General features: G+C 42.3%; 3 protein-coding genes across 3 annotated transcripts; all 3 read left to right on the top strand.

Annotated features, from left to right (window-relative positions):
* The first annotated feature begins 6,672 nt into the window (after positions 1 to 6,672).
* Positions 6,673 to 37,343, top strand: LOC124278552. Its single transcript, XM_046714280.1, has 9 exons — positions 6,673 to 6,853; positions 24,281 to 24,481; positions 31,120 to 31,317; positions 32,235 to 32,507; positions 33,728 to 33,988; positions 34,676 to 34,786; positions 35,592 to 35,762; positions 36,536 to 36,774; positions 37,231 to 37,343. The coding sequence occupies exons 1-9, from the start codon at positions 6,784 to 6,786 to the stop codon at positions 37,255 to 37,257; spliced, it is 1,551 nt and encodes a 516-aa protein (XP_046570236.1). The 5' UTR covers positions 6,673 to 6,783; the 3' UTR covers positions 37,258 to 37,343.
* On the top strand, positions 37,247 to 44,612 carry LOC124278553. Its single transcript, XM_046714281.1, has 7 exons — positions 37,247 to 37,509; positions 37,845 to 37,949; positions 38,149 to 38,538; positions 39,647 to 39,901; positions 42,165 to 42,272; positions 42,579 to 42,767; positions 44,368 to 44,612. Exons 1-7 carry the CDS (start codon positions 37,296 to 37,298, stop codon positions 44,604 to 44,606), a joined length of 1,500 nt encoding a protein of 499 aa, XP_046570237.1. The 5' UTR covers positions 37,247 to 37,295; the 3' UTR covers positions 44,607 to 44,612.
* Positions 44,613 to 44,688: 76 nt separating this feature from the next.
* Positions 44,689 to 59,721, top strand: LOC124278603. The gene is made up of 16 exons (XM_046714348.1): positions 44,689 to 45,205; positions 46,542 to 46,658; positions 49,154 to 49,549; positions 49,803 to 50,063; positions 50,404 to 50,526; positions 51,004 to 51,091; positions 51,545 to 51,654; positions 52,114 to 52,208; positions 52,624 to 52,774; positions 53,315 to 53,437; positions 53,695 to 53,853; positions 54,670 to 54,873; positions 55,905 to 56,087; positions 56,404 to 56,592; positions 57,269 to 57,448; positions 58,135 to 59,721. Exons 1-16 carry the CDS (start codon positions 45,001 to 45,003, stop codon positions 58,392 to 58,394), a joined length of 2,844 nt encoding a protein of 947 aa, XP_046570304.1. The 5' UTR covers positions 44,689 to 45,000; the 3' UTR covers positions 58,395 to 59,721.
* Positions 59,722 to 67,028: the final 7,307 nt, after the last annotated feature.

Here is a 67,028-nt window from a genome sequence, read left to right as displayed (position 1 = left end):
TGCACGCATCGCTTACATCACCACCCATTAACTACTTCCTGTTTGTTTAATTTCCAGTCATTATCGAGATTGTGAAGACCCGTTAAGATCCGGGTTAGAATGAACCCTCAGTAACCCATGCTTGTCGTAAGAGGCGACTAACGGGATCGGGTGGTCAGGCTCGCTGTCATGTTGTCTGCAGTATTATCGGACATACATGCAACTGGCACTGGTTTGGTCAGTAGACTCCTTTACACCAGACAAATATCTGTTAATTTTGAACATAACTGTGGATCAGGATTGTCCTCAGGGTTCATACAAATTATAAAGGGCATTGCCACTGTGAATAGCCATTTTTGGAGCTATGGACCGTGACAAGTAACAGCTGTAAATTCAGCAATGTTGAAGTTGAGACTGCTGAAACAGTCATCTGAAATACGGATTATGTTGGGGAAAGTTTCGAAATAACTACCACATAAACTTCAAAATAAGATCTGACCTGTGAAGATCCGGGTTAGAATGAACCCTTAGTAACCCATGCTTGTCGTAAGAGGCGATTAACGGGATCGGGTGGTCAGGCTAGCTGGCTTGGTTGACACATGTCATCGGTTCCCAATTGCGCAAATCGATGCTCATGCTGTTGATCACTGGATTGTCTGGTGTAGACTCGATTATTTACAGACCGCCGCCATATAGCTGGAATATTGCGGGTGCGGCGTAAAACTAAACTCACTTACTCGCTCACTCGAGATTGTGAACACTTCCCAGCGGTTTACATCAGGTGATATAAAATAACAAATTTTGAAAGAATATTTAAATACCAACGCTGTCGTTAAGACATTGAAGGAACGATCCTTCTCAATAGTGTTTGGTTGATTAACTGCAGTCATTTAGTGTTTATCGCTAGTGTTTGTTTATCTCTTGTGTTTGTTTATCTATAGTGTTTGGTTGTTTAAATGCTTAATGGTTCTCTGAAAGATATTTGAAACATCAGAGGAACATCGAGTTATTTTGTCCTCTGTTAACATCAACACGTTTGAACTTATTAGAAAACTACAAGTTGATGGAAAACAACTTCCGGGTGGATGTAGATTCCAGCACTGTCATCAAGATGGAGTGACTTCAACGAAGTTTTAAGATATACAGTAAGGTAATAGTGACAACAATGGGTAACACGTAGCACACATGTAGATGGGTGAAAAAAGGTGTTCAATCATAATAACGAATAGCACCCCGGTAATGTTTGTTTGTTTGTTGTTTTACGCCGCACTCTGCAATTTTCCAGCTATATGACGGCGGTCTGTAAAATATCGTGTCTGGACCAGACAATCCAGTGACTGACATCATGAACATCGATTAGCGCAATAGGGATACAATGACGTACGTAATTCGACCCTGACCGCCCCGTAGTGTTAGTCGCCTCTATATACCATGAAGCACCCAGGTAGTGAAGACAAATGTACAGTAAAGGTAAGTTTGATAAGATTAAGTACTTGATCGAAGGTCCGTGACGATGGATTTCCATAGATTCTGATAGTTTTCATCCTTAGTGAAGCCCTGCAGTGACGCTGATGCGTCCCTAACAACTATGATAGATATGCCCCAAAACGCTGTAAACACCTTACACTGAGTTGAACACGGTTTGTGCTAGTATCTTCCATGTTGGTGCGGAGGAGGAGTGGAGTAGGACACGTGGCCCATTCGTCCGAGGCGTTCAAGGCGCCATCGGTTAAAGTACAGAGTTGCGTCCTCCTGTGCACTCAAGCCGGAAAAATGTGATTCCCTTCTGTTTTAGTTTAAAGTTATAACTACAGACTGCCGGAACCGGATTCAGAGACCACAGCACTCCCGGATGTTGGTTTGGGAGAGACACGGTCTGTTGCGTTAGATGCATGCTGATTTGCCTCCAAGGCATCAATCAACGCGTGTAAATATGTCACCACAAATACCAGCATCAGTATCTGACCACGAGAACTGTCCCAGGTCTACTCGGTACACTGACGCACAATCAGTCATGTCACAGAACAGAGACCAAAGAAAATATATCGAATGATCGAGAAAAGCAGCGTTCCGACATAAGACCATTCATCAATGTAAATCCGTACAGGTATATATACTAGTTGAACCTGTAAACAGTCGCAGCATGAATCGTCGATTTCAACAGGCTAATTTGTAAGTTTGGGTTTGATTGTCCAGTGATCGATCTGGTCAGTTATTGACTTGTGTCCGGCGTACACACTCTGAAGCTGATGGAACGTAAACATCAATCCGTAAATATGCCGTGTTGACATAGGTATTGTTAACAACGGGCTCGCTGCCGACTCATAAACAAAACCTCACAACGGATCAACTATATAGCCCAATAAAGACATGGCAACACACACTGCTTTCAATACGAGTAAAGGGTCCACTTAGTGTTGTTACTTTGTGTAGTGTATTTACTGTATGTCTCTGTTGACATTTTGGATCGTTGACGTACTTATACAACCACTTATATCAATGACTGTGAGGGAATGAGATCTCGACTACTGTGAGTGAGTGAGTTTCGTTTTACGCCGGACCCACCATATTCCAGCTATATGGCGGCGGTCTGTAAATAATCGAGTCTGGACCAGACAATCCAGTGATCAACAGCTTGAGCATCGATCTGCGCAACTGGGAACCGATGACTTGTGTCAACCAAGTCAGCGAGCCTGACCACCCGATCCCGTTAGTCGCCTCTTACGACAAGCATCGGTTACTGAAGATTCATTCTAACCCGGATCTTCACGGGAATCGACTACGGTACCGGAGGGAAGAGTCAGAATGAATGTCAGGATACACATGACGGTTTAATCTTTACAATGTTGTAGTTTGTGTATCGGGGTGTTATACATGATTTGAAATGGGTCTGGGGTGAAGGGAGGGATAGGATAGTCGGCTGGTTAAAGTCTTTCCACATCACACCGTCGATTTTGTTTCGTTCTCCATCTCTTTAATTCCTGGATTAGTTCCGACTGCAGCGAGCAGAGTACTAATCGCACTCACTGCAAACAGGTGTTGTAATATGTCCTCAAACACTTAACCGGGTAGGAAATATGGTGACGTGGCATACAACTATATATTGAAGGACAATTGAGACCGCTATCCCTCAAAATATACCGACAGCCAAAAGAAACTTTAAATCAGTCTACAAAGGATGACCATCTCAACACATGCATACATAATGACAAGGATACAGCAACCGATATTGACATGTCAATTGCCCGAAAATAGGCCTGGTAGCAAAAACAAGCTTCAATCGCAATGGACAATCGGCATACACATCTATATAAAATCGCTCAACTTCAATGAGACGTCACATTAATAGCGTCTATTGCTTCCCCTGCTACAAACATGCAATAACTCTGAGGCGCACAGAAATGGTCTGATGGTGTCACACATCTCGATTCTTCTTGGAGGGCCTGGTTCTTTTTCCTAGCGATTTTCTGGAGACTGTGGTCATTGCCACACATGACTACTCATGACATCCCAGAGTTGTTCAAAGTGAAGGATTGCTTGGGAGCGTGCTGACTGTTACAAGGACATTGTGTACAGTTCAGACGTTGTTGTGCTGATAAAGGACACCATTTTGCATCTGATGAAGAAATGGTTGGACAGTATGACAAAGAATGAGTTCCATATAATGCTGATCTGTCACACTGCCATTAACGAAGACCATCGGTGTTCTCTCCTGCCTACACATTCCTCCTACACCAGAACACTCTCTCCACTATACGACCTCCTGAACATTTCAGTGGTTCTTGTTGAATGTGAGTGTCTCACATGTCCTCAGTCCCCTCTGTACATCGATATATACTCTCCCAAAAGAAACGCATCATGAAAATAGCAATTTCATGTAGCAATGAATTAAAACGTGATTCATTTTACAAAAGGTTTTGCTCTGTTTATGAGTCCTATGGTGTTTATGTTTTGAAACATCACAACAAAACGCACCATCCGTAACATACCCGTATTTAACAGCATGATTTTCAATTTCGGCGTGTAGTGTCACAGAATACACAATTCACATGCAATGCACGTGAAAGTTGGGGATCAGATAGTCTCAATGATGGGTATAAAAGGTTGATCGCTGTCTGTCGATTATTCGCTGTATTTGGAATATTGTTGACGAACGCAAAATGCCACGTCTAAGTGAAGCCAACCGTCATATCGCCATTGGTTTGCTTGAAGCTGGCCAGTCTTAACGTGCAGTTGCCCGACGCATGAATGTTCACCAAAGCACCATTTCACGGCTCTGGGAGAGATATTGTCGGCAGAATTCGGTAGCAGATGCCCCTCGTAGTGGGCGACCTCGAGCGACCACTGCGGCGCAGGATCGCTACATCCGGGTACATCACCTGCGTCATCGAACAGCTACGGCGACCAGTACCGCTCGACAAATACCCGGATTGAGGAGGCTTTCTGCACAGACCGTCAGGATTAGGTTGAGAGAGGCTGTTTACGTGCCAGAAGACCTTATTTTGGCCCTGTGCTTCGACAACAACATCGTCGACATCGAGTTTAATGGTTCACCAACGTTCAGGCCTGGAACCTACCGAATTGGCGTAGAATCTGGTTCAGTGATGAATCACGATTTCAATTGGAACGACGCGATGGAAGAATGCGGGTGTATAGACGTCGACGTGAACGTGTCGCCGACGCTTGCGTTCCCCAGGTGGATAGATTCGGCTGGGGATGTGTTATGATGTGGGGGCGATCACCTGCCGTAGGAGAAGTGATTTGGTGATGATCCAGGACAAGCTGACAGCTCAACGGTACTGTGACGAAATCCTACGCCCACACCTCCTTCCAATCATTGATCGCCAGAGGGAGTTGTTTCAACAGGACAATGCCAGGCCCCACACAGCACGTCACACTAGAGACTTCCTCCAGAACCACAACATCAATGTGCTCCCCTGGCCCTCAAGATCACCGGACTTAAACCCGATCGAACATCTGTGGGATGCCCTGGACAGACGGGTGCGACGCCGTAACCCTCAGCCCCAGACACTTCAGCAACTCGCACAGGCACTACAGGCAGAGTGGGCTGCGATTGGGCAACACGAGATTCTGAGACTTATTCGTTCGATGCCGAGGCGATGCCGTGCAGTTCTGGATGCCCACGGTGGTCACACGAGGTATTGACTTCAGCGCCACCACACGTCTCCATGTGACACTCAAACTGACTTTCCTCGAGTTGGTGCCAAAGACGAATCAGTCTGCATTCCCAGTGTGCAATTTCGCTATATTTCATTGACTCATAAAGCCTACAAGATGTTTCAAAATAAACATAAAAATACAGTTGAAATTCCTATTTTTGGGAGAGTATATATGCCCTGGTTATACCTGTAGTTTCGGCTGCACTTTTGCATAGAGTATTGCTGTGTTTGAACGATGTGTTATGCACGGACATCATTTTTGTTCTTAAATTTTTGCACTTATATGTTTAATGTAATTCTTTTACCGTATTTCTATGACTGTTCAGCCAGAACAAATCCTTTAACGCAGGAATACAGGTGTGACAGCCCACGTCTGTACTGCATCCCCGCGAGTTCGTTAATCCCCTACAGCAGAACAACCACGGCGCCGTTCTATAAAGCGATCGTAGCGCTACGACAGTCGTAAGTCTATGTTCAAGTTACGATCATCTTCGTGCTGAGTTCTCTATGTGGAGCAGAGCCCAGGGCCTAGATTTTCGAAGCTCTCTTAGCGCTAAGATAGTCGTTTGTGCCATACATTAACATTAATCTTAGCGCTAAGAGAGCTTGGAAAATTTAGGCCCTGAGCTGAACAGATCTAACAGAACCTTCACCCTGGACTGTGCTGGTTTAACAGGAACGTTGTATAACCCGTTACGATGCTATTAACGTTTCAAGTTCTGTCTCGATGTGATTGCTGGTAAACAGGTATGCATCGTAACTTGAGAACCTCCACTGTCATCATCAGATAAAATGAAATCGTTATGTACCCAACAAAACATTCCATTCTTTTACACAGCTGATAGCTGTCTCAGCGTCAGATCCATATACTGAAAACAGATACTGACAAAGTCAACTGACTTCACCCGTTTTTCTGAACATGTAAACGAAATTGATAAATGAACTCGTTTCAGCCAGGGCTAAAAGCGCGTGCGGCCCAAGGTAGACAATATCTGAAGACAAGCATCAACCGACAGTGTTAATGTTGGCAACATATTTATATGTTTTTGACATGCGTTAAGACGTGGCATTGAATCGATTCCAAACGTGTTAATCACGTGAAGCCAATTTTTGGCGTTCCCCCTCTGTGATGCTGATTAAAGATGCTGAAAGTGTCGTAAAACTATTCTCAGTCACTCACTCACTCACTGGCCTTGAACTGTAAGCGTGTAATCAGCATTTTCCGCCGATTTCTACTTGAATTACGGTGTAAGTGCAGGGAAACTATAAATTGTTACTAATACGTCAACCAGTTTTCTACAACCGTTTGTGGTAAATCATTAATACAAACTATTGAACGCACTATTTACTGCTACTTCAGAATCTATCCCCCGTCTGTTCCTGACACACTATTGGCTGCTCGCCTTGTGTTGACGGAACGATCTGATTGGCTGGAAAGGATTGTATGTTGAACAATGACTGGATGGCGGAAGTGCGGTGATCAAGTTAAGTGGTACAGATGCAACCTCTCGTCTGGTCGATGTCGGATCTCGCGTGAAGTCAGGCGAGATACTCATTTCCTTACAACTGCCTCGCTGCGGTCTCTGTGAAGGATGTCATAAGTCTGTCACAACATCCACGCACCATGACAAACATCGTGTTTATATGTTTGTATCTCTCACTCCTCTGTCAAGTCGGACGTTCACAGAATGACAGTAAGTAAACACACTTACAGAAATATCTTTCAACATCTTATATTATTATTAGTTATTTTAAAGTTTATATATCATAACCGGGATATGTAAGAATATATATTACGGCATATACAACGTCTGTCTGTAAGATGCAGACGTTAATGCTACCAATCAGTCTTCAACAGGCAAATCTAAACATGGCATTAAAACACTTAATCATAAAACGCTATCAAATAATATAGTGTTTGGCAGAACAATCAATAAAACGACTCGATCATTTTATCGTATTACCACATGGAATTAATGTCATAATCTGGATTAGCGCAATATGATAGCACCATTGGAAATGCCGTCCGTGATGCTGGTAATAACGAGGTGGTTGTGTAAAGAAACAAGTCGCCCTTCACATCGAGCTGAGCCAGGTTTTTGCTGGAGAAAAGAAGTTGTTTTCTTCTATATAATATCACATGGATGTCATGCAAGGTTTTCATGACAAAATCCATTTAGGGTTTCTTTAATACACGACAATCGGGTTTATGAGGCAGTTTATATGCAAATTCCTTGTTTACACTGCTTCAGACATATGAGGAAAGTGCAAGACTGCGGATGAAATATCAAACATCCGCTCGTTTGGTAAAGGTAGTTGGACAGTTGGAGGACAATTATTTAAATGGATCTTTGTATGACGCTAGTGCTTCTGGTTGTTGTTGATGTTATATGGCTTATATAATAAGTGTTATTCAGATGTCCAAAATTGTATTAATGAATCCAAGGGCAATATTTAAAATGTTGGTCCGAACAGGCGATCATAGCCAAGCATGCTGGCATGCACATGTAAAGCACGTGCTTCACACACTGTCTCAAAACCAAGGAATTGCATGTTCATGTGCTGCGAAGGCGCCAAACACATTGGGTATAAATTCCAATATTACAGCATATACACTATAGTTCACAGCACCACAACTCGTGAGGTTTGACCTAACAAAACAACGGTTCTAACTTGAACATTAGTCGACATATGTTAGTACGTGACCAGCAGTAAAGCAAAGGATTGCCCAAGACCTGGAAGACCAATGATCGCGATGACCGAGTCCTAATTCGTCTGGCAAGACGCAGTGCCATGACCAATGCCTGAGTGCTTCTCTTCCAGCAGTACCATAGACCAGGCAGCAATGTTTGGCGAGGCGTAGGTTCCAAGAAAACTGCAAGTTGAGGGCATAGGGCTATTTGGTCTGATGAAATTCGCTTTCTCCCACACGTTACCACACGTCGCATATCATTTTGAGATGATCCAAGCAGCTGAATCTTTTGGTGGTGGGTCAGTGATGGTGTGGGGTTGTGTTTCGTATGACTGCAAGCTAGATCTCATTACTGTACCTGGGACACTCAATGGCCATCGTTATCAACATTAAATTCTGGATATTGCCGTCGTCCCACATTTTGAAAACCATCCAATTGCCAGTAATCCGATTAGCAATTTTAGAGATGACTTGTCTGCAATTTAATGTGAAGGTGCTCAGTCCCACTTTAGGCGCCGATGTGTAGCGGCCATCATCCAAGTCTTCATCCAAGTCCCGTACTGGGATTTCAACTTTTGATCCGTGGTGGGACTCCCTTTTTCCGCTTACTTGCACGTAGATTTTGCTTTGCATGTTTTCTTTATGACCTTTTGGCGAATATTTCTTCAAACCCTTCTAACACAAGGGAAAAGGTTCAAAGTAACACGTTTTGTCGCTGAAGCTGTTTACAATCATACAAAGATGACGTTTTGGAAAGAAATAGAATATTTGTATTGTTTTTGCCGCAGCTACATGAGTCCAATATTTCAAATCACCTATGTGATTTTTTTTGTAGAGTGTAGTCAAATCATTTGCTGTCACTGATAACAAGGAACACAATTTTTATTAGTTACAGCGGCAAAACCAGATATATGTTTTCTGTCAAAACTATGAGCATAAGTAGTTTTGATAATAAGACTTTTCAACGGTCTGGAGCACAGTAATTGTGTCAAACATTTACGAAGACAATTTTTTATGAGGATAAAACCCCAGTCCTTTATTAGTCCTCTATCATATGGGACGAATACCCAGCATAGCTTGTCAGCAGATTCAGAAAAAAACCATAATGGATATGCAGTATTGTTATATAATGTCTAAACTCCAGAGAAAAACCAGTCTCGATTATCCGCCGAGCTACATTTCGATGTTTGTGGCCTGAAACCAAACAACGCTCTTCCCAAACGACGACAAAGACGTATGGACTAGTAACATCTACTGTCGTCAATGCTTGGCTTGTGTGATAGTACACTAAGTAGATCCCACCAAGGTTGGAAGCCCAATCCTAGTACTCATAGTTTAATACACCAGTGTTTGAAATGTATTCATCTCGTCACCAGAGATAACAGTAAAAATGTAAAGCAGTGAAAGAGGATATCAATATTGTATGGATTAAGTAGAAGGCTGACGGACACTGATACCCTGACTACCCCTACAGTAACGGTAAATCCACGTTGGTCATATCAAGGTGGTGGAACGTCGCAAAAATCCAAAACGACTTTTTCTGACGTAACACGAAATGCACGTGCATACTGACGGTATAAAACAGCCAACGCGACACGTGAGCAACACAGTAGTAAAAAGAACACAAAAATATGCCACGTTTGAGGCAAATCGAAAGAGAGAGAGAGAGCTGTCGGAATGGCCCAACAAGGAGCTAACCACACCGTCATTGCCAGAACCTTCGGCTGCACCCGAGCAACTGTCATCAGACTGATGCAACGACTAAGACAAACAGGCAATACGTCAGACAGGCCTAGGAGTGGTCGACCACGTGTGACAACGCCCGGTGATGATCGCCACATCCGGACAATTCATCTGAGAAATCGTTTTGTAACGGCGACGTCAACGGCAGCGACGGCACTAGGACACCGTATCAGTCGACATACAGTGTACCGGCGACTAAGAGAACATGGTATTCGAGCACGTCGACCCTACCGCGGAGTGCATCTGACTCTTCAAAACCGACAGTCGTCGATTGACATGGGCCAGGCGAGTTCGACGTTGGCAGATGCGTGATTGGCGACGTGTGATGTTCACCGACGAGAGTAGGTTTTGCCTGTACAGTAATGACGGCCGGGCTCGTGTTTACAGACGAGTAGGTGAACGTTTAGCGCCGAATTGCGTTCAGCAAGTCCGACCGTTTGGAGCCGGTAGCGTGATGGTGTGGGGAGGGGGGAGCAGCGGCGATCTCAAAACGAGACTTGTGATTATTCATGGCAACCTGAATGCTCGAAGATACAGGGATGAAGTTTTGCGACCAGTTGTGTTGCCATTTATCCAGCAACAACCACGTGGTATTGTCTACCAACACGATAACGCAAGGCCTCATACAGCAAGACTGACAAACGACTTTCTGCATAACGCTAACATCGTTGTTTTGCGGTGGCCAGCATGTTCTCCCGACATGAATCCGATAGAACACTTATGGGACTACCTGGATCGACAAATCAGAAGACTACCAGCGCCACCTGTCACCGCTCAACAACTGGAACAATGTCTCCTACAGGAATGGCAACGGATCACGCCTAACGTCATTCGTCGTCTTACGTCATCAATGCGTCGACGTGTTTTGGCGTGTATTGAAGCCAATGGTGGTCACTCTTACTATTGAGTCAACATTTGATGACATTTTGCAGAATAAAAACGCCTTGTTAATTTGTTTAAAAGTTCAGGCTATGATACCACGTGTCTTTCAGTGTCAGTCAAACGTTACTTTCGACTTTGTATGAAATGAAATTATGGAAATTTGCTGTTATATTGCTTCATGTACAAACACACAAAGTATGTTTACCCGGCCTTTTCACGATGGCGATTTTACAAATAATGAAAGCACGAAGGGCGATTGATGGATTTTAACATGAAATACGGTGATAGTGGTGACCGTAAACTAGAGAAACAGTTCAGCTGTATTTTGAAATCGTGGACGTAAACTATTTTGATTAATGTAAAAGAAATGTCCGCTCGAACACACCGTGAGTGTTGACACCCATTGAGACGGATCATCGAGGAAGCGCCTTGAGCTCAGTCTGTCGTCTTGTCCACATGAGCACCTTTTATTGTTATAGCGGTAATATTTTCATATTAAATATACTACCCATCAAAAGTTTACGCTCACTAATGTAAATGTAGCCAATTACTTCAGGCAACTGTTCTAAACTAAATTTTGCAAAATATTCCATACTGTTTAAAGGTGTTGTTTACACATGAACGGATGTATTGTGAATTCGTAACGTTGAAAAGATTATTCTCATTAGTTCAATAAATGATAAAAATCAGTGAAAATTGTCGAATTCTTAACAACACTTTGCACCAAAACGTAGCTGTTCACATGCACAATATTTGCACATACTTTTCAGCAATTTGATGCATGATCCTTCATTTGCATAAGGTTTGCAGTTGACACACACACACACACGCACACACACACACACACACACACACACACACACACACACACACACAAATAAAATAATAAATAATAAAATAACATATAGTGAGTGCTTTAAGTGAGTCTAAACTTTTGATTGGTAGTATATGTTCAGTTCTAAACTGTACAAACTCATGAACAGACTAAGACGACCTCCAAAACCAATTAGACCTAGTTCCCAATTGTATCAGTAAACTTATAGCATACATCTGATGTCACGGGTCTTGAAGATTGGTTCCCAGGCAACAGGGGAGTTGACTCTGCTACTGGAGATAATCTGATAATGATTCTCCAAACGGGTGTTTATGTTCCGTTTTGTGGAAGGCATAACGGAATACTGAAACTAATGCCGAAAGTAAAGAATAGCTTATTCAATATTATTTTGGAAAATTGAGCGAAATCTTGTTCACTGTAGAAATCTGTACTATTATTATTCCACTGCAGCCTTAATAATACAATCTTGACCCTAGGGTACTATGACTCGCATCGAGTCACAGAGATCAGCCTCCGTTTTCCAATATTTGGTGATTCTTACGACCAGACTGAAGTACTTCAACAAGTTGATGTTGAATCTCTGTTTTGTAAGAAAGAGACCTTGGCAATCTGTTATTTAGGTAAGGTTTTCTGTCTTAGGATAGGCTTTCGTCTCGGGCTTGGTAGACTGAGAGAGATTTTTTATTTGGGGCTCGGTAGAGTGTGGTAGGCTTGAAGTCGATGACTTTGTAGAATGCGAAAGGTGTCTGGTCTGGGTATAGGCAGCATGCTGAAAGTTTTCGGGCTGTGATTGGTAGAATGCGGTAGGTTATCGACCTGAGGCTTGATGGAAAGCGGTTGCTTTTCGGTCTGGGGAAAAGAAGCATGCGGAAAGTCTTAGGTCGAAAGCCCGGTAGAATGAGGTAAGTTGTCGGCCTTGGGATAAGTATATTGCTGGAATAAAGTAACTGTGCACTATTTGATATTATTCCATTTTTTAACGCAAAAAGATAATAACATGATTTGTGGTGTTTTCCTTAATCACTTTTTAACTGTTGACAGGATAATATGGAAATCCTTATGATTTGACACTAGGCATCGTGGCACACCCTTGAAGAGATGTGGTGTCAAAAGTCAGTTCACAAATTCAGTATCGTGTGTGTTCACCATTGGCGCTGACGCGTACACGACACTAAGCGATTGAAGAAACCTTGGGAAATGTTGTTCCATGTCTGAACCAACGCTTGTCCCAATTCAACTAACGCCAATAGCTGATTCTGGGCTTGACGTAAACGTCGCTTCATTTCAACCCAAGCGGGTTCGATAAGGGACAGGTCCGAAGAAACAGCTGGCCATGGAGTACAGGAATGTTCTGCTGTCTCAGGAAATTTGTCACAACACGCGCGGGACAGGCCATATCCTGCTGAAGCGTGAAGTTACGTCTCTGTCCTTGAATGAATGGCTGCCAATTAGGCTCGATGATCTCATCCCTGTATCGCAGACCTGTCAGATCGACATCGACAATGGCAATGACAAGTTGTGTCCAACCATGAGATGTGATGCTCCCTCATACCATAACGCTACCGCAACCAAACTGTCGACGTTGAACAACACACGCGTCAGCATACCGATTTCCTCCTCTTATGTACGCCTTTACCCTACCACCTGAGCTGTCCAAATGAAGTCTCGAGTCGATAGGTGAACAAAAACACCATCCTTATCTTGTCTCCTGTACCGTTTGCTGTCTGCACCAGGCACCTTGTGGGAGACGTTGGAGCAAAATGGACGGTTTGCTGTCTGCACCAGGCACCTGTCGGTGACGTTGGAGCAAACTGGACGGTTTGCTGTCTGCACCAGGCACCTGTCGGTGACGTTGGAGCAAACTGGACGGTTTGCTGTCTGCACCAGGCACCTGTCGGTGACGTTGGAGCAAACTGGACGGTTTGCAGCCGTCGAGGCCAGATGTGGTGCTCCCTTAGTCGGCTCGGTACTTTCCTGGAACTGATTAATCAGTTGCTTCCAACTATTTGGAAGTAAGCCAGGAATGGTCCGACCAGTCAAACTGGCTGTCTGGAATCGATTCCTTAGATGGGTCAGCCGAATGTGGTTGTCTTGCTGACGTCTCCATAGAGACGGGATCGTGGTTCGATGGACACCAAAATGTCTGGCCAATTCATTTTGGGCCATTCCAGTCTCCAGCATACCCAATTTTCAATAGCAGGTGTATTAAGTTAAGGTGTCAAAAAGCATGCAAAAAGTAAGTTCAGGTAGGTTCATTGTGCACAAAGTGCACGTGCCACCCGCGATACGTGACATCAAACGTCATGCTACATGTGTATTTAGGGTTATTTTATGACATTTCAAATAACTTTTATTTTTTGCAGTTTTATGTTATGCACAGTTCCTTTTTTCCGATAGTATAGCATACGGTAGGTTTTCAGTCTTGGGATAAGTAGCATACGGTATATTTTCGGTCTGGGGATAAGTAGCATACGGTATATTTTCGGTCTGGGGATAAATAGCATACGGCAGGTCTTCGGTCTGGGGATAAGTAGCATACGGTAAGTTTTAGGTCTGGGGATAAGTAGCATACGGTAGGCCTTCGGTCTTGGGATATGTAGCATACGGTATATTTTCGGTCTGGGGATAAGTAGCATACGGTATATTTTCGGTCTGGGGATAAGTAGCATAGGGTATATTTTCGGTCTGGGGATAAGTAGCATACGGTAGGTCTTCGGTCTGGGGATAAGTAGCATACGGTAAGTTTTAGGTCAGGGATATGTAGCATACGGTAGGCATTCGGTCTTGGGATATGTAGCATAGGGTATATTTTCGGTCTGGGGATAAGTAGCATACGGTAGGCCTTCGGTCTGGGGATAAGTAGCATACAATAGGTATTCGGTCTAGGGATAAGTAGCATACGGTAGGTCTCTGGGGATAAGTAGCATACGGTAGGCCTTCGGTCTTGGGATATGTAGCATACGGTATTTGTCGGTCTAGGATAAGTAGCATACGGTATATTTTCAGTCTGGGGATAAGTAGCATACGGTATATTTTCGGTCTGGGGATAAATAGCATACGGTAGGCCTTCGGTCTATATTTACGGTATATTTTTCGGTAAGTAGCATACGGTATATTTTCGGTCTGGGGATATGTAGCATATATTTTCGGTCTGGGGATAAGTAGTCTAAGTAGCATACAATAGGTCGGTCTAGGGATAAGTAGCATACGGTAGGTTTTCAGTCTTGGGATATGTAGCATACGGTATATTTTCGGTCTGGGGATATGTAGCATACGGTAGGTCTTCGGTCTGGGGATAAGTAGCATACGGTAGGTTTTAGGTCTGGGGATATGTAGCATACGGTAGGTCTTCGGTCTGGGGATAAGTAGCATACGGTATATTTTCGGTCTTGGGATAAGTAGCATAGGGTATATTTTCGGTCTGGGGATAAGTAGCATACGGTAGGCCTTCGGTCTCGGGATAAGTAGCATACAGTAGGTATTCGGTCTAGGGATAAGTAGCATACGGTAGGTTTTCAGTCTTGGGATATGTAGCATAGGGTATATTTTCGGTCTGGGGATAAGTAGCATACGGTAGGTTTTAAGTCTTGGGATAAGTAGCATACGGTAGGTCTTCGGTCTCGGGATAAGTAGCATACGGTAGGTCTTCGGTCTGGGGATAAGTAGCATACAGTAGGCCTTCGGTCTGGGGATATGTAGCATACGGTAGGCCTTCGGTCTGGGGATAAGTAGCATACGGTAGGTTTTCGGTCTGGTAATATGCCGTAGGTTTGCAGTCTGAGGTTTGGTGGCAAGAGGAGGGTGTGGAGCTATGAAGCTTTCGATAGCTCTCTCTGCTTCAATAGGTTTGTCGTACCTGTATATTTGAGGAGATTACTTTTTCACTTAGCGCTGTTCTAGGTTTGAGAGCACGTCGAGTTCAAAAGCATGAAAAAACCCAGGTGATTTGTCTTCAAACTTGGGATGTTTCAGAATCGAATCGACGAAGCTTGAAAACAACGGCGAGGCGTTTTACATTTTGTATCAGATATTGCTTTTAGTGTGTCAATAAGCGCGTTGAAAATAATAAAGCTAAGACATTCAAAATCTACTCTATAATTTACGAAATAAAGTGTCTTTTCTATTTCTTCGTATGATATAATTATTAGCGTCCGAGCCTGTGTGTAAAAAGTGTTTTGAAAGGGCGACCCTGTCTCGGTACCATCACATTAATGAGCATTCGTTATGACAGGTCTTCGTCGTACACCAACCCGGAAACTCTAGTTACCTCTAGAACTAGCATCACGGATTTGTTACCATGGAAATATCTTATTAACGTAAACACCAAGATAAACGTTAATTGGTTTGATAGAAAAATCGTTATTACGAACTAAAGTTTAAAAACTAATTGCAGGTGAACCAGTAGCGAGAGTGAGGTAAGCCCGCTCTGTACATTACAGTCGTACACTAACCCCGTGCGTATTGATCTGTGAGAATCCATTAAGATATGAGAAACAGAATACGTGCATGTGTGGTTTCACATGCTTCGTGCATGAGTTGACGCTTCAGCTATGTGGAGATTGCGACTTCACAATAGAGGCAAATGCATTGTGCTTTCGCCAGGAGTCGAGCCAGTCCTTCACAGTACATTAAGCTGTAGACGAGCATTAGCCTTTATGTAAATCAGAGCAATGGAATTATTATCCTTGAAAGGACGCCAAATGACGTAATAAAAAGTTGATAGGAAAGGGTACTATACTATATTGGTTATATGAACCAAATTTAAAAGGTAGAAGTTCAAATACATCCACGATTTACTCCTTGCTGATGACATTAACAAAACGTTCACGGTACCAAGTAGATCTGAAATGGCGTTCAAATTCCATTAGGGTCTTTAACGGTATCAGTTTGGTGTTTTCAGCATGGCTTAAGTATTCTCGATTCCAACTGGCTATTCACCACGTGACCTAATGTGTCCCGACTTCAACATGGATGTTTGCACATCAACTTGCTCTTCCGGTACTGGTGTTTATGACTTAAAGTAGGTGTTGTTCTCAATTTGGTCTAAGTGTTCTCGACTTCAGTGAGGTGTTCTCGACATGGCCTTCGTGTTCTCGACTTCAGTGAGGTGTTCTCGACATGGCCTTCGTTTTCTCGACTTCAGTGAGGTGTTCTCTGTTCTCGACTTCAGTGAGGTGTTCTCGACATGGCCTTCGTGTTCTCGACTTCAGTGGTGTTCTCGACATGGCCTTCGGTGTTCTCGACATGGCCTTCGTGTTCTCGATTTCAGTCAGGTGTTCTCGACATGGCCTTCGTGTTCTCGACTTCAGTGAGGTGTTCTCGACATGGCCTTCGTGTTCTCGATTTCAGTCAGGTGTTCTCGACATGGCCTTCGTGTTCTCGACTTCAGTGAGGTGTTCTCGACATGGCCTTCGTGTTCTCGACTTCAGTGAGGTGTCCTCAACATGGCTTAATGCATAAGTATTTTCGTCATCAACTTGGTGTTGACACTTGGTGTGTGTGCACTCGAAATCTTGATTTCAGATAGATCCAAACGAACCTTCATTGTGGTAACTGAGAAAATATAAAATCCTCTGCCGGGCAAATGCAGAACATTAGCTTAGCTTGAAAAGTGTTTGGCTGTATTACACGAAGTATTTAAGCTTGAGGACTGAGAGTATCAATCTTGAGAGAGATGTAAGTCAGGGCAAGTAATGTTCTCATATGGATGAACCCTAAAATGATAAGATGTTGATATTTTCGCTTGTTAATCTGGAATAATTTAGATGGATACATGTATGTTCATCGTGGTATTAAGAAAATAACAACATTCTACAAACAATTTGGCAATTTCTTTGCGGATTGGAACACATCGACGAGAATAGATGATGATGATGATGATGATGATGGCGGCGATGATGATGATGATGATGATGATGGCGGCGATGATGATGCATCGTACTTCAAATGCTTTGCTGACTCGTTATAAAAGATATTTCAATAGGACAGGAGCTTCTAAAGGAATTTAACGCAATAACGCCACATGAATAACTTATTTTGAAAATTGCTACCTTATTGATATTCTATCCGTATAATGGTTCTATGATACAATATTCAGCTTTGCTTTTTCCACTTGTGTGGTTTCTCATAACTGGTACGATACCAGTAATACATAAGACGAAAGTGAGCAATTTGATCCCATTTCATATCGCTCTATTAGAAATCTAAATTCTTTGGAATACGTTTTCACGCTAAACTGACACAGTCCATAAATGTTAACCGACTATTATCGTCTACACAATAAAGATTCGCTAAAGGATATGTAACCACTGACAACAGCTTATTGAAGGCCTGATTACTCATAAATTATAACTACTAAAAGAAATCTATTGTGCGTTTATTGACTTTACCAAGCGTGTACACATTGAAAGCGGATTGTTTTTGCAAATTATTTAAAATTGGTATACTTGGAAATGTTACGCTACCAAAATGTAAATACAAGCATACACAATTCAAAACCGACTCTAGTCTGAGAACTGATCGTGAAATAGCGGAGCAACCAGTAGTTCAGGAGTACGTAAAGGTGAACAATTGTTCCCATAGCTTTTTTCCAATAAAATGAAATAGTCCTGAGCAACATTATAAAAGCGAAAGACAGAGAAGATATTGACTTTTCAGTAAGTAATATAACGTGTTATCCTGAAAACTATATTGCATGTAAATTATCAGATTTAACAGCTATTCAGAGCAGCGTTATAATGGCCTCCACGAGTTAGTTGAGTAATGAACCGTCGCTGGGTGTATCTCAGTGTATACTGTGTTGGGTACCCCTCCATATCCTGACCTGGAGATATTTTGCGGGCCCGAAATGATCCTTTTCATTGAAGGACAGCCTCCGTGGTGTAGTGGTAAGAACGTCAACCCGGAGAGCGGAAGGTCGCGGGTTCGATCTCCGGCCGCGTCATACCAAAAGACGTTAAAATATGGTACTTGTTGGTTCCTGTGCTGGCACTCGGCATTAATGGGTACAACAAGGACTGGTTGGCTCGGAGTCAGTATAATGTGTCTGAGTGGGGTATTCATGCTTACCTGCGGCATGGTATCTCAGTGAGCTAGCGCTATAAAATAAGCTTAAGTCTGGGCTAGTACAAGCAGCCGCACATACACATACACACGCATGCACGTCGTCATGAGCGAAATATTCAAGTACGACGTAAACCCCATGTCACCTCACCATGTCACCTTTTCTTTCACCAACAAACCCAATATCATCAACATCTTCCTCATCTGCAACACAACCAGCTATACGCATGAAAAAAGTATCGCAACATCTCTGATGTTTACCCCCACCTTCCATGTAGGTATTATATTCATTTCATAATTATGTTTATTTGTATGATTAGTTTTGACCCATCGGGTGCACCACACATCGAATCTGGATATGCAGATGCTACAATCGCTGGCGAGCATCACGTACAATACGTGTACCCGTCATTAGGCAAATATTAAGTGTCAATATTCTTTTCTTACAACTAGGAAAAGCAATCGATTTCGTTTTTGATAAGCAATTATTGGGCCTCCCTCCTCAACTGACAACTCCTAATAGTTGGGAAGTTATTGGTATGCGGAATGCTGACATGTCATTGGGGGCTATTGCAAGATATGTTGGTGTCATCCTTCAACTTCAACCAAATGGTCAGAAAGTATCCAGGTCTGCCACAAGTGACATCTCCTACATGTCTGTCAAACTGACCTTGTCACGGTCAGATAGAATCCAAGACAGGATTGTTGTACCACATTACGATGGCCATCCTCTGAACACAAAGCTAGTCTTCATGGACAATGCTAGGCCGCATCCTGCACCTGTCGTTGGTGATTGTTTACATCAAGAATCTGTAGCAACTTTACCTTGGCCTACCAGGAGCGCAGAACTCAATCACATAGAGTGTGGGACGTTATGTGTCGCAGAATACGAGAGAGACATCCTCCAGTACAAAATCTTGATGCATTGGAGCAAACCGTCCATCAAGAATACCACACAATGCCTGACATAATATTCAACGTCTGATACAGTCAGTTAGGTGGAGGGTCAGGGATGTTAAGGCAGTTGGCGGAGGCCACCGAGATATGGAACACTGTGCTCCGTTACTGATACTAATGTGATTCCTTGAAGATTGTATGTCAGAATCTTGAAAACTACCCCCGCTTCTTAACGTCATACAACCATAGTTATTAGCACAACAAAAAGAGTCATTTTTACCATCTTTGCTTCTCTAAATTAACTACAATGTTTGGTTCATAAAATGCCAATTTATCAGAGAGTAAGTTAAATTGAGGTTTGCATAAGTTCCTTTGCTATGTTTTTTGGTAACATATTGAAAACCAGGAAAAAATATGGGCTGTTGCTATATTTTTTCCATGTGTGTATAGTGGAGATGGCGTCCCTTTCTGATATCTACCCTGATATTCCTTTGTGCACCGAGACAATCGTTTGTAAGTAGAATGTTTTTGAAGTTGATATTCAATACCTTTTGAGATAACGTTTTCGATAAATCAGTTTGTGTAAACTAATCCCCGTACTCACGTGTTCTTGAATCGGGCAGGGAAATCAGTTTGGTGTCGTACAATGGAAGTACAATGATGTTTGGTGTCTTACAATGGCAGTACAGTGATGTGGGGAATCAATGAGACAGCAGCACTGTGACCTATAGCCAGAGGCCCCTGTCTTCTCAACGCCACATCCTTAGAAAGAGGAACCCTGATTATTGTTGACATGGCTTTTTGTAACACTCACTTAGCAGAGCTCTCTTCATTATAAAACTTCCCTGCAACAGAAATGTTCCGTTGTGGCAACAAAGCCCAATCTGTCCCTTCCTGTTTTCATACATGCTCAATACCCGTCTCATTTGCCTGCCTTGGTGTTGTATTCCGAATCAATGCCTGTACTGTCATACGTTTATGCCCACACAATCATCCAGCCTATATATCGGGTTAAGCAAAAATGCACTTTTCTTTCTAAACAGAACCTTTAGGAATACTTCCTTTAACACACTGCGGAGTTTTGAAGGCCATTTATGTTCTTAGTCCGTTGTAAGTAATGAGAGACACGGCCGCAGAGGCCATTAAGTAAAATCAATATTTAAACAAATCCTTTTTGACTTGAGACGTGTCTGATAGCATGCGTGTGCTGAGACTGTGTTTAGGATGGTTACCTATGCAGGATACGATTATAATAAGTACCTGCTATAAGATATTATCTTGTTGTTTTTTTTCCACAAAAGTAAAGATGCATTTTAGCTCACCCAACCAGCTAAGTTTATGTTGCATTCCTCTGTTATTCAGATGTGTCTTGTTGACTTTCCAACATCCGAAACAGAAAATATATGAATCTGAAACCAAAATTTATTCTTGGACTTTTGTCAACACCAGGTGGCACTGCGTAATAAACTGGGGATGTTTCACTGTTACAATAAAACCTGAATAATATACTGAATATGATGAGATAATTATGATATACTGAGCATAGGTTGCATTTCATCCTAATTGGCGGCCATCTAGGATTTTCTGCCACCAGGGTTCACTGCTTAGGTGGATCCATATCCAGAAATATTCGGAATGGTTTAATATGTAAATGTGCCAAGTTTGGTGCTTTTAACCCCAAGTGCACATTTTTTTGCCGTAACCGCCCACTAGTTCTTCTGTGTCCTCTAAATTGTTTCCCATAATTCCGATATTATACACACCTGTTCCTTTTTCTTTAATCAGATTAATCTTGGTTCAGCATTTGTAGCATACTGGTTCGTGTCACCACACTGTGAATATTGCCATGTGGAATAAACAAAGGTTATGTGGAAGGGGACATCTATTCCTTTCGCCGACAACTTTGACGAATTTGATAAATAAATTCTCAACTGTGCACTTTTAGATGAAAATATACATACCATAGGTACACTGCAGATTAAAGGTCCATACAAGGGTGCCGTTGTAAAAAGTGATCTTAGCGCTAAGGTGATCGTAACTCCGATACCTTAACATGGACTTACGACACTCGCACGCTAAGTTTGCTTTGTACAACGGCACCGTGATCTCAGTGGAGGTAACTTGGTCATCTAAGGATTTTTGCTACCATCTTTTTCGGATTGCTTCAACTCCGTTTCGAACACAGGTGCGTTTCTCACATCAGTGCCGCAATCAGATAAAACCCACTGGCATAATACAATTTTTATTCCTAATATATGATATTAATGACACGGAAACACACTCGGTTAATAATTTCTATATCACGTATATTTACCTTCAACATCGTCACTGAACAAGTATATCAGCCAACGTCGTGACCCAACTGCAAAACATCCTGATCAAGAACCTACAAGTTTGGTGTGTGTTTTAGCATGTGTAGATTTTTAAAAGCGTTTAAATTTCAATAGTACAGCGACATATGCCAGAAGACTTGTGACGGATGCCCAGCGAAATATGCTTTACGTCAGATAATCCACATATGGCAATTGATATGCACATTTGTGTTGAATTGACCAAATAATCCACAGATGGCAATTGATATGTACATTTGTGTGTTGAATTGACCAAATAATCCACAGATGGCAATTGATATGTACATTTGTGTTGAATTGGCTAAGGCAATGAACCTGACAGTACTGATATATTTATTACAGTAACTGTATTGTAATCATAACAATTGTTATCAAAACTATTTGCATTGTTATAATATCTTCACGAAATTTGAGAATTTATTAATTGAGTATTAATTTGAGGCACTGAAACAGTATGTGTGGTGGTCACAGTTGCAACATTAAACTTATATCTCTAAATGCCAAGTTTTTGTCATGCAAAAATAGAAACAGTAACAGCGAGAAACCAAAATTAAAGATAACTCATTATTTTTTCACGAACAAAAACAACTACTCGATCATCCATACAATTGTATGCTTCGTTAACTACTCGATCACTGTTCGATGACTTGTAACATTCTTCTCTCCACCGTGTTGTGATAGAGAGAAAACCCTCACTATAAAAGCTGTTTACGACATGTCAGCTGTATTTAGTATTGGATGTTTCTATGTGACTTCCGTGATTTCTGGAAGCCGTCACATCTATTGTGGGTCCTCGTTCACCTGTAATTACCCCGGAGTATTAATCAATATCACGATTAGTACCGCTGATACCTACATGCCCCTGGAGAATACCTGATAATTACTGAAAGTAGAGTCGATCATCCATACAGGCCCCCCTCCACAGGGGGTAGGGTAGGTAGGGGTCACCACTGTCCCGGGGGCGGGTAGGTTTAGTTTCTCAATGTCCCGGGGGACGGTAAATCAGATGGGAGAAATGCTGAACAGATTAGGAACAAAACACTGCTTGACATGACGACAAAATGGCCACCTAATGTACACAACGCTGGAGTCGGCGGAACCCTGGAACACGCAAGTCTGTCATTGCAATGAGGGACAGTGATTGCTGGCGTCATTAGCGATGTTGTATCAATGCCTGTTTTACATGAAGACCAACATTAGAACTGCTGATGTTGCTCGATGTATTTATGAGCAAAGTGATGCTGCCGATGATGATGTGTCTGAGATCTGTAGGTGATTACGTACATCAGAACATGCTCCAATAAACACACTTTTCCATATGTTCTGCTTTGCATGTATGAATAAATTACGGCTTGATAGAGTGTACACAACATTCTAACTATGTGAACAACTGTACAATCGGACTGTGAAAATGTGCAACTACCGCTGTCCGACTGTGGAAAATGTCCACTGTCTGACTGTTGACAACGATATGGCTCGTCCGCTGTTAGATGATGTATCATGTTATGTTTGGGTTCTGTCAACATATTCTTCTTTGCCTTCAGTTAAATTTCGATGTTATTTCGCTGTTATGTGTTCATATCGAATTCAGCCGAGAATTAAAATGTTTTACCACATTCTAATATTGCCAGAACACGTAGGCAGAGTAAGTCCGAGAAAGTCGGATGTAGTCACCAGTGACATAAACACATGCAGTCAGATGTAGTCATATATAGTCAGACACAGGCAGACATAAACGAACACAATCGCTGGCAGATACAGTCAGATGCAGTCATATATCGTCAGACACAGTCACATGAAATCAACTCTGCAAACGCAACAAAGCAATTGTAACTGGTCTTTAAAAGTACGCAGGGAAGATCTTGGCGTTATTTGATCAGTTATAAAATCAAAGCTGTACTCGAAATAACTGCTCAGTACTATAATTCGCGTTGTGTTCAACATGACTGATCTGTCAAAATCAAAGTTGTACTCGAAATAACTGCTCAGTACTATAATTCGCGTTGTGTTCAACATGACTGATGTGTTAAAATCAAAGTTGTACTCGAAATAACTGCTCAGTACTATAATTCGCGTTGTGTTCAACATGACTGATGTGTTAAAATCAAAGTTGTACTCGAAATAACTGCTCAGTACTATAATTCGCGTTGTGTTCAACATGACTGATGTGTAAAAATCAAAGTTGTACTCGAAATAACTGCTCAGTAACATAATTCGCGTTGTGTTCAACATGACTGATGTGTTAAAATCAAAGTTGTACTCGAAATAACTGCTCTTTAACATAATTCGCGTTGTGTTCAACATGACTGATCTGTTAAAATCAAAGTTGTACTCGAAATAACTGCTCAGTAATATAATTCGCGTTGTGTTCAACATGACTGATCTGTTAAAATCAAAGTTGTACTCGAAATAACTGCTCAGTAATATAATTCGCGTTTTGTTCAACATGACTGATGTGTTAAAATCAAAGTTGTACTCGAAATAACTGCTCAGAAACATAATTCGCGTTGTGTTCAAAATGACTGATCTGTTAGTTCTTCATGCTGTAGACGACATAGTTGCTCAGTTACATGCCTGATGTTGTCTTCAAGAACATGTCGTTCACGTTTCTTGTCACAATGGCTACATGTTGAAGTAACCTCTCTTCTGCATCTTTCAGCTACAACATGTCCACCGCTCCAACTCGACTCGTCTCTTGTGGCTGATGATAACGTCACTTCCGTCCCGGCTGGTGATGACGTCAACGTCACGTGTGAGATTGGCTTCACCTTGCCAGACGGACAGAAGATACAGACCCTCCACTGCCAGCCAAACATAACAGGCAATGCATCATGGGATGTGCCCTTACAAAGCTGTTCACGTACGTTGTCTGACTCCCAGTCATGTGAACACTGTCGAAAGTTACCAAAGGCAAATAAGATTTAAGAGGACAAAGACCATTTTAGGTTGAGCCCTATCCGGACTCAAACTCTGCTTCAGGTACGGGTACCTACTAGCCATCACACAAAGTTAGCTCTCTAAACCAATCAGCCACTACGACTTCCACAAAATTTAAGTCTGACAACCGGTAGTGAAGATCACGTACTTTGTGTCCGACTTCCATTTTGTTCAAACGGCGGTGAGTGAATCGGTTAGTGTGTTGGCTATTTTATTATTATTATTATTATAGGATATTTATATAGGCAACTAGTGCATGCTCAAGGCGCTGATATTTGGCTATAGTGTGTTGGCTATTAGGTTTCTGACTCAGAGTGTGGGTTCGAATCTTCACGCCAATGCCCCGGGTTCGATTCCTCACATAGGTACAGTGTGTGAAGCCCATTTATGGTGTTCCCCATCGTGATATTGCAGGAATATTGCTTAAAGCGGCCTAAAACCTGTTTTCACTCACTTGGTCATCGCTACAACCGCAGAGCGTCTTAGACAAAACTCGCCCACCAATCAACATTGCCCATACATTCCCCTTGTCTCAAGTGATGACTCGGCATTTATAACACTGAATGTTCAGAGTTACAGACAGACTTCTCCTCTATTTGGTGCCCATGTTTGGTCTAATTCTATACCGTGTAATAAATGGGTTGTGTCACAGTTGTCATAGTGCGTGTTTGTGTGTATATACTAAAGTACTAAATAGTGTTTAGTGTTTATGTATATGGTCGATTCCAACGAAAAGTGTACACAGCATGTTTGGGCCCATAACAATTTAGCATTACTATCTTCACTTATTTCGGGGTGCCCATCACATCGGCACAAGTGAGACGATTCGGGCCATATATACTCATGCCAATAATGGTTATCACCCCCCTGTTGCTGTTTCCACAGATGAACACATTAGTGAACGATATCCTAAGTTCAAGAGCAAAGGGCCATAAGGTATACGTGTACCACATCTGAACAGTTTCTGTGCTGCACACAAAATAACCGGTATTTGTAGGTAAATTTTAACTCCCAAATGTTACCTGCAAGTACCAACAACTGATCACATTCAAATAGATTGGTGGAATGACAACACGTGACATGACATCATAGATGAGACCAGACAACATGTTGCTGATTAGTAAGTGTATGTTACATTTTCTGTAAGAATGTTATGTAAATAAACCCATGTCACAATGACATAGGATGTATATGACACCTGTTACAACTAATCAACTTTAATTTTAGTGAGGTTTTAAGTCTTATTATTGTTAAAAAAGGCCTCAGACTGCAAGTGGAATTGGCATGGGGGCTCAAATTGGTAAGACATGGTGTCCCGCTGGGATTCGTCCCGGATGTGGCTCACGGTATTTGTACGTAACATGTATTCGTTGTTAACAAAATGAAATAGAGAACACAATACGCTACTATAACATAACCTATACTGAAGACAATTATTGCAGATCATAAATAAACTGATTAGGTCCGCAGTACTGCAAATTATCAGATTGAAATCGTTCCTTGGAATTTCAAATGGCTACATAACTGAACGTTCAATAAAAATGTTCCATTCAGGGATGCACTGTTCGTGGTTTAGACTTTATTATAGTGATATAATGAATTCTTCTCGATTGAAATGTCAGAAAACAAGTTGATCTTGTTGATAAAAGTAAAAGTTTGCATGATATCACGCGATAAACGGTAGATTTGTTGGTAACATGTGTATTCGTTGGTAACATTCCGTATTTGTAGGTAACATCAATCAGTGTGTTTGAAGTTGTAAGTCTTGTTCAGGGCTGTCACCGATCCACTTGCGAAAATAGGAGAATTGAGACTGTAGTAGAAGGAAGTTGCATGGGTTTAGTTATAGATTTGTGAAAGGTATGTCGTATTCGTAGGTAGCTCGTTTTTGTAGTCGAAATTTTCTAGTAAATGTCTATCTAATAGCAATTGTCATTGCAAAATATGGGTAATTAAAGCAGAGTTATAGTTCAGTAAGACGTATAATGTATTGATTGTTTTAGTGACATGTTTATCTGTACATAATGGTATATGGTATACGGTAATAGTTCAAACGTTTTAAACATTTGTGATGTGCTTTGAATACAAATGTCAGTTGAAACATTTGGTAAATAAAATTTCAGGTGTATTGATTTTAGTTCAATTTCTATATTTCTCATCAAACGTTTAGACTCACTAGTGTAGATATAGCCACTTTCTTCAGGCGACTGTTTTAAACTAAAGTTTGCAAAATATTCCATACTGTTTAAAGGAACTGTTTACACATGAACTGATGTATTGTAAAACAAATTCGTAACTTAGAAAACATTATTGTCATGAGTTCAATAAATGATAAAAATCAGTGAAAATTTGGCGAATTCTGAACAAAACTTTACACCAAAATGCAGCTGTTTACATGTACGATTTTTGCACATGCTTTTCAGCAATTTGATGCATGATCCTGGTGCAATTCATCTGCATAAGGTTTGCAGTTGGTATATATATAAAGAAAGTGATGCGAATACCGAGCGTACTGTTCGATGTTTTAATAAACCAGCTATGATTTAGTTTGACATATATAAACATTTATGAAATACAAGGAATTATGTGATATTTGTTACCGTCAAGTACACTATAGAACAAACTTTATGGTTAACAACTTCTTTTTATTCGTGAGTGCTCTCACGAATAAAAAGAAGTTGTTAACCATAAAGTTTGTTCTATATTGTACTTCCCAACTTCTAAAATGCCACTCAAAGAAGTCAAGTACATTGTTTTTATCTTCCACCGAAAATTTAGTTTTTGATGCATTTTCAAATTTGTTGTACTTACCGAAAGTTCTACCCGTTGTCTCTCAGATGAATAAGATAGATATGTAATAATGATTTGTTTGTGAAAAGAACGCTAAGTGGTGCTATCTCACTTACATCATACAAAGGTACCAAAATGGTTCTATTTTCGTAAAGCTTGAGGCTATAAAACATGAAAGAAACCATGATATGTCTTCAGAGTTTCTATAGTCATTAACATATTGTGCACGCAGAACAACAGTGAATTTGGAACAACATACAATCCATCTAGTCACAGGATATACAAGGTATGATGTTGGTATTTGTAGGTAATTCAGAAAATGAGCCTTCAACTTCACCGATCCACCAGCTTGTCACTTTTAGAGATTAGTGATGGCAACTGATTTTCATAAGAGGCAAATATGTTGATTTCACATTGGTAAAAAGAATTACAAGGTGCAAGCAATTCTGTTTTCGACCCCTTGTACCTAGCTGTGTACACCTTTCGTTGGAATCGACTATATATGTGTGGTTGTAGTTGTGTGTGTGTGGTTTTGTGTGTGTGTGCGTGCGTGCGTGCGTGCGTGCGTGCGTGCGTGTGTGTGTGTACGGGAGTTTGTGTCTTTGTGTTTGTGCACGTGTGCCTGTGTTCGGGAAAACTGGAGAACTGTGAAAATGAACCAAGAACATTCGCGCGTGTTTGTGTGTCCGAAATATCAACGCCAACTCGAACACTATTGTCTCGCGGACATTTAACATCGTAAAACGCACATAAGACCATGCAGCCATATGATTTCAACAGTATCTGTTCATGAGATACATTTGCATTAGGACACATTTGCAGTCGAGGGGCCGTATATGCGACGGCCTATCGTTATATTTGGAGTAGAAGTAAAGGTCAATAGATCGTGAATTGTATTTCTGTCGTTGATGTTTGTTATAGTTATTAGGGCCCCTTGCCTCCAGGCAGGAGACCTATTGTAATCGTTCGGATTATTATTATTATTATTATTATTTATTATTTCGCCGATTTTTGTACCAAACATAACTCCGTATCGCTTACAAAAAATCACACAGATGCGCACCGAGGTGTAGATATATGCCCCTTAAAAATCTCTAGGCTCTAGGCCCAATAGCAAAGGGGAGATAATTCAAAATTAATTCCAAAATGTCAAAGTTTGACAGCAAATATCTCAAGAACTAATTGTTCCTACACTTCTAAATCTCTTGTACAGACGTACAATCGAATTCCCAACAATTTTGCCTCACGGTTCAAGTCGTTAAAACGTACCGTTTGGCAGTTATTTTTGTTTTCAGTTTTGGCCATGTTTTTCAGCAGTTTTCTGAGTAGTTTGCTCCCAAACTGTGCAAATTCTGCCTGTGCCAGTATGGTAGATGCAGGCTTGGTGATTCCAGAACACTAATTGTTTTGACTTTAGACCCAAGAACAACTGAGATACAGCCTATTAAAAAAGGAACTATTACCTCTCCGGAACTTCTTAAAAGGAACATCACTCACGCGACCCCGGCTGTTTTTGGAAGATCCGCTCGCCTGTCAAAAACGTGTTCTGGCTCCGTTTTGGATGATGATTTCTAGCCCTCAGATACAATAGATAGAAGTAAAGCCGGGGAGCCCTCATCGTTGCCTGCAACTATATTATTGGAACTTGTCATTGTAATCGATTGTGTGGAATGATGCAGGCCAAAGAATGAAATCATAAGTGGATCGAAATATTTGTGACATGTAAAAATATTTGAATTCACTTTGCAGGATAGAGGCAGTTCCCGCCAGGTTGATTCAGTTCATACAAAACTCTGTTCTCATGTGTCACAACCTGGTTTAATACTTCAGCAATTATGACAGATCATAGATATGTCAATATGTCATATGATATGATTCGGCTCAAGATAAACAACTCATGCAGTAAATGTGCGTGTATATTTTACTCTGTAATCAATTACTGTTGGCAGTCGCTAGGTGCATGGCAAATGTTGACACCTAAGAATGCCTGGAATACACATGTCACCGATTTACAGGAATCCAGTTACCTGGTTACATCAATCAGCAACCAATCACCTTGTCTGATGGGTTAATGTATGGCACGGGGAACTATACCGGCCACAAAACTGCGTTGTTAAAATGTTTCTAAATTTGAAATTATGACAACAAAAGTGTCCCTCTAACCTATAAATAGGTAGATTTTGAGATATCAGCATGTTTAATGGCCATGGCATTGGCGTTACGAGTCCAAATATGGGGCAGGGGTCAAGCAACAATAACACAAACTCAATAACGGGTATGCTCACCAACACTTAGAACAGCATCGCCGACTTTATCAAATGGACATGAAAGCCTTGTGGGATGACTTGTCACATTCTCTGCAACACTTAGAACAGCATCGCCGACTTTATCAAATGGACATGAAAGCCTTGTGGGATGACTTGTCACATTCTCAGCAACTCTGTTCCCAAAATACGAACTTTATCTTGCTGATTTGATGCACGGCGTAAACGTCTATCCACACATATGTACTTTATTGGAGCGATCTGGTGAATGTACCGGCCAAGGCAGTACTTGAACGTGGTGTTGAAGGAAAGGCGTAGCGATCCTTACCATGTGAGGGTGGGAATTATCCTGTTGGAACGTCAATCCTGGGTCATGACGTTGGAGAAACGGAATTGACACTGGTCCAAAAATCTTATCTCAGTAGAAGGCGTACTCTGCATCCCAAACCTGTCTGACTGTTTTAAGACTAAAGGGGTTTTCTGACGGGCACTTATACCACAAAGCGATTCCTCTCCATGAAACCGGTTTCAGCATAACGGTTCCGGAGATGCCCGTCACTACGGGGAATGCTACTCTGGACTCGTCTGTCACAAGCAACAGTCCTCCAGCACTACCGAGGGTGACGAATATTATTATTTCGGCACCTCCTTTGATGACGTTGTCGATACAGGTGGTGTAGCGGGACGACGTGGCCGTATCCCGTAAGCGGTTCCTGACTGTGTCGGGGTGGATACGCCGAAGTCCTGGAATGATCTGAGCAGCGGCCACTGTAGTCTGGAACCTGTGCCGGAGATGGGTCGCCGGTTTCAATCTGGATGGCGTTGTGGGGGATAGGTGACTTCATTATTGTTCTGATAACAACAGTGCTGAAACGGTCTTGACGGCAGTGGAAATACGCAGTCGTAGCATGATATGCGGTTCATTAGCCGAGTCATTGTTTAAATGATCGAACGTCAAACAAGTATTCTTCTAAATCCTCTCAATTTATCGAGATGCACACACAAAAACATGTTGCAAGTACCTATGCCCTAACCACTGACGTCACGAAATGCATCACATGCATATGTGTTCAATATGTGTTCAATTTCATGTACACATATGCATCCTTATCCTTATGTTTCTATATTTGTGTACTCAAGTAGTTCCAATATTTATTTCGATTCGTTTCTTTTTGTGGCCAGTGTAAATAATAACATTTTGGTTCACACATCAATGGAAAACATATATCACTACGCAAGATAGATATGTAAGACTTCGAAAAGTTTCTGACAAAATGATAAATAGAATTCACACCTTGTATTTTTTAATGTGGGAAATATCAACCTCATCTCTCGTCCTTGCCAAATGCTTGACGAATAGCGAAGAACTAAGAATAACAAAATTTTCCTATATTAAAAACTCTCGTGATGAATCCTCTTTAGAGTGATATTAACAATTTTCCAAACAACCCATTTATATCCCAAACGGTGTGTGTCATCTGTTTACATTCATGTTGTTTGTTTTCAGCCGTGACGTGTACAGTTATCCCGGAAGTGACGAGTGCCCACGTCACGTACAGCTCGGTGACGTACAGAAGTGTCCTCTCTATAACGTGTGCTTCAGGAAGCTCACGGGACATCTACCCCTCCCGACTCAACCTGTCCTGCAACGCCACAGGGGACTGGGAGGTGCAGGACGTCAACACCACCATCCTTGACTGCCTATGTAACTGCACTGCTTCTACAACATCTGTCAACCATGTCCCTTGTTTAAAATGATCTTCACTAAACCATCTGTTGGAGGGTTAAAATGGGCCTATACTCCTGGACACCGCTATCTGGGCAATGTCCCTCAAAGCGATCTAAGCATTAAAACGATCATAACTGCCTCGAATTTCAGTTTCTGCAGTCAAAGCCGTTTTGCTTAACGATGACTCATTGTGAAGCCTTTTTCTGGTGTCCCCCGCCTTGATATTGCTGGAATATTGCTAAAAGCGGCGTAAAACTAAATTCAGGCATTCATTCACTATAGTCGCTTCTCTTTGTTGCATGTTTCTTACAGGTCTTGGTTCGAATCCAAAATCAGCACCCACGTTCATTAAGCTGTTTAAGACACACTACAAGCGTCGGCGGTCATTGTGATTATTCGTTTCCCTTAAAACCTTGAAATGTAGTGTATCTCTTTTGGCCTATTGTAAAGAACATGTTTGGTTTCTTGCTACTCTAATGGGCACTCAGTGTACACCTCGTGTGGTCGTAAGATAAGTGCATGACCAGGCAGTGTGCTTTGTCACCGGTTGGGATATTGCGACGGAAACCTTTTTACCTTTCAGTAATACACTGTTCAGAGTAGCGCCCCTTGGTCATGCAAGAATTCTCGGATAGCCGAATCGAAAAGTCGTATGAATTATCTTCACTGCCTTGTCCGCCCTATATTTACACACATACTAACCCCTACTCCTTACAGCTTTCCTCTCGCTCTGTCACCTAACTGTAGTACTGTTTAACGGCGTTAAACACAACAGAGTTACGACAATCCTGTTTTAGTGTGATTGTATTCTTGGCTGACCCGATTATTGTAGAACTTGTTTAATGGTCACAAAGTGTTTTTTCACTGATCCCGCATCTTCTCTCCTCTGCTAGATGGAAGAAACAGTTACGTGGGGTGCCTACAGCCCTTACCCGGCGTTCTGGACGTGTCCCTCCCAGCTGTTAGTAGCCACAGTCACTGTGTTCTCCACTGCAGGAATACTAACATGCTCTACAGTGGCTTTCAAGGAGGAGATTGCTACTGTGGAAACCTCACAGCGTTCGGCAACAACGTGAACAACTTCGACTGTAACACGACATGTGGATACAACGCCGACATCATGTGTGGAGGATCAGACGGAAGGATGAGCGTCTACATGACATTTGGTGAGTTACTTTCTCATTGTGAACAAGGTGCCGGCTCAGGGTTGCTCTGATCCCTGATAGAAGCACCTTCTGCTGTATCTGATAATACGCTGTATTGCGGAACTAACCCGGAAGCGTTCGCTGGACATGACTGATTACTTAAAGGCAGAGAACTGTATATTCTAAAATAAGCACAATACTCCAAGAATGACACAGGGACGTTGTAGCAAGACATGTGACAGTTACGTTGTAGCAAATATGTGACAGTGACGTTGTAGCATGACATGTGACAATGACGTTGTAGCATGGCATGTGGCAATGACGTTGTAGCTTGACATGTGACAGTGACGTTGTAGCATGGCATGTGACAGTGACGTTGCAGCATGACATGTGGCAATGACGTTGTAGCATGACATGTGGCAATGACGTTGTAGCATGACATGTGGCAATGACGTTGTAGCATGATATGTGGCAATGACGTTGTAGCTTGACATGTGACAGTGACGTTGTAGCATGGCATGTGACATGTGGCAGTGACGTTGTAGCATGACATGTGGCAATGACGTTGTAGCATGACAGCATGACATGACATGGCAATGACGTTGTAGCATGACATGTGGCAATGACGTTGTAGCATGATATGTGGCAATGACGTTGTAGCTGACGTGACATGTGACAGTGACGTTGTAGCATGTGCATGACGTTGTAGCATGGCATGTGGCAATGTTGTAGCATGACATGTGGCAGTGACGTTGTAGCATGACATGTGGCAATGACGTTGTAGCATGACATGTGGCAATGACGTTGTAGCATGACATGTGGCAATGACGTTGTAGCATGACATGTGACAGTGACGTTGTAGCATGACATGTGACAGTGACGTTGTAGCATGACATGTGACAGTGACGTTGTAGCATGACATGTGACGCATGACATGACAGTGACGTTGTAGCATGACATGTGTTGTAGCATGACATGTGACAGTGACGTTGTAACATGACATGTGACAGTGACGTTGTAGTTGTAGCATGACATGTGACAGTGACGTTGTAGCATGGCATGTGACAGTTCCTGTGTAGCATGTTACTCGTATTCATTAGCTTCCTTCGTGGGACAGGACTGTGACAGTGACGTAACATGTTACTACTATACAGTAGCTTCTAAAGCGAGACAAGCTAAGTGGCAGCATGTTTTGTGTTACAGTGTTTTGATAATATGGCTCAACATTAATTTCATTACAGATGGCTGCTACTCCATCACCAACTCGAGCGTCTTCGCGTCAGCATTTAAAACTACTGGTAGAAATTATGAAACATGTAAGGAATACTGTCGTGGACTTGATTTTCCTATTGCCATGGCAACTCGATCCTACCTATGCAAGTGCACTAACACAACGTCTGGTATCATTGCTGAGTCTATCCTAGAACCCACGTGTACTTTGTCTGTGAAACAACTCGGGGAATCATTCAACGCCGCCACAACCGTCCGTGTCTGGACCCTAGGTAAGTGATGGAGAGACGGCCAGTGTCCAGTTGGGACTGGTCCACTTTCATGTAGCGTTCATACAATGTGGCAGGTCGCGGGTTCGATCCCCGACCGCGTCATACCAAAAGACGTTAAAATATGGTACTTGTTGGTCCCTGCCTGGCGTTCGGCATTAATGGGTACAAATAGGACTGGTCGGCTCGGAGTCAGTATAATGTGTCTGAGTGGGGTATTCATGCTTCAGTGCGGCATGGTATCTCAGTGGGCTAGCACTATAAAACCAGCTTCAGTCTGGGCTAGTACAAGCAGCCGCACATACACATACACACGTATGCACGTCGTCATATGAGCGAAATATTCTCAAGCACGACGTTAAACCCAATTCCACCACCACCACCATCATACAATGTGGCACACTGTCTAGTGTTTGGTCAACGGTTTAGTGGTAGGTATTAAGGCTAGTGTCTTACCAAGTGTCTAGTGCATGTGTGGTCCAATGTCTAGTGCCTAGACCACCGTCTAGTGCCTGGTGGATGGTCCAGTGTCTGCCCCGCCGTCTACTTGTACACAAATAATTCAAATGGACGAAAAAATTCTGACTTGACCGTACGTTCCTGATTCAACCTTTCGACCTGATGATTCTGGAGATATTCATCACGTATATTTTGTTATGGATATTTAAAAAAATTAATATTACTCAACAGAGCGGGAGCCCCTGTTGGCCGACAGCTGCAACAGGCTCTACAAGAGTGGCATCTGCATGCATGGCGACTACTACATCTCCAACAACACCAAGACCTACTGCCGCTTTAATGGTAAACCCAAATACCATTTGTGTCACCTATTTTACGGACGTTTTATCCACAGAATCCATTAAGAAATAAAACTCAACATTAGAAAATACAACACTAGTATTAAACACAACATTAGAAAATATGAACATTGCATGAAGACGTTTTTCACATCAAAGAAAGCTCAGTATTACGATGATGCTCGTGAAATACAATTATCATAAGGCTAATCGCCCTTTAGAAATATAACATGATGAAGACTCCCAAGCTTCACTTAACATCACGAAGATGGTTATACTGACAGAACGAAGCACCTACAAATATGTCTACTGACAAATTTATAAGCCAGAATATCTACGTTTCTTTCGATCTTAAAAGACAATCACGCAATGTTTATTAAATATTGTCAACTTCACAGGTTAGTTTCTAACATAAATATAACTTCTCAAACATATATTACTTGTGGTGCGTGTCTACATTCCACTGACAGGTCTCATACCCTAAAACCGATTGAGCAGCAAATCTCGCGGCACTATGTGGGACAGACCCAGGGCAGCCACAATTAGGAAACCTACTTCTCCCTACTACTGCGTCATTGGTCGTTAATATTTGTACAAGGCGGAGCCTGTACGCCTGACAAACTAAACCCCTCCCGGACGTTTAGCAATTTTAATTGAATTTATGTCGTAGGTTCGCGCAGTGTCAGTATACGAATTGTTTTTTTCCATTGAGACTTGAGACACACACATATACATCCATACACTCACAGATACATGCACAGTTAAACACGTGAGGAATTTAGTGTGACCTAGTGTTCATGTGATTGTAGACAACACTATGTGCGACCAATACTGGATCGGATACAACGGCAGCTGCTACCACTTCAGCAACTTCACCGCGACGTTCAACGACTCCTACAGCTACTGCCTGTCCCAGAATGCTCACCTTGTGGTCATACAGTCGACAGCGGAGCAGGACATTCTGCGGGACGCATTCGGAAGTACGTCAAACGTCCAGTCACTGCCGTCTTTACCTATGTCTACTTACATTTGAATTGATTTGTTTGTAATAGAACCATAATATAGTGCCAGCATGACTGGCTAGTATCTCGTACCCCTTGTTCAGCACCGGGCATAGACTGTGGTCCACAATCCATTTTTTTATCAAATGCCTGTTGAACGGTCCACTTCCTGGTGCCTGATCCACTGCTGAATGACTCTTTTGCCCAGTTAATGATCCAGTGCCGGGTTTTTGATCCACTTCCTGGTGCCTGATCCATTGCTGAGTGACTCTACTGCCCAGTAAATGTTCCAGTGCCGGGTGTTTGATCCAGTGCTAGATGATTGATCTGCCTGTCGGTTGATCCTTTGCTTCGTGACTAATCGTCCTCCTAGTGATAGATCCACCGCTTAGTGATTGACCATCTTTCACATGATCATCCACCGTTTATCGATTGATCCACTCCTTATGATTGATCCACTCCTTATGATTGATCCACTCCTTATGATTGATCCACTCCTTATGACTGATCCACTGCTTATGATTTTTTAAATGATATCAGCACTTTGGATTCATTGTTTGGAAATCACGGATTGGTTCCAATGAACAATTAACATCGTCAGAGTATCGTCAAAATACAAGGCGACTAATACGAATGTTTGCATTCAACCCACATACTCTAAAGTCACATGCAATAAAGAGTGTCACTGATAAAACTTAAAAAAACCCCAACACAACCATTTGACTCATTACCAAGAGGTTATTTTCTTCCAGACTTTCTGAATTTCCACTCTTCAAAGGCTGCCTGGTATGTTGGCCTGTACGACGCTCGCTCTAGCGCCTCCTTCCAGTGGACTGACGGCGGCCTCCTGTCCTACACCAACTTCCCCAGCAGCGAACCCAGTCGGCCCTTCGAGGCGCGATGTGTGGTAGTTGCCCTCGAGGATGACGAATATAGCTGGTACGACCGCCAGTGTAGTGATGAAGACAACTTTATCTGTGAAAACGCCAAGGTACAGTAACTGCACGACTAAAGTATCGGTGCAATATCAAGTGATCTGTATTAAGTTAACCTAACTTAGAGTGAGTGAGTTTTAACATTCCAGCTATTTTAGCTGGTCAGCTGGGGAGCAGGCTTTAGACGTTTACCACCTTTGGGAACTCAAGAGTACGGGTGAGGTGCAGACAAATCTAGACAATTAGCCGGGGTGAACTGCGGTTTCGAACCCACAAACATAGGTTTCTGGTGTGTTCAATGGACGAATTACTGTACAGCAACTTGACGACCTGGTCGCACGCACCCCCTCAAAGTAAGTGGACGTTATAATTTGCGAAATCAAATGTATCGGAGTTCTCCCTTTGTTACTTTACTTCAAATACATCATTGAAGGAAAACAAAAATGATACATAGTATGTCACACGTGTTGGTGTGTTCTAATGGCGCCTTATTACTATGTTTTATGTTTCAGATTGGTATTACGGGTGTATCAAAGTGACAACAACAGACCTGAGCGTGACCTTGACCCATGAGGTCATGACTCTGACTCTCTGTTCGCAGGAGTGTTACTCATTGTCACGTACATACTCCGCTGTCAGCAACACGACATGTTTTTGCTTTGATACAGTTCCCAGTCACGTGACGCTCGACTGGTCGTCATGTGACGTACGATGTCCTGGTCACACGTTTCAGCCGTGCGGTGGCGCGTCCGCAGATCCAGAAAAGACGGTCATTTTCGTCACAGGAGGAGGTAAAAACGGAGGGATCTCTTTTGATCTGTTATGGGCGATCACATGATGGTATTGATTTAAATCAATTATCACCACCTCACTAGTACAATGAGTGGTTGGCATTTTACCGGGCTGATCCTGTATGTTAATAATGGTTCCACATATCGTCGAGTTGATAAACCGCTATACATGGACACGATATATGTCTCGAATTATAGGAATTAACTGGAGCGCCACTCCATTATATTATGTTGCAGTGGGTCCTGATTTCAGTTCTCAAGTAATAGCTGTTGTCAACGCGATCTTCACTGAGACAGTCCTTCCCATTTCAGTATTATTACAAGTCTCCTTACAGGGTCGCCCCCACCTCCGGCAGAGGGCTGTGAAGAGCTTGAGTTACAGGGCCTCACAAACGATACGTTCATTACATCACATGGTGAAGTGACGTGCACAATAAGTAGTAAGTGGCATTAATCCACATTTTGGATATAGAGGAATTGCTTTCCTGAAACGCCTTCAATGTATTTGTGTAGCTCTTTCACCGAGTCAACAATTGTTACTTTTCCTGAAGTTATTTTATTGCTCAGAGACATTTTCTCTTTTTTCGATTGTATTTGTATCCCTTGTCTTTCTCTGTCTCACATTCTATACCTTTTCAGATGGAGTTCAGTGCCCGTTCTCCTGGGTCAACATCGATGGTCACTGCTATAAGTTCATGGTCGGCAGAGCCGCCAACCCTTCAGCATCATGTAGCAAACTGGGAGGCTATGTAATCTCACTGACAGATGAGCACGAACTTGCTCAGATCCGAGATGTGATCAACAGGGCTTCAACTCTGCGTTACTTGGACTGGTGGTTGACGGGGCTAGTAGACAACGACATGAACAGCGTGTACCGCTGGAGTAACGGCCAGGTCTTCAACTCATCAGCGTTTGAAATCTCCGTGACCAATGACATGAGCTTCTTCGCGTTCAAAGGGACGGCAGCACCCCGAAACTGTCCACAGCAAAGCCCCAGCAAGACACCCTTCATTTGTGAGAAGGGCGAAGGTGAGAATACCCAATCCCTGCTCGTAACTGATCTTTCAGCTAGTGTTTACCATACATAACATAAACCTAATAATAGTGAGTGTTTCCTGCAAGTTTGCAATATATTACACGCGGTGGAGAATTCTTTCATTGTCATTGTAATTCCAGTGGTATTGCAGTAATTGAGATTAACAGGAAGACATGTAAAATGTTACTCATCAAGTTTAATAAAAAAATAAATGAGTGAATACATTTTGTCTTATGTATTATATTGACAGTTATTCATTTCGAAACTATCTCCCCAATTAGATAATAGCGTAACCCTTCTTGTGTCGTTTCCCGTATCTGGGGCGACAGCGAACTAGACCACGAGAGGCTAACCGCATTACGACACACGATCTCGCTACATTAAATTTCCGTGATTCATTGGAAGTCAACATAGGCCTATGAATGAATCTCGGAAATTGAACAAACGAAACTATTTATCTTCTAAATGAATCGTTGTATACTTCATAATAACAATGACTCAGTCAGGAATGTTACACGATAGGTTTTGTATATATCGACCCGGGTCCGAGTTAGATGAGACCAGGCTCGGTGATAGTGTTTCATCACTGGTATCCTGGATGTGTTGGAGCTTGCACATGATGTCAAAAACGGGGTTGTCTGAATACTTCCAAGCGGTCGTTATGTAACTTTATTATCATGAAACAGTTGCAATGTTTATGTTATTCCAAACTCCACAGATCTTCAAATTCCTGTTTTACTGTGCATGTTTTTGAGGAGTGTAGCATCGATATATGACCGTCATGATGCAGATATTAATTCACTCAATCCGCGTAAGAATACATACAAAACAGATAACTTGTGATTGAGATTATTCATAGTACAAGTTCCGAGGTCTGTGCACCGTCTGGGGAACTGGCCATGTATGAGTGGGTATCAGTGAAACCGTGATACACTTTAGTTATGCTCATATCATCTGTGAATACACAAAAGAGTTTCTTGAACGTTAAATCAGTGATACATACATAATACAAATGGGCAATAAGAGCTTTTATAATGTTGCTAAGACACATTCTAGGAGACTTCAGTATGAACACTAAATACTTCTATTTCATGTGTTTAGATTACGTGGGTTGTTTCGACGTACCGACTGAGGCGGCCATCTTGGATAACTATGACGATATGACCATACCAGTCTGTGTTGAGCTCTGTAGGGGTCAAGGTCAAAGCTATGCCCTGCTTAACGTCACATCCTGTTGGTGTAGCAACAACATCTCCACGGCGATAGCCATATCGCCAGCATCGTGTACATCTTTCTGTCTGACTGACAAGGGCCAGCCGTGTGGAGGACCCGCGCATGTGTCCGCCTACAGTGTCGGTGAGAGTGTTCACTCTTGTCAATAGAGTACACCCTATGTTACATTAGCAACATAGGGTTAATTGGGAAATTACTGCAGCTGGGTGAAATTATCTTAAATCAATGTTTTAGGGTAAGTGTGCTGGCTTTATTAATTCCCTGTAGCACACAGCCCCCGTCCTTCTGGTTTCAGCAAGGTGCCCTTCTGTCGTGTTCTGATCCTATGTCTTTGATACCACGTAAAATGTTAACTCAATCTCATGTCATGGCGAGCAGAATTTCTTGCACTTGCTGTACGTGATCACTGCACCTTCCCCATGTTTGTCCTCAGAACGGACAGAGACCTCTGCATATTCCACTGACTTGACACTGTGAAATTATTTGCTCAACTGATTCCCGTTGCAACTGATACCTTTGTCAAGTCATGCAATGTCTTAAACAGATGACTTCACGATACGCAATTATATTCTGCGTTGGGCTCAAAATCAGTTAACCTTCGTAACTCATAATATTATTCTGTCTGTTTTGCATTCGCGACACCCTCGACTATGGATGACACCATATACCATGTGGGGTAACTTCAGTCTGTAACATGGAGAACAGAACTTGTATTTTATATGTCAAAGACGGCTTGAGTAGGAAAATGGGAAAACTATTATGTTATATATGTAACAATGTGAAAGCATGTGTGCGTAATAATGGTGTTATGTCATCAACATTTGATTGCAATGTCGGTGTACGCCAAGGCTGTATACTAAGCCCATTTCTGTTCATATTCTATATAAAATGAATTAGCGTCAGTTGTGTATCAAAATTGTACAGATGGTATTCAGTTGCACCCGGACATTGTTAAGGTATTTTTGTTATTGTTTGCTGATGATGTCATCATGCTCTCAAGTACAGTGAATGGTCTACAAAACAAATTACTTGCTGGAAAGCCATTGCCGTGAATTTAAGCTTAATATAAATGCAAATAAAACAAAGGTTGTTGTATTTAAGAATGGCGGAAAACCGTCCAAATCAGAAAAGTGGCTTTATAACGGAGACTACTTAGAAGTTGTCAAAGGATATAAATATCTAGGGGTCCATTTTGCCAATACGTTATCATGGTATCACCATGATAATAGTGCTGCTTTGCAGGGACGAAAGGTTTTATGGGCATTTACAGTAATTTAAAGAAATTGGGCAATGTAAATTTCAAAACATATTTCAAAATATTTGATACAAAAATAAAACCAATTTTGCTATATGGTGCAGAGGTTTGGGAGTTTTCTCGGTTGGAAGCATTGGAAAAGGTTCACTTGTACGCTTGTAAAAAAGTCTTAGGAGTTAAATTAAATGCCCCAAATGTGATGATCTATGGTGAATGTAGTCGCTTCCCACTTTATCTAGAAGCACAGATAAAAGTTATCAAATACTGGGTAAAGCTCTTGAATATGCCTGCATCAAGATTTCCCAAGAAATGTTATAACATGATGTGTTTGTTTGACCCCAACGGAAAATCAAATTGGGTAACGAATGTTAGAAATTTACTAAATCATTTTGTTTTTTTGTGATGTATTTTTGTCACAAAAGATAACCTGCCCAAAGTCATGTTATAATGCTTTATCGCAAAGATTAAAAGATATGTACATTTAGACCTGGAATTCATCTTTAATACAGTCGCCCAAATACAGAGCAATACCTCCACGATATTATTAGAGAAATACCTCCACGATTCATTGTCCAGATACTACGTTGCATTGTCAGATGCTCTTCACATGAGCTTATGATCGAGAAGGGCAGATATTATAACATTCCAAGAGAAAACAGATTGTGCAAATTTTGTGCACTAAATGTAATTGAAGATGAGTTCCACTTTTTGCTGGTATGTCCTTACTATACTGATTTAAGGACAAAATATCTACCACAATATTACTATTCATATCCTACCATGTTTCAATTTAATTTGTTAATGAACTCTAATAATACAACTTATATTCGCAAACTTGGTATGTATATCCACCATGCTTTTAAACATAGAAAACAACGTTTGCAAACATTGTGATTGTTTGTCATTATTGTTCTCATACTTTGTACTATAGGCCTGTGGCCACTTCACTAATGGAATAAAGAGAGTTAACATGTCAAAGAGTAACTCCAAAACGTGTATTCGTGAAAACGACGCACTTTGTTAAACGCTCCCCGCCCTACATTTTTACGAATACTTTTGTGTTCGTCCCCAGTGGTACTGTACACTAAATCTTTTGAACCTAACATCTGACGCCTCCCCATCTTCTTCCAGCCGCTTTTCCCGAGTATGCCAAATCCTGCAGCGACTTCTTCAACCAGGGCATCATGGTGCCGGGGACCTACGTCGTGGACGGAACACCGGTCCATTGTATTATGTCAGGTAATGTTGGACATTCAGTCGGTGACATAACATTTATACTACTGTAGTTGCATAATATATCAACCCTCTCATGTACATACGTTTTGTTTCAGTACATGAAATTGTTTCAGTTTCATGAAATACGTTTTGTTTCAGTACACGCAGATTTAGTTCCGCTCAATCATCTTCAAGAAACCTTGTTTGACCCTGCAGAAATTCTGCCAGAACGAGCCAACGCTTTTACCTCTACATATCATGTTACATGTCCACTTTCTGTGAATTTATGTCCAACACTGTAACAGATGCTGTTTGCCTCTTTCTCTCCAGACAACTCCACCTGTCCCACCAGCCCAAACACGTCCTTCACAGGGGTGGGTCACGCAGGATACTGTGCTTTGTTTGGGTTCGAGTATAAGCATTCGGATGACGCCATGGCGATTTGTCGCAGCTGGGGCGGTGTCTTGGCGTCCATGAGGGACACGGAGGAGTTGAACTTCCTTCGACAAGCGATCAAGTGTAAGTTACTAAAAGTCGCGGAAAGAGATGCTATGGGAACGGTTCCCTCTGGACTGTACGATATTTCCTTTGTTAATAAGTATTATATATACTGAGCAGGGCTCCAGATAAGGGCTGTATTGGCGTATTTACCGATAAACAATATGCACTATACGGTAGGAAATAATTTAGAAAACGTAGCAGATACGGTGTACGGTCTTAGAATCATTTACAGACGTATTTATCTAAACCATATCAATCTGATTTCAAGCAGTGTCCTATCCTTTATAATTTACACGATAGCGACACATTGGGGTTCCCTTGTCGTCTTTTGGGAATCCCAGGTAGCTAAGGAAACCGCGCACCGCAGCGAATAATCTCGGTTAAATTTGATTGGTTAAAACATGGCGGTACAGAAACAAATCACAAGTTTTTCTGAAAAAACTGTGACTCGACGACTTGTAAACAGTCAAGATATAAAATTGCTATACAAACAATGAACGAACTGCTGACTAGTATCGTTTTGTCGTAGTCACACAGTCGGTATACATACATGGGCAAGTACTTCTTCTAGTGAATTAAATGAAACTGACAGTAAAAAAACACAAGGATTACAATGTTACTGCAAGAGACAGAATATTATTCCGCACTGTGCAGCAAAGGAAAAAATGACATCTCAAAATGAAAAAAACCCAACCCAGCAAATTACTTAAACTCCAAAAGGCAGATCTTCTTGGCACAGGTTATCAGAATTTGCCATGGGACACACAAGGTGACATACAGAACACTTCTGCAACTATTCTAACAAAAGAACTTTTGAACTTTTGACCAATAACATTTTGAATACAGTTTTGTAACAAAACCATGATAACACAAACAACAAAGTATTGTTTTATTGTTTATTGACCTATTTACACAAGAGTAGCAATGTTGTGGTGCAAATATGAAACGAAACACAAGATTACTGATACTCCATTAAATTCCATTCAGTACTCTAAATGTACTCTTAAGGTTTTCCAGTACTCCTGTATTGAAAAACTAAGGAGTACGTACTCCTGATGTTGATAAATTATCTGGAGCCCTGATATAGTCGTTCCAAAAGCTATCAGTGTAGAGCTGGGTCCCTTAGTTGGGCATGATACCTATCATCGTCGGAAACCAGATAGTCCGTAATTTTGTTTCGGAATTGGCCAGGGCCATAACCTCGCTCGCTGGTTTCACCAAAGTGATGAACGCAGCCTGCCATGAATTGGGATGTCCTTCCGGATCATGTCGTAATGCAACTGAGATACTGTTCAAAGCGATGTTGAACAAAACTTACTTGTCCCCACCAGTAATGTTATGATCTAGGAAACGATATCACATAAAATGAAATAATATAAACACTGCGCCCGTCTATGAATTCCAGTCCAACAGTTATACAACCAAGTTTTGAGGAACAGGCGAGCCTATCCTTTACCGCGTCAGGTACCGATCTTAAACACATACAAACGCCAATAAATCGTTCACAAACCCAGAAACAGAAATGAAAAGAAACACAGAAAATAAATTTAAAACAATATGTTTTCATTTGAATAACTCAAATTGTTTAAACACAACATGTATTGTTTTATTATTCCAGATTCCAAAACTTTAATGACAAGTAAATATGTGATGGTTGGTGCTCGCGATGAATTTCAAAATGGACTATTTTCTTGGGCGGACGGATCACTGATAAAGCAGGAGTTAGCTACTCTGGGCACAGACTTCACGGCTGGCACTGGAACGGTCAAAATGAGAACTGGGACTGATGTGTTGAAGATAGCGAATGCTGATGACATCAAACGCTTCCTTTGCACAACAGAGAAAGGCATGTATTGAAATATTAACACAAGTCGACTGGACAATGATTAGAGTCTCACAGATGGACCATAGGTATAAGGTTCCACAGTTCGATGTGCACAGTTGCGTCCCTTATCTGTGCAAGGATCCACTGATGATTTCATTTTGATATTTCGTCTACCAGCATTTCCTTCCGATTGGTAAACGTAAAGTTTGCAGGCCAATAACTGAATTACTGTCCAAAGCGGCCACAAACCCAACTCACTCACTCACCAATGCTGAAGAACACTAAAACTTACAAGCAGAACGATGACGAAATATGATGACTAGACCATAATTGCTTGAGTCAACAAAGTCGTTTTGTGTTTCAGAATATGAAGCTTGCTATGAAAACAACAACCAGATTGATCCAGTTGTAGCCAATTATTCAACAATGACCTTCACCTTGTGCCGACAACTCTGTTTGGGACAATCTAAAGAAGTAGTATTGCTGCATGTCGCCAACTGTTACTGCGCAAGTGTTCAACAGCTAACAAACTTTACTCAAGTAACCTCCGACCCAGAGTGTCAGGTCCGCTGTCCAGGCCACACGGGTCAGAATTGTGCTTCCGGGTCAAAACTGAGGGCATATCGAATACGTAAGATCTTGAGTCATTGCATTTGCAAGCCAGAATGCGACTTTAGGAACTTTCAGCTTTTAACGTTTGTCAAACTGTAAAATGTAAACAACTGTGTATGCAGGCCGTCCCCGTCCCCTGCCAGTAGAGCAGTACGCTTGCTGTCAAGGTCGACTAGACATGTTGGCTGTGTCTTGGTGGGGTTACCTTGGGGTGGGGAATCTTGCCTCCACCCCTTGTCTCCTGGGTTAATATTTATGCCATGATGTGTTATCGGGGAGTGGGGGATGGATGTAGCCTAGAGGGGTTTGCTCGTCACGAAGACCCGAGATCTATTCCCAACATGAGTACAATGTGTTAAGCTCATTTCTGGTGTCCCCCACTGTGCTATTGCTGGAATATTACTAAAATAGGCGTAAAACTAAATCCACCCACTGACATGAAATGTTATCGGTCATCTATTATATTATAAAGGAAGTGGTGAGGTGAAATGGGAATATGTCGCTTTTAAGAGTCTTTTGGTTGTACAGCGAAGTGCCAGCGAGCGTGTCTGCGTGCGTGCAGCGAGCGTGTCAGCGTGCGTGCAGAGAGCGTGTGCTAGTACTAGTCCGGGCTAATGCCTGATTTCAAGTGCAGGTCCACCGAGGCTCTGTCGTTGAACATATATATCCCACTACACAGTATACTGATTCCGAGCCGACCAACCTTGGTTTCATTCTGTCGTGGTATCCAAATTGCGTAGATCGATGGTCATGTGGTCAGACTCGATGTTTTCCAGAATCCGCCATATAGCTGGAATATTGCTGAGTGCGGCGTAAAACTAAACTCACTCACTCACTCACTCACTCACTAGCCCAGCCGAGCCCAGGCAGGGTAACAACAGTATTATATACCATTAAATATAGTAGGGGTTATTCCATTTTGCGAGCATACCACTAGACAATGCCAATGCATATGAGAAAAGTAATATATATCCACACAGAGGAAACAGTTCCAAAGGAATGGAATAAATTGTCACATTTTCCCTTAATTTCTCCTCATCATCTGTTTCCACCTTGACTTATCAATCTTGTCAATCCAATAACCCGTACTTTTTTTGGATGGTATATTTTAACCTAGTTAACCAACACGATTCCAAACTGCGGGAAGACGCTGTATCCACCTCTTCACACTGGTTGTCAATCGAGGAAGTCAATCGATCGGGTGTATGAAGATGGCGTTGACGTCTTCGAGTCACGTTAATATCTCGTTCATAACAACTGTTGTAACATTGTGTTTCTTTATATATTTCCGTTACCCAACATTAGATAACTAGTTGTAGCCGACTCTGTATGACTTTCTGTCCGACTTTCTACAGGGCATGATGATCTAGCCGAGAGCTGCAGCGTCCTCTACAACAGCGGAGTGCTGTACCGGGGACAATACCTCTTGAACAACGCGAGCACGGAGGAGTTTCGGGAGTGTGGATTTGATAGTAAGATGAACACCACTTACGATGGTAGCAGTTTGTGATTATATTGTCATGATGGATCCGTGTAGTAGGGCGGTTAAGGCAAAAATTGGCACAATTATATATTGAACATGTCATTTTGGCGGCAATCTTGGAATTTTGTCAACACAAGGGGGCGCTACATACTAGATGTGAATAACATACAGCACTGTTACGAATAGTCCTGAGTAAAATACCGAAGATGTCAATTATGCTATATGGAACATCGATTGACATCATTTGAGATTTCAGTCAAATTGGCAGCCATCTTGGATTTTCTGTCACCAGGGGGTACTGCTGAGGTGGATCCATATCCAGAAATGTTTGAAATTGTTCGATGTTTAAGTCTGCCAAGTTTGGTGCTTGTACCCCAAAGTGCATAAATTTGACAAAATATAAATTAAATTGGTATTGCATATTTGAAATTCGTAAGACATCTCTGCTGAAAGTAGAATCGATCGTACAATGAGTAATACTATGTATTTATGAATCATTGTCACCGAGTGATTATACCAGGTGTTCGCGGCAATACACAACGTCATATACACATGCAAAGGGTAGTCAATTGTTCACCTACCAAAACCACGGGGTCATATTGTGTAAGTCAGAATTAGGAATAGCCTCGGACATGCTTTGCGTCAAATTAGAAAATGCCCTGCATCTGTTTGCCATGAAACATTTTGACAGCTTTATCGAGGCCCCGGAAGTTTATAGACGTCTTTTTAGAAACAACTTTCTCGATTGTACCTCAAAAGTTGTGAAATGTAGACATCAAGGGCTGGCAATTCAGGAATATAGCTCGACACAAAGCGAAAGTTGACTTTGTAAAGATGAAGCCACCCCTCGTGTCATTTGGTCCCGAGGAGAGTGTTTTACCTCTCTGAATCGTTGTGTATGGATCTAAATATCAAACAGATGCGGCTTGTTCACTGGTCTCTTTTACTTTAAGTTCAGATGAGTAAATCAGTTTGGCTATTTGATGGTTACTGAACGATATCAAATCACCAATATTTACTTGAAGCTTAATTAAAATTTAATCATCTGTGCAAATTACCTTGTTTTGACTGTCAGTCCGAGCAAACATTCCGATTCGTATACATGAAAAACAGACCAACAAAAAGGGTAGAGCAGCTGGCGTCAATGGGGATGCCTTACACTTATTTGATCGTGTTACTTCCTAATGTACATAGATGTTATCAGAGAGTTTCACGTATTGTATTCTTTGTACATTATAGATAACATCTGCTTTCTCATTTGTGATAAATTGTACAAAAGATCTGTCTTTGGATCGATTTGTGTGGAACTTAAGAATACACAATACATCCCTTCGGGACTCCTTCAAGTCAGAAGTTGATACTGAATTTGATACAGATGCATGGCATGTCGCAATTTTACTCCTCGCTTAACATACTGGCGCTTTTGTTGCACGATTTGATACGTCACTTATACCAAGGGGAACACTTTGTATGGATAGACAACTTCGTTATTGCAATAGATGCAATCTTTCGGTGGAGATGCTAACACCTTTATCAAGCAAATGTACACCGAAACGTTTCATCAATAATTGCAATAAAGAAGTTTTCAATCCTTAAAAGTCTTCCTCTTCATCATACCAGGTTCTAAAAGGCACTTACAGGAGTCACCAAACAAGTAGATGCTTGCACATACTGGTATTCATTAGGGAAGTTAGTTCATACCATTGGGTAGCGGACAATAGGGAGTATGTAAATGTTATATGTGGAGATAGCATGTCTTCTAAAACATATTTCAGTATATTTGAGTGTACCGTATACCAGTTAGTAACAAAATCATATGAAGGTGTTCCATTAGCGAATGTACACAATTCGGTGCGGCAATATAGGGCCTGTAAGTCTTTCGGTACTAAGCTGGTTCCCGACTCCCTTTGCGAGCGCCACTTTGCGAGACCAGATCAAGTACCAGATTGAAGCGTATGTTCAAGAACCAGTTCTGGTTCCAAATTGCGCGACCGCCAAATATGACTTTACTAGACCGGACGAAGTGTACAACCATGCTTGGCTGTCACAGCTGTTGACAGTGGTAATAGTTTAAGGATGATTAGATCGGGAATTTGTTAATCCTGCAAGGATGATCGGTTCCTTACTGTCAACTGACAGCCATGAGACCATTCGAAAACATATGAAACGTTGTTTGTGTCTGGAAGTACTAAGGTCTCGAGAAGTACCGGGACCTATTTACGGGCCCTCTATATTCGCATCGATGAGCAGGCTCTCATCAGGTTGATGCACTCACACGCACGTGTTTATATGGAAACGTTTGTAAATGTTGGGGGTATGTAATGGATTAGATACCCGTTTTAAAGATATTTAGAACAATCAGTATCAAAAATGATAGAATTAAGACCCACTGTCGCAGACTTTCAGATATACTGTGTTCCAGCTCCTTCTAACATACTATGAAGAAGGCCGACTATAGTCGATGTGTTTCTATACATTTCGCAGTTCACGACATCAACTGTCCGACTGGCTGGATCGCTCACAACCAAAGCTGTATACAAATAAGTCCCAGTGCCAAATCTCAGGATAGAGCCGCCGAGTTATGCTTCCAGAACGGTGGGCATCTGTTTACTCCGAGATATCCGGATACCATCCAGTTCATTGCGAATCTAATAAACGCCGTCCCGGTTTGGGCGCATTACTCAAAATGGCGGACAGGAGCACGTGAGGTGATGCTGGAGGGTCACGTGATGCTAGCTGATGGCACATACATGTGGTCGGAGGAGTTGGCAGCTGACACGTTCAAGGACGACGGCTGCATCGTGGTCGACGTGGGCAATTTAACTCTACAGAGGTACAACTGTAGTATTGAGTTACCGTACATCTGTGAAACAGCACCAGGTAAGTGAACGGAGTGAGTGAGTGAGTTGGGTTTTACACGGCTTTTAGCAATATTCCAGCAATATCACGTAAGGGGACACCAGAAATGGGCTTTACACATTGTATATATGTGGGAGATCGAAACCGGGCCTTCGGCGTGATGAGCTAAAGCTTCAACTACTGGGCTATTAACCACTAGGACTATACCTCCGTACGGAATGGCTCCAGAGCAGTTATCTGCCTTCAACACTCTACTGAACTGTTATTCTTTCAGTTTCAGACACGTCTGGATGTCATGTGACAGGATCATCGCCTAGCAACAGTGTCACCTTACCTGATCAGATGTCAGTTTCACAATGTATGGAGTTCTGTAGGGGCCAGAATGAATCTTACTTTGCCCTTAACGGCAGCATATGCGAGTGTTACACCTCCTATGACGTCATCAGTTCGGGAGTATGTGATATAGGGTGTCGGGTCCAGCCCTACCAGCAGTGCGGATCCAATCGATCTGACGAATCCTCTTTCTACAACATTGGTAAGGACGTCAATAGTCATATGTATCCACTAGTTGAAATAAACTATGACTCGGGTGATGAACATTTCCAAGTGAGTTTGGTACATAAATCATGAAGATCCATGTAGGAATTGGTCTTCAATAACGCATGCTTGAGGCAGCTAATCGGATCTGGAGGTCAGACTTGGTTGGGTCAAAGCATGCTATCGTATCCAATTTGCCCAGATCGATGTTCATGTCAAATAATGTATTGATTGATCTACACACCATCGCCATGTAGATAGCGGCGGTAAACAGCAAAGCAACTAACCAACTCAGTTTCAGAGGGTGATACTGTAACATGAATATCTCCTGTTGCCAGCCATCTACACCACCACCATGTTGTCGTCCTGCACCCAGCTGCAGCAGTATGGCGTCTCCATGCCAGGCTGGTACCAACTGCAACACAACGTCGGAACAACACGTGTACAGTGTTTTGTCTATGGTGAGAAATACTTACGATTGCATAAATGTTCTTGTGTAATAAAATCTACCCCACTACACACACTGGATAGCTGTAGATATGAAACCTGAAACCTGGATCCCAATTCGTGGTAGCTGTAGCCGTAGTTGAGGTAGGTGGTGATGGAGAGGAGAGATTGGGGAGGAGCAGGTGAGCTCCGTGACGTCATGCTGGCTCGGTTACTTAGAGCTGTGGGTGTTGTGTGAGCGTCCTTTTCACAAAGCGACCGTATCGCTAAGGTGAACGTAACTCCCTTTCATTAACACAGACTTACGATAGTTGTAGCGTTACGGTCCCTCTGATAGGTGTACTTAACGTGTCGCGTAAGTTAATCGATACATTGAATTTATATATTCTTTCCAAGTTTACGGGAAATGTTTCATTTCAAACCAGCCAATAAAATTTTGTTTCCGGAGGTAAACCTATATGAAGGAAAACATACCATTTCTTCTTTATCAGGGTCAGGCTATGAGTCGATACTAGGGTCAAGCATTGGGAACATGTCTGCCTCCAGCGAGACCCCGGGCTACCCTGCTGCACACGTCAGGTAGGTGACGTGAACTGGGGCCTCAGGTTCCGATCCAGGTGATTGCTCTAACGACGTGACTGCGCACATCCGCGCGTGCGTGCGTCTAGAGCAGGTTTGAACAATGTTTCTGGTGATGTCAGGGATAAGAGGTTACTGCTTCAAGACGTACTTGTTGACATCATGTCCTGACTGATTGATAACAATATATGTGAAATGCCGGGATCGAATTCACATCCAGCGGATCTGGTCAGTCATGGAAGATAACTCTGCAAGTTATTGCACCATATATTAGGACCTGTCCGTGCGTTACACGGAAGATAGAGTAGGATTATGCGGCACTGTAAAATATAACTGACACTGGCTGTGTATCAGCCTGTAGTTGAGGTTCAGTGGCATGTATATGAGAAAATGCTACGAAGATATCACTGTTTCAGTGACATATATTATATTTTGATTCCTCTCTCCTCCCAGACTGGGCTCTGGCCTGGTGTCCCCGAGCAGCTGGAAACCCGCCGATACCCCCTCGTGGCTGCAGGCGGATTTGCCCGCCCACTACCTCATCAAGTCGGTGCTCATACAAGGTCAGTGATAGTATATTAAAGTATGTAGTATAAGGTACACATTATTATTATATAGCTAGAGCATACTTTAGCTGGGTGACCCAGTTAGCTAAAATTGCCGATTTCCAATGTAATATATTCTCTGCTGGCACGAATTCCCCTTCCGCTTGTGATACTAACATTTTCAGTACGTAGTAATCAAAGTTTTGAAATTGCTTATCGTTAGAGCCGACTAAAGTAACAGAGACACTGACTACATGTGCACTTACGTCATCAGCTTGGATTGTTGGTAATGATATCGACCACATGTTTGCCCTGCAAGACCTGGACAGTTGCAGCCGCCAGAACAAGGCTGGCACGTGGCTGATCCACCCGCTGATCCACGCTGTGCTCCAAGTATCCGAACCTTTGAATACTTCACATCTAATGCATGACAGTACATATGACTGCCTTCTATATCAATGTATGTGTCGCCTGCAGGGGGGCAGTCCCTCACGGAACAGGCCTGGGTGACCTCCTTCAGCCTCCAGCACAGTGTTGACAGCGGCGGCGAATGGACGCAATATTCAAATTCGGTACGTGCACTTTTTCCATTGCTCGACAAAGAATATGTTTTCTGATTCAACTGTTTTTGGTCTTGTAAAAACATACTCGTAAAGCAAGCAATATAACTCTACAAGACGGTCTTCAGAGTACATGTACTACCAAGATGGTCAACTTCGGCGAATGACTGGTTTGTCTTTCAAGACTAGAATATGTACGGGCTAGTGTCATATAAGTGGATCATCGACGTGTGCGGTTTAAACAAATATAAGAAGAAAAGCAAAACAGAAAAAACAAGCAAACAAACATAGAAACCTATCTTGTCTGTTCCAAAGAGATCATAATAATAATGATAACCACATGCGTTTTGCAAATTATTATCATTATATTTTATGTCAGTCTTGACCGTGACCATTTGTCGTACACACACAACAATCATGTTACCAGCTGAGCGGAAACACGGACAGATCAACAGTGACAAGCCATTTCTTCCCAGACCCTTTCGTGTGTGACAGTGTCCGACTGGTTCCAGAGACCAGCGCCACTGCCGCTGCCCTGAGACTGGAGTTTCTTGGGGAGCTCTACCTGAACTTCAATCGTAAGTGTCCCAGTGTCGTGTTGTGTTGTGCTTATGATACAGTGTGGTCATATGTAGAAATATATGGTACAATATGTTGTTTTACGCTGCACAATATGAGGACGGACTGGAAATAAGGGAGTCTGAACTGAAACGTGCAGTGACTAACGTCACGATCTTTGAACTTCGAAGACGATGCTACGCAATCACCCAAGGACCACAGAATCGGATCACTCTCAGATCGGTACCAACAAACACACACTTTTAGAAATTGACGTATTGTAGATTCACAATAGCATAATGTTACATAACATTTTCTATCCTAACTGTGCAAGCATATGTGCATACATGAATATGTAGATATTGTCTGCTGGAGGAAGCTTTTTGGAATTAACAAGGCACTGGACTTTGGTTGTCAGGCTCTGTGGCATGTTTGTCCCTTCCACTCCTGCTACCAACCACTGATCTATTAGCCGCTATTACAGGCGGCCGAGAGTGCGACACAACATTACAGCAATACCAACAATACTGCATGTGTTTTAATGTTGTGATCGTTTCCAGATTCGGATCGCTATATTGGCTGTTTCCCGGACTCAGGGTTTGTGTCCCAGGGGACAGTGACATCAGCAGACGACTGCCTTGCTCTGTGCACATCGACAACCAAGTACCCATTCATGGCCCTAGGTAACTATAGCGCTTGCACTGTATCCCTTTGTGTCTGGGTTATTATGCCAGTCACAAGCCTACAATTATTATGAAGGTAACAAGTGTGATCTTAAACCAAAAGGATAACAATTTACCACTTCTTGGTCCTGTTGTAATGTCAGACTAATAATTAATGCATATCCATCAGAAGGTATATCTGAACAATTATCACATATCCATGGGTTTATATGTCTGATGCCACAACATAATTAGACCAGTTGCACGTTCTTCCACAGCCGACGCTGGGGGGACGACGGAGTGCATGTGCGGAACTTCTGTTGGTCATTACGGTCAAGCCATCAGCAGTCTTTGCAATGATACATGTGTCCTCTTACCTGGTGGATACAAGTGTGGTCGGACACTGGACAATGTTCTTGCTGTCTACAGGACCTTCGGTGAGTTGATTTGTATCTTCCCCGGCCCCCCACAGGATGCTTCACATATGAATATCGGATTCTGACAGGCTGAGGTGACGTGAGGTGAAATTGGGTTTAACGTCGTGCTTGAGAATATTTCGCTCATATGACGACGTGCATGCGTGTGCATGTGTATGTGCGGCTGCTTGTACTAGCACAGACTTAAGCTGGTTTTATAGTGCTAGCCCACTGAGATACCATGCATAGTGAAGCATGAATACCCCACTCAGACACATTATACTGACTCCGAGCCGACCAGTCCTTGTTGTACCCATTAACGCGATTTCCAAAGACGCTACTGAATTTTGGATGAGTTAATTGATAATGACATGGGTGTGACAAGATATTATAATAAATATATACGACGAGTACGTCGGTGAACGTCGCAGATGCCGAGTCACAGAACTATCATACCAGATGTTAGACGACGAGGTAGTCAGTTATTGTCATTCTCTGTCCAGCTTGTGTACAGGACATATTGTCATTATAGATGTTAGACGACGAGGTAGTCAGTTATTGTCATTCTCTGTCCAGCTTGTGTACATGACATATTGTCATTATAGATGTTAGACGACGAGGTAGTCAGTTATTGTCATTCTCTGTCCAGCTTGTGTACATGACATATTGTCATTATAGATGTTAGACAACGAGGTAGTCAGTTATTGTCATTCTCTGTCCAGCTTGTGTACATGACATATTGTCATTATAGATGTTAGAAGATTAGGTAGTCAGTCATTGGCATGGACTCTTCTACGGAGGACATTCCTATAACTCTTGACCTTTCTATCAATGCAGAGAAAAGATGCCAGGAAATATCAACTCCTGCCAACGCAACATCGACGGTGACGAAGGTCTTCAACGTTGCAGGCGTCATGACGTTCCAGACACAGATCACCTACTCATGCGTTACTGGTTTCGAGTTCCCAGACCTCTCAACGTCCAAGTCTGTTCTATGCCTTCAGTCCAACCTGTGGAATGACTTGGTTCCAGATTGCCAAGGTTGGGGTTACAGAAATACCGTTAATTGGCTTAATGACATGATACTCTAAACGCCACCAGCCCATTGTCTTCAATACCCGAAATAATGTCGTTATTGTTTCATGCATATTATTCTCAGAAATTATGTCATCATTCAAGGACATGACATTCTTCCAGATGACAGATGAGATTAACTTGCCAAGTCAAGGGAGGTAACTGACTTCAGACGTCCAATTGTGATGCGGACACTCTTTCGTAGTCTGTTAACTCCCCTATCTCGGGAAGATGCATGTCCCTCTAATAAGCCCACGGTGTAACAATGACCTTTATACGACAAACTGTTTCTAGAAATACTGTTGTTTCCTCAGTGAAGTGGCATGCTGTACAAGCCATATATAGTGCAGTATAAATTATGCGTGTGTTGATAAACGGTTAACAATGGTCCAACTACATAATGGCAATCTGTACATGTAACGCTCTGGACCAGAAAAACAGCAATTGATATGACCATCGATCCCCATTTTGTTATAATAACATCCTATGAATCAAGTCACCGTGTGTCACCGATCTATTTAGTCGCACAGCATAGCAAGGGGACATTTATACTTATACGGAATTCCCGCTAGTTTAGTTCATGGCAGGGTCTGAGGGGTTGCCTTGTGGTTACGCTGTGGGTCCGGGTTCGAGTCCATACTTGGGTATGTGTGTGTCCCCTACACTGATATTGCTGGGATCTTACTAAAGACGGAAGTGCACCATACTCACTCACACATCACAATGTATAGCTGGTATGCGCATGTTGCCCTGATGTGATCACTTCCTTTCATTTGATTACACAATGCCATTTAGAAAGTGGTCAAATGTAACATATGTTATATTTGGGATTACACTTTCTCAGTAAAGTACAGATTCTTGCACCTTTGTTGGGTTGAGATCCATCCGGGATTCGAACCCACACCCTCAGAGTCAGCCGCCTAACCTTCTCAGCAACCGCGACTTCCACCATTCCTTTCATTTGTTTATCAAACAATATTAATTTTGCTCTGTACCAGTGAAACACTGCCCAGCACTTGCGGACGCCCTCAGAGCAACACGCGACAGCAACGACACCATGTACGGCTCAGTCATCACCTACACCTGCGATCCTGGTTATGTCAACAGTGGCGGCTTGACGACCCAGACTACGATATGCAGCGACTCCAAGACGTGGAGCGTCACCCCGGATCACTGTACACGTGAGTTACATCGGGGGCGTGTCTACTGCCTAAACATGTTGTATAGTGAAAACATAACCTCCCTTATATATCGTAGGGCATGTAACACTGATAGTAAAAATGACACTAGCTGCATTGTAGAGAGCAACGGCCACTTGCTCATTTGAAATATCTCCCCTACTCACTGAATATATATAGAACAGGCATGCTAGTTCTTATATAAACACCATCAGTTAAGAATTATTGTGTTTGCAAAATAACCTCATTTGGAAAAGGCGTAAAGTCAAAGTCTGGAAAACTTGTTCGCACTGCTAATGTAGCTGAATACACTCTACAGCCCGTCAGTGTGACGCTGTGCCTGTCTTGGAGAATGCCGAGGTACTGGAGAACGTCGCCAGCGTTGTCTACGGCGACGTCATCACCTACAAGTGCCGACCCAGCTCCATGTTCTCCGACAACACCACTGTGAAGACGGCTGGGTGTGATCATGATGGACATTGGTCAGAATCTGCTGCTGGCTGTCAATGTGAGTCGGCCCAGTTAAGATCAGTTGGTAGAAGCGAGTCTGGAACCGTGACTGGGTACACCCTGGATGTGGTTTTCGCGTGAAGGTTTTCTGTAAGCGATTAGTATAACGACACGTTCTGCTGTAACGAGCCATAATATATCAGAGTGATTAATATTTGTCCGTTATTAGTTCAGGATATGCATGTAACTCACCTCGCGATGGCTTTTTGTAAGTGCTCAGTGTCTTTTAAGTTACTAACGTGTAGCGAGTGCTAGGTGATGACTGGATGCTAGTGCTGCTGACAGGGCGCTTGTGTTGATGACGGAGTAGTTGCTGATAGAAACAGGTGCTAATTATAAGAGTTGATGACTTAGTGCTTTTGGATAGTCCCTAAATACTGTAGCTGATGACCAACTGCTTGGTGATGTTGACCAGATCTTGATAATGATGACCTAAGAGCTTACTGATAGCGACCGAGTGCTCGGTGATGACGACAGCATATTAGATGATGACGACAGCGTGCTTCGTGAGGACGACGGAGTGCTTGTGATGCTGACACCTGGAGCGTTTGTTCATGGTGACAGAGTTCTTATAGATGATGATCAAGTGCTTGCTGGTGATATTAGAATAGGAGTACTCAGAGATGTTGACCAAATGCTTGTTGACGATGACAGAATGTCTCCTGTATCTCCAGACTACCAGTGTCCCGGAGCCCCATACCTCCCGGGGGCGGAATCCCAGTACCTCGACCCTTTCATGGTGCGCTACACCTGTAAGTCTGGCTTCTCCTTTGACGACGGATCATCAGAAGTCAACTGCACGTGTGGCCCCGATAACACATGGTCTGACGTCACTGTGACGTGTGTGTTCTCAGGTAGGCAATGCAGCCATTCTTAGTACGATATAAAACACGATAGCTGCTACATCAAGCTAACTTCTTAATGAAATGTATTTTGTTCGTTTCTTTCTTCGAATTGCGATTACAATACATCGGAGGCCTTAGGGGCCGTATATCTTCATGCAAGATACAAATCGAATACAAATCGAATCAAATTGTTTGTCTGTCTATGGTCTCACTAACAAACAGCTTCGACCCCTTGATATAACGGTCGGAATCGCCCTTGACACCTTAACAAGACTGTGATACTTCGTTGTCTCCGATGGTCCTTGACCGCCTCCGTGGTGTAGTGGTTAGAGCGTCCGCCCGGAGAGCGGAAGGTCGCGGGTTCAATCCCCGACCGCACGTTAAAATATGGGGTACAGCTGGGTACAACAAGGACTGGTCGGCTCAGAGTCAGTATAATGTGTCTGAGTGGGGTATTCATGCTTCACTGCGGCATGGTATTTCAGTGGGCTAGCACTATAAAACCAGCTTCAATCTGGGCTAGTACAAGCAGCCGCACATACACATTCACACGCATGCACGTCGTCATATGAGCGAAATATTCTCAAGCACGACGTAAAAACCAATCTCACCTCACCTCACCGATGGTCGTTTTTAACAGCCGCTTGCTCGTGTTAAGATTGTAGAATGTATGCTGTCTCATGTACTTGTTGCAGCATCGACTCTGAAGCGTGAGTCCAGCGTGTGTCTCAGCAGGAAGGACCACAGGATTGTGGGAGAAGTGGTGCACACGTCGTCACGGAGCAGTCTGGGGTGCGGCGTCATGTGCCTTCAGAACCCGGCCTGTCGCTTCTACAACTACCACAACAACCAGTCGGTCACCGATAACTGTCAGTTGTACGTTGACACGACAGCGTCATCGATCTTTGAACCTAACGCTGGGTGGAACACTTACAACCTCAGGGACACGTGCTAGATCCCACAGGACGTGTCCAGCAAGGATGGGGTGTCGGCCAAGGCGGGTGTACACCATCACAGACAATACACAAAGGAAGACCTCGACCAAACTTCAGGAAACTCTCGGGGTCACCCATAGACAGATTTACTTAGAAACAATTATTGACAGTTGCCTTTAAGCAATGCTGGCATTTGGCAAATTTTATGCTGGTTGTTGGTTATTGTTTTTGTCAACAATGCAAAAATTCAACAGCTAGCAGATGTCGTTTATGCAGTTGCGTTAATACTGCTAATCACTTAAAAACACCTAGCTGCACGTGCGTTAGTCCAGGTGTGCAGTGATGGGTATTCAGGTAACATATCGTATCGGATTCCGTCCCCAGTGTCAAAATGAGCCTCTCAGATGTACGTTGTTAATATGCAGGATATTTTCAGCGACAACTCTAACCGTTTTCTCACTGACGATGTCTGGCGCTGGCGTTCATGCGTGCTTTTCAGACAAAATAGATGCAGTCGTCTTCATCTCTCAGTAAAGATGTATACTACGAGAGCGGTTTGCTGAGTACGGCGTTTGACAATATGCTGTGACTGTCAGTGACGATACACATTCCTGGTGATTTACATTTACAACATATACTGCCAGATTAAATACTGGTCGAACAAGATGATAAACAGCTGTGGTTCTTCCAGTGCGTCCGTACACGCAGACATGATGGAGAACACAATTGTGGTCATACACTGCTCTTGAAATAGCGTTTTCTGTGAAGTCAGTCAGACAGACAGGCACAACAGTCAGACAGACGGGCGCGACAGTCAGACAGACGGGCGCGACAGACATAACACCTGCATTAAGCTGGACATGGTATCATCAGATTGCATGTTGTAGTAGTTGGTGTCCTCAGACCTCAAATGTAGGTGTCATTGTTATTTCTTATACATGTTGATAAATACGAAATCTCAGTGGGACTGTTCCGTTTTTTATTGTCATATTAAGATTGCTTGGCAACATGGAATATTTTGACAACGATTGCATTTGGAGACGATATCTTGTGACAATAAGTCATTACAGATGCACAGCTTGTATTAATATCCCTTATCATAAAATATTTATACGGTTATGTCACTGTGACCTAAAGTCGTCTGTACTGCCACAACTAAGCCATGATGAACTACTTTGAACTGCGCATGAAGTCGTTGTGGCTAGTATGTATCTACGGGTTATCAGTGTTTGACAGTACCCCTTCGTATCTCACCATAAGGTCCAGGTTGCATATTCAGGTTTAATAACTTCTTCGCAGATTTATCTTCGCAGACTTCATGTCCTGATGTACTGTGAGAGATGGCATGTGCTTGCCTCACTTTAATACCTTCTGAAAGGTTCTGTCATGTGATGGATTAGTCTAACGGTTCCAGGAGCTTCGCGTTTACTCATGACTAAATATAGTAACTAACTCATCACTGCTCACAACTGAATCATAGCAAAAACAATAATACAATTACATTATTGGTGTATAACAAATTTCACTACCTCATGACGGGCTATACAAGATATATAAGACAAGGAGGAACAAGACCCCCACGTGGCGCTCATTCACAGAATTTTAAAGCTGGTACCAATCACCCTGTTTGATGACTGGCATTCATGGGGTAAATCTCCGCCGGTGTGGCAGGAAAACAACCAAACCCTTTTACGATAAAATAACTCGTCTGGAAAAATCCAAACTATGCAATAAATATGTTTGGAAATATTATAACTGGAAAGGGGTATAACATGCCACAGAAGATATCCACAGTGGTGTTACCACTTGAGTGTGTCTGTGTGATATGGATGTGAGTTGTATTCACCAGATGCTGCTGCCACACCTTGAATGTCAGCATAGCATTGTGACCATTCCACTCTCCGACAAAACACACAGCCATGCCAGTAGCCACATAGCATTGTGACCATCCCACTCTCCGACAAAACACACAGCCATGCCAGTAGCCACATAGCATTGTGACCATCCCACTCTCCAACAAAACACACAGCCATGCCAGTAGCCACATAGCATTGTGACCATCCCACTCTCCGACAAAACACACAGCCATGCCAGTAGCCACATAGCATTGTGACCATCCCACTCTCCAACAAAACACACAGCCATGCCAGTAGCCACATAGCATTGTGACCATCCCACTCTCCGACAAAACACACAGCCATGCCAGTAGCCACATAGCATTGTGACCATCCCACTCTCCGACAAAACACACAGCCATGCCAGTAGCCACATAGCATTGTGACCATCCCACTCTCCGACAAAACACACAGCCATGCCAGTAGCCACATAGCATTGTGACCATCCCACTCTCCAACAAAACACACAGCCATGCCAGTAGCCACATAGCATTGTGACCATCCCACTCTCCGACAAAACACACAGCCATGCCATAATGCCCAGCACAAATACGTTGACGTGTTTATGAATATAAAATAAAAACAAAACATCCTGAATACAACTATACAATACAGAATACAGGAAGTATAATGGGAGTGCGTATATGCTGGGGAGCGTCTTCATCTGCACATGGGGAGCGTTATGATGCTGACTGGAGTGATCTGATCCCAGGATATCTCTTGAGTGATTGTGTGACTTGATCCTCCTATCTATGTTCAACTGGTGAATCGTCCTCAGTGGGTTAATCCTATACAAGGCCAGTAACAGCAGACACACATTTAAGTTCATGCGCATCACAACAAACATGTACATGTATTTATGTTGAACACGGCATTAGAGCCCATTTCTCCTCACCTCCTGGAGAAAGTGATACGGTGTAATGTTGGCTGATATCTCATCCCCATCCCCAGCTGTCTCAACTGCTGCAGGTAAACAATCCCACCCTGACACATGCACAACAACCTGGTGAGTGAGTGAGTGGGTTTAGTTTAACGCCGCCCTCAGCAATGTTCCAGCTATGTGGCGGCAGTTTGTAAATAATCGAATCTGGACCAGACAATCCAGTGATCAACAGCATGAGCATCGATCTACGGAACTGGGATACGATGACATGTGTCAACCAAGTCAGCGATTTTGACCACCCGATGCCGTTAGTCGCGTTTTACCACAAGCATGGATTGCTGAAGAAATTATAACCCGGATCTTCACGGGTTGACAACCACCTGGGGTGATACGACACCGGTTCGGCATATACAATATATATAACACATATGCAGTAAAGAATGTTCTATGCAAGCCTATAACGAAACGACGGATAAAACAAACATGTTTTTGTCCGGCCACTTGCAGCATGTTTCAGTCGAATGCGTAAAAGGAACTACGGTTATAACGAAGTAAACCCGTGTCCGTTTGAGTTCGTTTTAGCCGGAGTTTACTGTATAAGATATTTTTATATTATAATATCAACCAAATACATCAATTTATCTCCCTTGTATTCACGTTAATCCACACGCAGAAAGCCATTCACACTATAATTGTAGATTGATGTTAATGATACTATCGTTTTTCCGTAATAATGTCCTCAATAGCCGTTGTTTCAAAACTTTAATTGCAAACATTGTGCTGGAAATGGATCTCAGCTTGTAATACCGTCCACTGGTATATCCAGGCAGATCCAAGGAACTTGGAGATCCTGGAAGGGTTGACTTGTAGCGAGTATTGGATACATTGAGGGATGAATGCTACAATACAACAACACTGGACGGTGGGGTAGCCTAGCTGGTCAAACTTAACTTCGTTACGCCAAACACCAGGATTCCATTCCCCACACCATTATAATGTCAGAGGCCCTACCTTGGTGTGTGCTACCGTGACACTGCTACCTGCAACCTCATACTCACACACTACACAAAGTCTCATTCTTTAAAGGTGTGCAATTACAGCTGTATGCATTAAATTCTCAGTCGCCTGAAGGAGTGTGTATACATTCCATCATCAGTATTGACATAAGTGTTTCAGGTCCCTTTCCTAAGCTGCAGAGGTACCGGTCTAGCGGATGAAAATGATTAAAAACAAACACAGAAAATAAAAATAAATAATAGCTTTGTTCAGGAAACATGGTTGTCATAAAAAATGCGTTGCATTAAATTTGAACGTTTGCATCAAACGTTACTGGCTATGAATTTTTCAAATTGAACGATTCAAATTATATATATTATATTTCTGACATTGTTAGCGGCGATGACATTGAAAGCTTAGAGGATGGTTTATAGGCCGGACAGCATTCCATAAACCGAATGATGTAATGCACATACCGTTTCCTGATTGGCCAAGAGAAGAGTGGGCGGGGTTCGTGCTGATTTATATTCCTCTTAGTGATGTCACTGATTTCGTATAGTTGTCTACAATTTTGTGTGAAAATGAATAAATATATAAAAAGCCGTCACTGAAGTTTTTTGATATGTTTATTTTGGATTTGTTGATACAGTCTACTTACCTGGTTTTAGTTTTATATTGGTGTCAATTCTTAATTAATATTGTGTGGTAAGTATGGTCGAAATATCACTTGCGATGGACTGTAATAACATTCTTACCGTGATTTAAGTACACGGCACACAAAGTATGCCTGTTTTACGTAATCTGAATAACGGTGTAGGGGACACGGAATTTCATTAAGTTTATTCTATATGGCGAGTGCACAGAGATAGTAAGAGTGCTAAGTTGTGTGTATGTTCCGTCCACTATAAGTAAGTAGTGGCGGAGAAAAAGAAAGTTCCTTATCATGAATACCATGTCAAGAAGCTAATGGTACCCTCCATCACGACGTCAACGGTGATAGGAATGTGACGTCCTCAACTACCTTGATGCCACAAACATATCACACCCACAACAATGTCTCCATTATGTCAACAGCGGTATATGTATTATGTCAGAAACTAAACATATATTACCCAAATAGTGCTCACATCTGATGCTTGCTCAAATCAGGCCATCGTTAACTGTTTCCTCGCACCTGCATATCATCAACTGTCCCTTTAGACCTCTTTATCAACACCTGTCCCTTTAGACTTCACTATCATCACCTGTCCCTTTAGACTTCACTATCATCACCTGTCCCTTTAGACTTCACTATTATCATGTGTCACCTTAGACGTGGATATTATCACGTGTTCCTTACACCTTCACATTAATATCTTTCACGCGCAAGGGACTGACTTGGGTACAAAGTCTCGCAAAAGGTCTCAGGACTATTTGATAAATAATGTAGCAAAAAGTGTCTGTTTAGCAGATGAAAACAGCATTATAGCCTCTGGCAACACGCTGAGAAAATATTCTCATATTGAAGGGTTTGATTGATAAGTCGTCCGTCAAACCCGAAGGCTCTGCCTCACTATCATACAACCATGAATCTTTCTGTAGGTCGGTAGCTTCATCTCACCATCGAACAACCTGGAATCTTTCTGTAGGTCTGGTAGCTTCATCTCACCATCGAACAACCTGGAATCTTTCTGTGGGTCTGGTAGCTTCATCTCACCATCGAACAACCTAGAATCTTTCTGTAGGTCTGGTAGCTTCATCTCACCATCGAACAACCTAGAATCTTTCTGTAGGTCTGGTAGCTTCATCTCACCATCGAGATGACCTATCTCGCTATTACCTTGGGTCTGTCTGTATGTCAAGTAGATCTATCTCGCTATTGTACAACCTTGAATCTGTCTGTATGTTAAGTAGACTATATCGCTGCTGTACAACCTTGAGTCTGTCTGTATGTCAAGTAGACCTATCTCGCTGCTGTACAACCTTGAGTCTGTCTGTATGTCTTGCAGACCTATCTCGCTGTTGTACAACCTTGAATCTGTCTGTATGTTAAGTAGACCTATCTCGCTATTGTACAACCTTGAGTCTGTCTGTATGTCAAGTAGACCTATCTCGCTGTTGTAAAACCTTGAGTCTGTCTGTATGTCAAGTAGACCTATATCGCTGTTGTACAACCTTGAATCTGTCTGTATGTCTGTAGACTATCGCTGTACAACCTTGGAGTCTGTCTGTATGTCAAGTAGACCTATCTCGCTGCTGTACAACCTTGAGTCTGTCTGTATGTTAAGTAGACTATATCGCTGCTGTACAACCTTGAGTCTGTCTGTATGTCAAGTAGACCTATCTCGCTGTTGTACAACCTTGAGTCTGTCTGTATGTCAAGTAGACCTATCTCGCCGTTGTACAACCTTGAATCTGTCTGTATGTTAAGTAGACTATATCGCTGCTGTACAACCTTGAGTCTGTCTGTATGTCAAGTAGACCTATCTCGCTGCTGTACAACCTTGAGTCTGTCTGTATGTCTTGTAGACCTATCTCGCTGCTGTACAACCTTGAGTCTGTCTGAGTCTGTATGTATGTCAGACCTATATCGTAGACCTATCTCGCTGTTGTACTGTCTGTATGTCAACCTATCTCGCTGCTGTACAACCTTGAGTCTGTCTGTATGTCAAGTAGACCTATCTCTGTATGTCAAGTAGACCTATCTCGCTGCTGTACAACCTTCTGTACAACCTTGAGTCTGTCTGTATGTCTTGCAGACCGATCTCGCTGTTGTACAACCTTGAGTCTGTATGTCTTGTAGACCTATTTCGCTATTGTACAACCTTGGGTCTGTATGCCTTGTAGACCTATCTCGCTATTGTACAACCTTGAGTCTGTCTGTATGTCAAGTAGACCTATCTCGCTGTTGTACAACCTTGAATCTGTCTGTATGTTAAGTAGACTATCTCGCTATTGTACAACCTCGAGTCTGTCTGTATGTCAAGTAGACCTATCTCGCTGTTGTACAACCTTGAGTCTGTCTGTATGTCAAGTACGCCTACATCGTCATCGTACAACCTTGAGTCTGTAGTCGATTCCGTAGCTTTGTCTGGACATTGCAGCTGATCAACTTCTTGTACTGTAATGGTCTGGAGAGACTGAGGAACGTGAAGTAATAAAGTACTGCAGGTGCTTAACACCAAAATACATAAATGGTGTTAAGTATAAGTACGGCACAAAGTAAGGATGACACTTCCTGTGCAAATATAAAGTGTTGGGCAGCAATGTTTAAGCTTGCCAGGGAGCCTCGAAGATGACCCCGATATCTTATAAGGCCTGTCACATGACGTCAGCACCAGGTGTGATTCATAGAATGCGTGATATAGTGATGAATGACCGGAGAATGGCTGAGCGTCACGGTCCTAGTTCAATAGGCATTTCACAATAGAGAGTATAGTAAACAGAAACGTTGGCAGTTTGAAATATTATAAATTCAATCAAAACGAATTAATATTATAGCTCTGCTTGAAGCTGATCCAGAATGGTTATTGCACCATTTGTGAAAATGGATGAAACATGGGTTCACCACATTCAACCAAACAACAGTTAAAACAGCTGTAGCATGTGCATCCCCACCACCAATGGAGGCAAGGATTATCTTGTGTTTTGGGTGCCGGGGACGACCATCTTCTAAGAATTGTTGCATGCTTGGGAACCATGAGTCTTTGGAAGCTGAAGAAACTCGTCCTCTCCTACCTGACCAATGACCAATGCGTGCGTCAGTGCTATGGTCATATACCTTGAGTGTGGCTTCAGAACCCACCTCGGTCGTTTCATCAGGGTCCGACAGATTTCCATCTATTCACATAAAACAGACGTAGCCCTAACCCACTCTGACTCGAACGTTGACGTCATAACAGTTGTTTGGAACCTTTTTAAACAGCCAAGGGAAAGACACCCAACATCGTTGGTTAATGTGTATTAATGCGGAAGAGGGTTACGTTATGTTGAAAACATATAATTTTAATGTCTCTTAAAGTCAAGACTTCACACATAAATCACTGCATGTTTACACAGTTTAGGTTAGACTAACATCTAGTCTCTGAAAATGAACATTTTTTACAGATAAAACAATTCCTAAATTATAATTTAGCCCACTGACTTTCTTCATTTTCAGAAACTGTGGAAATGTAGACTTGCCACATGATCTAGGCTTTCATGGGCTTTCTTGGATATATTTGTTTCAGAGTCTGTGCGACAGACCAAGTTTAGGCGTAAACAAGTACTTAACAATTTTCATGACCAGACAGGTTAGGTCAAGCGTGTGCTCCTACTGTTACAATGCATGCTGTTGGCGACGTGCCACAACAACAATGATGTTATAGTCTTGCTATGTTATAACGTGAACTAGTTCAACCGTTTACATTACACTTCATTTTGCATAATATATTATAAAGTCAAACAGAAGGACAGTAAATGAATTATATTTGACAAGATGTCGTTTATGCTTTAATTTCCAGACTCATTCAGAATGATGTGAGTATATATTTTCACAGAGCCCCTAAGCGACCGCACGTCATTTGTCTTTACATGGTACGGTCTATCAGCTCTGGTGTTCGGAAGTCATCATTCAGAAGTTGATTTATACACTGTTTTAAAGGATTTTCCAGCCATAACATAACAGGAATGAGCCCACTGCACCCGTGTGGGGAATCGAACCCAACCACCATACTAATCCATTGTCTCTTGCTTTTTTATAGGCACGACAACTTGATATGATTCCTGGCGACCGGGGATCATTAATATCAGTAGTGCTATAGCAATATTCAGAAGCCCGATACCTGAAACCTTTCGAAAATGAGATTCCATGTATTCTGAATGGTAAAATCGTCTGAATCCCACATATATTCAGCAGAGTA

This window comes from Haliotis rubra, unplaced genomic scaffold (genome assembly GCF_003918875.1).
Source record: "Haliotis rubra isolate DU_JTF1 unplaced genomic scaffold, ASM391887v1 Scf24, whole genome shotgun sequence".
Lineage (NCBI taxonomy): Eukaryota > Metazoa > Mollusca > Gastropoda > Lepetellida > Haliotidae > Haliotis > Haliotis rubra.
This window is presented reverse-complemented; position numbering and strand designations above follow the sequence as displayed.

Bases quoted from the DNA above. Each gene is read 5' to 3' on its own strand.
- LOC124278552 (XM_046714280.1), top strand. From the start codon at position 6,784: ATGACAAACATCGTGTTTATATGTTTGTATCTCTCACTCCTCTGTCAA. The intron at 32,508-33,727 runs GTGAGTTACTTT...ATTTCATTACAG, and splicing joins GAGCGTCTACATGACATTTG to ATGGCTGCTACTCCATCACC. The intron at 33,989-34,675 runs GTAAGTGATGGA...ATTACTCAACAG, and splicing joins CGTCCGTGTCTGGACCCTAG to AGCGGGAGCCCCTGTTGGCC.
- LOC124278553 (XM_046714281.1), top strand. From the start codon at position 37,296: ATGACTCTGACTCTCTGTTCGCAGGAGTGTTACTCATTGTCACGTACA. The intron at 37,950-38,148 runs GTAAGTGGCATT...ATACCTTTTCAG, and splicing joins AGTGACGTGCACAATAAGTA to ATGGAGTTCAGTGCCCGTTC. The intron at 39,902-42,164 runs GTGAGAGTGTTC...ATCTTCTTCCAG, and splicing joins TGTGTCCGCCTACAGTGTCG to CCGCTTTTCCCGAGTATGCC.
- LOC124278603 (XM_046714348.1), top strand. From the start codon at position 45,001: ATGACCTTCACCTTGTGCCGACAACTCTGTTTGGGACAATCTAAAGAA. The intron at 49,550-49,802 runs GTAAGTGAACGG...TTATTCTTTCAG, and splicing joins CATCTGTGAAACAGCACCAG to TTTCAGACACGTCTGGATGT. The intron at 51,092-51,544 runs GTAGGTGACGTG...CTCTCCTCCCAG, and splicing joins TACCCTGCTGCACACGTCAG to ACTGGGCTCTGGCCTGGTGT.